Source organism: Lytechinus variegatus, chromosome 1 (genome assembly GCF_018143015.1).
Source record: "Lytechinus variegatus isolate NC3 chromosome 1, Lvar_3.0, whole genome shotgun sequence".
In the NCBI taxonomy this organism is placed as follows: Eukaryota; Metazoa; Echinodermata; class Echinoidea; order Temnopleuroida; family Toxopneustidae; genus Lytechinus; species Lytechinus variegatus.
The window spans coordinates 49036925-49109013 of NC_054740.1; the positions used below are offsets into that span (position 1 = coordinate 49036925).

The 72089-nt window shown below is 36.1% G+C and overlaps 1 protein-coding gene across 5 annotated transcripts; it reads right to left on the minus strand.

Annotated features, from left to right (window-relative positions):
• Positions 1–30572: 30572 nt before the first annotated feature.
• Positions 30573–52169, minus strand: LOC121415508. 5 transcript variants are annotated; one of them, XM_041608725.1, is made up of 4 exons: positions 52075–52169; positions 36782–36979; positions 34380–34483; positions 30573–31390 (listed from the first exon to the last, which is right to left on the minus strand). In XM_041608725.1, exons 2-4 carry the CDS (start codon positions 36888–36890, stop codon positions 30917–30919), a joined length of 687 nt encoding a protein of 228 aa, XP_041464659.1. In that variant the 5' UTR covers positions 36891–36979; positions 52075–52169; the 3' UTR covers positions 30573–30916. The 5 variants fall into 5 exon arrangements, with proteins under 5 accessions (XP_041464659.1, XP_041464668.1, XP_041464677.1 ...); XM_041608734.1 differs by having other exon boundaries at positions 36782–36976; positions 52075–52152; XM_041608743.1 differs by lacking the exon at positions 52075–52169 and adding an exon at positions 49985–50413.
• Positions 52170–72089: the final 19920 nt, after the last annotated feature.

The window sequence follows — 72089 nt, forward strand, 5'->3', positions numbered from 1 at the left end:
TAACAAAAGAAGATAAACAAATATATTTAATGGGTGATTTTAACATTGACCTGTTATCTCAAAATAATGAAAACGATTTATTCCTACACACTATGCATTCATTTGGTTATTATCCCCACATAGATCAACCGACCAGAATTGATAGCCATTCATCAACACTTATCGACAACATATTTTCAAACATACTAAACAGAGATACTTCCAGCGGATTAATAATATCTGATATAGCTGATCATTTACCGGTTTTTTTATTATGTGATAATGATATTTCAAAAGAAAATTCACCTAAATCTACAATGTATAGTAAAGAAACACCAATCAATATTGAATCGTTTAAAAGTGATCTTGCGATTGAGGAATGGTTAGATGTATTTAATGAGTCAAATTCAGATATTGCTTACACAAATTTTAACAAAAAATTGCAGAAATATTACGATAAAAATTTTCCTCTATCACCTATCAAAAAAAGAAAAGCAAAAATGCCATGGATCACTAAAGCTATTCTACGATCCATACACACCCGAAATAAACTATACAAGACATTTTTAAAGAACCCTTCTATTCAAAACAAAAATAAATATAAAACTTATAGAAATAGACTAACCAATATAATTCGGGCTTCTCGCAAATTGTTTTATTCCCAGAAACTTAACAAAGTTAAATCAAACATGAAAGCCACATGGGAGATAATCAATGATTTGATTGGCAAGAAACCCAAAGTATTACCTAAAGACAATTTCACAGTTCATGCTGCTGCAATAAATTCAGATGATGTAGCTGATACCTTTAATTCCTTTTTCGTTAACATAGGACCCTCTTTGGCTAACAACCTTGCCAGACCAAACCAAAGTTTTGCAAAATTTCTTCCCACACCCATCAATTCTTCCCTATTCTTTAACCCCACAAATGTTCAGGAAATAATTGAAATAACAAAAAATCTCAAATCCAGCAAATCACAGGGATATGATAGAATTAGTACTTTCCTTCTTAAGCAGATCATACATTATATTGTCTCTCCATTGTGTCATATTTTTAATCTGTCGATCAGCACCGGTAAATGTCCAGATTCCCTAAAAATTGCAAAGGTAAATCCTGTTTTAAAAAAAGACAATCCACATGAAATAACAAATTATAGGCCTATTTCTATTCTCCCCAGCATATCCAAAATATTAGAGAAGATTATTTACAAAAGACTTTATAAGTTCCTAGATACTTTTCAGTTTCTAAATTCAAACCAATATGGATTCAGGAAAGGGCATTCAACTGATCAGGCTTTAATACAAATATACGATAAAATTACAAATGCAATGACAAATAAAGAACACATAATAGGAGTATTCATGGACCTAAGCAAAGCATTCGACACTCTTGACCACCAGATTTTACTTAAAAAACTTGAAAATTATGGAATTCGGGGAATCGCACTATCATGGTTTGAGAGTTATTTGTCTGATAGAAAACAATATGTCACTCACAACAATATTTCTTCTAACTTTCAGTCAATAAAATGCGGAGTTCCACAAGGATCGATCCTTGGCCCCTTACTTTTCCTTATATATATTAATGATTTGACTACTGTAACGCCTTTATTATCATTTGTATTATTTGCCGATGACACAAATATTTTTTGTTCAAACACTAGTTTAGAAACTTTAGTAGATACATTTAATCGTGAATTACCTAAACTATCTTTATGGTTTAAATGTAATAGGCTCTCACTTAATATAGACAAAACAAACTTTATGTATTTTACGCACACAAGTTCACATATTACTGAGTTTCCATACGACATAAGCATAGATAATATTCCACTCAAAAGGAAAAAAGAAACAAAGTTTTTAGGTGTCACAATAGATGAACATTTAAATTGGAATGAACATATACGTTGTATAACTACTAACATCTCCAGAAACGTAGGTGTACTTTACAAAATGAAAAACATAATTCCTCATACTACACTCGTTCTACTATACAATTCATTAATATTGCCGTATATATCGTACTGCAATATAGTTTGGGCAACGTGTGCAAAAACTAAAATTAATATAATATACTTATTACAGAAAAAAGCAATTCGAATTTGTACTAATTCGCAATATTTATCACACACAAATCCATTATTCCATAAACTAAAGACTCTAACTATTTTTGACATAAACTCATTTCAAAGCTTACTGCTTATGTTCAAATACGTAAATAACATGCTCCCACCTTCATTTCACAATTTTTATACTATGAACACATCTATCCATTCATACCCTACGCGGAACTCTTCTAATTTCCATTTAATCAACCCCAAATTGCTTATTGCGCAGAGATCCATAAGACACCATGGTCCTGATTTGTGGAACTCTCTACCTGAATCTATAAAAAGATCCACGTCTCTTTACTCATTTAAGGCAAACGTTAAATCTATGTTGATATCAGAATATTTGAAGTAAAATTTCTGTGTCGATGTGTCATCATTAAAGCATCATCACCATTATCCTCTCCATCGCCTTCATCTTCACCATTTCACCATCATCTTCATCCTTATCATCTCCATCTTCATTGCTCAAATTACATTACTGCTGTTTTTCATGAAATGAACTGTTTATCGATTCTGCTGTATTAATGTATTATATTAATCAATGAGTTCTAACCTGGGGTTGTCATTTTTTCAAGCAATCTGCTTATGATGACAATCCTTCTCCTGCAAATTGTAAATGTTAACTAATTTGGTATGAGATCAGTTTTGTTTGTAATGATAATTTTAGTACATTTAGTTATGATTCATGCCAAAAAAAGTTCTCAATATACTATGTTTGTTATGTTATGGAAAATGTATTATATACGAATGATGTAATTGCAGAAGTAAACAATAAAATCAAATCAAATCAAATATACCCTTCCTTGCGTATTCGTGCAAGTTCACCATTCACTTCACTTTTTCAATCTTGAATGTTATTGTTAGCAAAACTTAGCAATATCCAAGCAGGTAGAAATACTTATTATGTAACACTCGCATAATAATACGCTCATACATAAGCATTCATGTACCATAACCTATATTGCACCCATTCCATCTATCCACCCGCTAGATGAGAGCAGTTTTTCCCTCATGTTTCCTAAACCGTAAATGACCAGTCCTAAATTTCACCTTCATATATTATTAGGTGGTCTGTCTATATGACAGATCACCTATTTATTAACCGGTCTTTTGTCCAGTATAGGCTATACCTATGTGTAGTATGCAGGCGCGCCGGATCACTTTCAGTTTTTTTTTTTTTTTGGGGGGGGGCAAAATCACGAAGGGGGCACAATATTTTTGACAGCGTGAGATACCGAAGCGATCGAGCGGGAGAGGGCGTGGGAACCCCCCCCCCCCCACGGTAAGGACTTTGTGTAAAAATGTAGTTTAAAAGTTACGTTTCTAAGAGAATTCAAAAATAAATTTCTTAAAAATTAAACATAGAATTCACTACGAAAGACTATACTCAGAGTTTATGAGAACCTATGAAATCTACGCGCAAAACGTGGTTTTCGTGTCTGATCAATTAAATTACGTACTACGCTTATATTGACTCAAAATACCAGCAATTACATTTTTCATGCAATATCCTTTCAGAAATATTTCTTTATGTGCATTTACATACACAGACGACGCGAGAGAGCACAGTTATCATAAGTTTCAAGGAGTGTATTAAGCAGAAGAAGCGTAACATTAACAGAAACAAAATACATTCTAATGAATGTCTTTTTAAATTTAAAATGTCATACTCTTCTGACGTGGCAGACGACGTTAAGCGCTTTTAATAAATCCCCATTCTATTTAAATCATTTCTGACCTCAGCATTGGAGATCGAGAGTCCCTGATTATCCATGCATAGGCAAAACGTTTCATATTTTGTAACTGGAGGAAAAAGAAATATGACCTGCTAAATTATTGTCTAACATTTTTGAAAACTTTTCTGAAAGTTTAAAACATTACTCGATTCATGTGTTTCCTTTGGCATGTTTTGTATGGCTGGGAAGCACTTTTGGATGACCCCTTCAAAATCTTCTTTTTTCTTTACATATTTTCTGGGGAAATTGTGACCATAACTAGGAAATAATGAATATCAAATTCCAGGAAATATTCATTTGTAAATAATCATGAATTAACAAACTACGGCAGTTCATAATGTACATTATTTAGAAGAAAACAATTACATTCCAACAGCGGATGTGGTTGACGGTACACCATGTGGAGTTTTCGAAAAAGTGGATAGAGGAAGAAGTGAAATTGACAGGAGGAAGTAGACAGTTGATAGTCGAGTAATTTTTTGTTCAAATGAGCGTAGTCCTGATAAAGACAGTAAACCAGAAAAGGTTATGAAGACTTGAAGAGGCTTGATTAGTTGATAAATGAGTACTCCTGCTCTGCACTCCATTCGCCGACTCAAGCTAGCATCTTCTCATTTCTTTCCAATAAGAAACTACTCAATCCTTTATAACTCTTTAAACTTTTCGGTTTAACAGCTATTTTCAGATTCCATATGTTGCTCGAGTAACTAGCGTTCACGCGCGTTGGTGACATCGGGTCCGGGGAGTGTTTCATGAAAGGACTTGTAGGACGTTTTATCCGACAAGTCCTGTTTTATCCGACATTTACTATGGTAACAATGCTTCTCAACCAATCAGAATACAGGAAAGTTGTCAGATCTTACAACTTGTCGGACGAAAATATTGATGAAACACCACCCCGGTCTGAGCGTTTCTGGGCGACCGCGCGTTTGTTAGCCGACATGCACAGCCAGCATGCATTGGTGAACCACTTTCAATTTGCCATTCGGTTTTAGTCTGAAATGTATTCATTAAAAGGTTAAACGTTATCACACTGTAATAAGATGGAAAAGGGGCTTATCAAAGGTATGTTTCACAGAGGGACATGTTCGTCAAAAGACACAAGGCTTACTTTGATGTGTAATTGCCCCGTCAGGGGCGAAATTATTTAATTTTTGACAAAAGAAATGACAATTCTTATGCAGAAAAGTGCCGTCATCGTTTACTTTTGTCCTTAAATAATATCATTTTTCTACTTTTAGGGGGGCACATGGGGGGGGCAAAATCTCGTTTTGCCCCCCCCAAAAAAAAAATTTTCTTTGGGGGGGCAAGTGCCCCCCTTGCCCCCCCCCCCCCCCGCTTCCGGCGCCCTTGGTAGTACGTAGTGGTGTTATGACACACGCGAATGCTCAGTTTGTCCTGATCTGACTGAGTTTTATTTTGTTCTTAAACACACAGCGGGGATGCTTTATTCACACGCCAATATCGACAGACCATGTTTTCCTGCATTGATATTTCTTTTTCTGATTTTACCTCGTAAATCTATTTTCTTGATAATCTCTTTATCTCTTCTTTTTCCCTTTCATGATAAGCTCGAAAGGTCATGCAATAAATGCCGCTAGTTATGAAATATATGCGGGAATTTCACTCTTTATTTTTTTTTCACGCTTCCCTTTTTTACTCCTGAAATCTGGTATAGGAATGTACAGCCGTTCCCATTTTATGTTATTTCTATGTTGATAAAGGTTGGGCTCCGCTCAGTCAAGCTCGTCCTATGTGGGTCATGACAGGTGTTATCCATTCACAGATAACTCTGTATCTTGCTTTTCATATTCGCCAATGCACCTGCACGCAACTGCACAAGGACCTACACATGTTTTCTTATCTGTATTTCCCTTCTGGGGTTTCAATAATTTATCATGGCGATGAATAACAATCTTTTTATTTTTTACAACGCTATAAATGAATATCCTTTTGAGAGCAAATATTATACTCCTACTGAATTCAGTGAAACATTTCAAGATGATATAGAAGATGTTAAATTATTGCATATCAATGCTAGAAGCTTAAACAGGAATTTTGATGATCTTCAAAATCTTCTCGATTCATTAAAACATTTTAGATTCACTGCAATTGGAATAAGTGAAACTTGATGGTTACACCAATCTTCCCCACCATTGTTTAATTTACCTAACTATAATTTAGTCAGAGCTGATCGTATAGGTAAGAGAGGCGGTGGCGTCGCATTTCATGTAGCCAATCGTTTAAATTTCAAAATTCGAAATGATATTAAATTTGATCAAACAGAAGTTCTCTTTATTGAAATTGACAATCTTCAATGCAAAAACTTAATTTTAGGTGCAATATATAGAGCTTCTGATACTCACTTTGATCTATTTTATGATAATAAATTTCGAGCAATGCGTTAGCAAATTAGCAGACGAAAATAAGCGGATATATTTTCTCGGTGATTTTAATGTCAACTTTCTTCCATTGCATCAGAACAATTTCTCTAATAGGTTTCTGCAACTGATGAATTCATATGAATTTTATTCTTTCATTAACAGACCAACTAGAATTAACATACACTCCTCAACCTTAATTGATAACATATTTTCTAATATACACGACAAAAAGATAACTGGAGGATTGCTGTATTCCGAAGTATCTGATCACTTGCCTATATTTACTGTGTGTGGAAAATCATTGACTCGTTTTAAACCACCACAGCATTTGATGTATATCGGAAAGAAACCCCTCGTAATATTGAAATGTTAAAACAAGATTTATTATTCGAAGAATGGAATGATATCCTAAATACAAATGATGTGAATACTGCATATGAAAATTTTAATTCAAAGCTACAATTCTATTACAATAAAAACATTCCACTTGTAAGAAATAAACGTAAACGTAATACACCCATAAACCCATGGATAACGAAAGGTATACTTAAATCTATAAAAACAAGAAACCGACTTTATAAACAACATTTGAGGAACCCTACGGATACAACTCTAGTTGTGTACAAAACGTATCGTAACAAATTAACAAAGTTAATTCGTTTGTCTCGCAACTTACATTTCTCAAACAATTTACAAATGGTAAAATCCAACTCAGGAGCTACATGGAAAGTTATAAAAGAAATTATGGGAACAAAAAACGAGACTATACCTAAAGACAATCTTACTTGCAATGGTAACAAAATCACAGATTCTAACGACTATGCCGATAGCTTTAATTCTTTCTTTACTAATATTGGTCCTCAACTTGCTACCCAAATTGCTACTCCGAATAATGCTCATTTTACTGAATTCTTTTCAGAACCGATTCAAGACTCTTTATTTTTAAGACCGACAAACCCGAATGAAATCATTAATATTGCTAAATGATTAAATTCTTCGAAATCCAAAGGTCATGATAAAATTAATACTTCACTTTTAAAGGAAATAATCCATTTCATTGCTGATCCACTAACACACATATTTAACCAGTCTTTACAATCCGGTATTTTCCCAGACTTGTTAAAAATAGCCAATGTAACTCCAATTTTCAAAAAAGATGACCAACATGAAATCACTAATTACCGTCCTATTTCCATTCTCCCTAGTATATCAAAAATTTTAGAAAAAATTGTTTATAATAGATTATATAATTTTCTAAACTTCCATAAAATATTAAATCCAAACCAGTATGGTTTTCGAAAAAAAAATCATTCCACGGATCTAGCCCTGGTTCAGATATATGATAAAATTACAGAAGCCATGGCCAAAAAGAACACATTATTGGTATTTTCTTAGACCTTAGTAAAGCGTTCGACACTCTTAATCATGATATATTGTTTTCGAAATTGTATTCCTTTGGTGTTCTTTTTGGTGTCCTTTGGTGTTTTTATTATACGTCAATGACATAATCAATACATCATCACTGTTATCTTTTGTCCTATTTGCAGATGACACTAACATATCTTATTCTCATAAGAGCCTTAAGTCTCTAGAAAATATCTTGAATGCCGAATTAACAAAAATTTCGAAATGGTTCAAATGCAATAAACTTTCTCTCAATATTCAGAAAACCCATTTTATACATTTCAAGCATAACAATATCCATGTGAATAATAATCCAATTAATATTAACATTGACAACAATACAATCGAAGAAAAGAAGAGTTCCAAATTCCTGGGTGTCATTATTTGACGAGAATTTAACTTGGAATAATCACATAAATCATATAACAGTATGTATTTCTCGAGGCGTGGGAATTATTAATAAGTTAAAGTTTATGTTACCACGAGTAACTCTGTTTTTACTATACAATACACTAATACTTCCTTACATAACATATTGTAATATTGTTTGGGCCAATTGTGGAACTACCAAACTCGACCCTATTCTCACCTTACAAAAGCGGGCTCTTCGTATCTGTACAGGATCGTCTTATTTTCCTCATTCTGATCCACTATTCTGTAAGCTCAAAACATTGAAGGTTTCTGATTTGAATGTCATGCAAGTTGCAGTTTTTATGCTCAAATACAAAAACCACCAACTTCCCTCCTCATTTCAAAATTTATTTAATCTAAACAGTACAATTCACACATACCCTACCCGTATTTCTGGAAATTTTCACCTAACAAACCCAAAGTTATTAATAACTCATAAATCAATTAGACACCATGGCCCCGACTTATGGAACAATTTACCCGAAACTACAAAAATGTGTTCCTCACTTTATTCCTTTAAAGCCACTATGAAACGGTTACACTTTGTAATTCCGAAGGTTCTTTATTCCGCAGGTTCGTAATTCCGAAACACGTAAATTGCCTATACCTCGATGTTCGTTAATCCGAAAACGAAAAAGGGTTCGTTAATCCGAGCATTTGTGGCGTTATTCCGAAAACGAAATAAGGTTCGTTGTTCCGAAGGTTCGATAATCCGAAAACGAAATAAGGTTCGTTGTTCAGAAGGTTCGATAATCCGAAAACGAAATAGGATTCGTTATTCCGAAGGTTCGTTAGTCCGAAAACGAAATAAGGTTCGTTAATCCGAAGGTTCGTAAATCCGAAAACGAAATAAGGTTCGTTAATCCGAAAATTGAATAAGGTTCGTATTTCCGAAAATGAAATTAGTTCATTTTGGTAACAAGAACTGTGCTGTTCTTGCAAGATAATAGGATATTATGCAATGATAAACTAACGAACGATGATGTATGTGTGTGTTGTGGCCAAAGCATGTATTGATTTAAGTGCACTTATATGCCAAAAAGGGCATTTTGGTGCAAACGGATATTTTCACCAAAATCATCTGTGTAAAGAAGTTGTGTGTTTTGTAGTAATTAAGTTGAGCAAAGTTTTTTTGATTGATTTCTGATTTTTTTCTTATTTCTTCTTATTTTTCGCGAGAAAGCGTAGCAAGCAAGCTGTGTGGAAAAAAAAATCAAATCTGAAGATTTAAAACTCGCTTTTTGGTCAATTATGGACTTAATTATTGTGAGATGTTGCGAGCGAATCACGAACTCAAACTTTTGGAAATTTCATGTAGGCCTAATAAGACATAATAATAATAACATTGGTATTATTTACCAAGGCATTATGTTTATTTTTATTACTAGCAGAAGCTCTTATTGAAAATGACATCCCCTCCAATTTTCAACGAAGACTACAGCTCGCGCTTCGCGCTTGCATTATATAAAAAGGGCTTATGCTATTATTACATATTTACTTTATTTTATAATATGTATTGGCTATTTAGAATACCCTTTCAAAGAAACAAACAAAGAAAAAATCAACTTTAAAGCTGCCGATCCGGGAAATAATGGGTCAAAAAAAATTCGCCCCCCCCCCATTGGCGAAAGTTGGATCCGCCTGGGGTTGGGGTAGCAGGGGGCACTTGTACCCCTAAAGAAATAACAGGGAAATGCTATTTTTCCGAAATGGGAAATTCCTTTTTTTCTTTTAAATAAATACTTCATTTAAAGTATAAATTTTACATTAATTTTCAGGAGAATCTCTTATTAAAAATGACATCCCCTCCAATACAAATCATATTATCTGGAGGTTACTCGCAAACGACCAACACACTTAATCCCGTAATTGCATCTTTAAACCATTTGCTTGGGCTGCATTTGCTCAGATAAAATCGAAATTAAGCGAATGTTTGATCCGGGCGCCTATTCTTAAATCAATACATGCTTTGGCCACAACGCACACATATATCATCGTTCGTTAGTTTATCATTGCATAATATCCTATTATCTTGCAAGAACAGCACAGTTCTTGTTACCAAAATGAATTAATTTCATTTTCGGAAATACGAACCTTATTTAATTTTCGGATTAACGAACCTTATTTCGTTTTCGGATTTACGAACCTTCGGAATTACGAACCTCATTTCGTTTTCGGATTAACGAACCTTCGGAATTACGAACCTCATTTTGTTTTCGGACTAACGAACCTTCTGAACTACGAACCTTCGGAAAAACAGAACCTTCGGAATAACGAAGCTTCGGAATTACGAATGTATGCGCTATGAAACGCAACCTAATATCACTGTATTCAAATCCGCCACATTGACTATACTTGTACTTTTTTAATGATGAATTTTGACCCCTCCTCTTCTAATGTACTTGCACTACACTTGCGCTTGCACTACACTTGCACTACACCCTCATGACCTCTTGTTAAAAAATGTGTAAGTTTTACATGTCGCTTTTTTTACCTTGAGGCCGTCGTCAACTTCAAGCAGGTCGCTCATGACGACGGTCTCCTGTGTTCTGAAATTTAGTTAAATAATATTTTTCATATACTTTTTTGATATTCAGAAAGAGATTGTAAATGATACGTGTGTCTAAAATGTATATATATATGTAAAATCTATGTAATAATTGATTATGTTGTATTATGTTGAACATGTGGAACGCAGAAATAAATTTCAAGCAAACAAAAAAAAATGCAAACTGCGCGAATGGTCAGTTATGTCTAAAGTACCCAAAATGACCCTCATAGGTCAAAACTGACGGAATAAATAACATGAGGTTGATGGTTATGATCCAGCGCACATTTCGGTCGTAGCTCTGATTAATATTTGTAACACATTTCGGCCCAAAATATCATGAAAATTGTCATTTTTGGCCTAATTATAAATTAGGGTACTTTAGACATAACTGACCATTCGCGCAGTTTGCATTTTTTTTTTGTTTGCTTGAAATTTATTTCTGCGTTCCACATGTGGTCACATAACTGACCATTCGCGCAGTTTGCATTTTTTTTGTTTGCTTGAAATTTATTTCTGCGTTCCACATGTGGTCAAAATGGTCATTTTTGGTCAAAATTTTGCCAAAATGACCAAAATGGCGCGAGTACGGTCAATAAGAGTGACATTTTTGGAATCAGCGCACAATTTTACCCGGATAAGCTTGTAACCTTCCCCACCAAAAATTCTGAATAAAGCCCCCTGTCTCCTAGACTAATGGATTAGCAAGAAAATCACCGCGAAACTTGCAAAAGTCTACAATTTTATTGTTGTCTCAGCTCCGTCATCTGTTGGTTATTTGATAAAAGTTCGTCATTTTTAAATGTATTAAATACATTTTGATCAATATTCTGAAATACGGGACAAATAGGCGTCCCGGGAAGGGTTTGTCGGGACGCCGGGACAAAGTAGCAAAATACGGGACGATCCCGGGAAATACGGGACGAATGGTCACCCTGACCCTAGGGCGCTTTTGCGTCTACCCGAGGGTTTTCGATGGGATAGGACAAGGGTGTCTGCACGCACCCTCAATCCCCCGCGTCCCAATAATATTGGCTGTGCCCGCATTTACCCTAGGGCAAACTAGCATTAGGTTAACATGTTCTTCGTTTTCTTGTGATAGACCATTATGTTTACAAACTAGCGTGATTGGAAAAATGTTGTAGATTCCATTTTCCGTTTTATTTTTGTCCCTAATTCTTTCTTTCCCTTCCTTCCTTATCTTTTTCTTCTTTCTTTGTTTCTTTAAAAAAAATGAAGGAAACGTTTTTCTTAATGTATGAAATAATTGTGGTTTAATGTAATGGTGTCAACGATCCATTCTTTATTTTTTTAGATAAGTTATTTCTCCATACCTACACATCTCCTGCCCTTCTGTGTGAACTATTCACCTACAATCTCATCTCAATAAAGGAAACTCTAAATAATTATGACAAACTAAGGATAAAACTAAATTATGAACATTTTAGGCATTTGCGAATCCACATTATGTGAAAACGTGCAATGAATTGGGATCATCAATCTTTTTACATAAGGTTGTTTGACCATGCACTGTGGTCATTTACATGATTTCAGCCACCTTGACCACACAGTAAATGCACTAACCTCACATATGGGGCAGCAATTTCAGGAATGAGACATTTTAGCATCATTTACATGAAATGTTTGGATATTTTTCTAGATTAATGTAGATAAATGATATCAGTCTTAATGACCATTTATGAGATAGTGGTCATTTTGGTCGCTTTTGGTCCCGGCAGAAACAATCACATTTACATGTATAAAAAAGATTCAAATGTTGTTGTCACTCCGTAATGTTAATAAGATGTCAGTATTATATCAATTATTTGTTTCAATACTAATACATGTAGTACATAATAAAAATGTTGTAACAATTTTTGCCATTTTTAGCATTTATCCCATGTATGACTTTTTTTTAAATAAATATGACTGGGGAGCAATTGTGGTAATGCGTTCAATCCCTTTCGATTGGAAATATTACAAGCTCACCTTGGGTAAAAAAAATTGTGCCAATATCTCACCGCTGTCCAATGTGGCTCAATTGGTCATTGTATGGTCCGTAAATAGCCATAGCAGCATTCCTTCCTTTTAAATTTAAATTATACAGAGAACTATGTTCTAGAGGAATTGCACTGATCCTCAATTCAAAGGTGCGTCATTACAAAGCAATTGGTCAAAGTGAATTTCACGAATAGCTTTGACCATGATGTATTTTTATTACCTTTGCCATTTTGTATAATGTTTCATAAACCTCACATTGGCATGATTGGTAAAGTTGGAAGTGAAAAACTTGCCCTAAATTGTTAAAGAGAGACCGAACATCGACACAGAGAATAATTTCATAAAGAGAATGTGTTTTATTACCCAGTACTTCTTTAAAAGAATTAAGGGTGACTTTGTTGCTCACCAATCATGCCAGTGTGAGGTTTGTGAAGCATTGTACAAGAAACAAAAAACAAAGATGGTTAAATGAATGATAGTTCAAACTCTTAGTTAAATCCACTGTGACCTATTTTGTTTTCCAATTATTCTCAGTATTATTTGACTCTAAAGAAGGAATAAAATGCTGGCTATTTAGGACCATACAGTGACCGAATGGGACACGGTAGACAGTCACAAGATATTTGGCACAATTCTTACTCAAGGTGAGCCTTTAATATTTCCCATAAAAAGGGATTGAACGCATTTTATCTTGTTCAAAGACCTACAATTGCTGCTCAGTCATGTTTACTTCAAAATTCACACATTGGATGAACGGTCAAAGTAGCCAAATAGTCACATTTTTATTATGTACTATTAGTAATATCATATTGAATAAAATAATTTGTCACTGATTATGATTGATACAACAAATCTTACAAAAATACAGAGCAACAACATTGAAATATTTCTGAAACATGCAATTGTCATTGCTAATTGTAGGGACCAAAAGTGACCAAAATAATCACCAAATAGTCCTTCAGTCTGATATATTTGCAATCATTGCATTAAATGTGATTCAGAAAGTTTTTGTAATATGTCCTATCTAACATTGAATGATGCTAATGATATCTCATTCCTGAATTTGTTTCCATGAATATTTCTCTAATAGTGAATGTGCCTAAAATCATGAAAATGACCAAAGTGCATGGTTAAACAACCTTATGTATACTTGATGTGAAGGTTTTTATCACATTCATTACCACTCTTGATTACTGGTGTCGTAGCTCACGCTGATAATGGTATTAAGCAACATTTGAGCACTTTTTAAATCAAATAAACGTGTGGCCACTAATCATTATTGATAAAAAAGTGATCAAAATGACCACATGTTCCGATAGTTGGGCCAATAACACTGATTTAAAGTACATGATTCCATTGATTTTCACCTCAAATCTCTCAAACTTTCCGTATTTAAACAATAATTGATACTAACATTCACACAATCCTGAAATGTCTCCTCGCCATGTTCGCGATTGGGAATTATCGGATGGTCTAATACCACTTGGTCTATACTTATTTCGTCTACAACAGGTTCGCCTAGTATCCAATTCGTCTAAATTCCATTTGGTCTAATATCCAATTTGTCTAATTCACACTTGGTCTAATGTCCATTTCTTCTAATATAGCACCATTCATTATTATTTATTTGACTTAGAATTAACAAATATGGTAATGGATAAATACCACGCATCAGTTAATACATGTCGCCAGGATCCGGAGGGGAAGAGCCGTGGAAGGGCTGATGGGCGCAAAACCTCACCTTGAATATCAAATATCGTAGGTCCGCGAGCACATACGGTGCAGTTGATTTTTGATCTGACTAGGGACGGTTAGTTGTGAGAGTGCGGACCCTATATCTTGCCGGTATGAGTGTTGTTGAATTGGTGACTTATCAGAGTCTTGATTGATGAATTCGTATACCAGCATCTTTTCTTCAGGCAACACCAGGTCGCTGAGGTTTTCTCCATTTCCGTCAAGCCCTATTTTCCTCCCATAAACACGATTTTGCCTAAACAACCCTGACAGTCTTGGGAACAAATCCAGGGAACGCTATCCGACGGCCACCATAGTACTCGGTAGAACTTTTTTATTGCTTATTGTTTAGGGTAGCCCATTCAACATCATTTGATCTCCCATGGGGTACCTATACACAAGAACGCAATAACAGAAAATATTTACAGATGAAAACATTCGAAATAACATATATGCAAATAATGCAATAAAAGCTGAATTGCGAAGAATCAATAATAAACATTGCAAAATTAGAGAGATTATTTCAATGGTATTCAAACATTCAAGTACATAAGATTTTACAAAGTAGCAAGTGCCAGCGTAAACCCTAATTGTCAATCGACCTGAGATGTTTTTTTTTATAGATTTTATTTAAATGAAAGCAAAGATGGCGATTCCCGGATGTTGACCGGGAAGCTATTCCACATTTTAGGACAGGCGTAAAATAAGAAATATTTGCAATAATCAGAACGACACCTTGGAATAACAAGATCGTGTCTGACGGACTGCCTCCTATTTTTCAATTGGGTTTTGTTTAGATCCTGAAAATAATTTGAATAGAATTCTGGTTGGAGTCCATTAACACATTTATAAACAAATATTTATCTCAAATAAATGATTCTGTACTTGAAGGCCATCCAGTCTAGATTTGAAAACATTTCGTAAGATGGGATATATATGTGACATCTAAGGATCAAACGGGCTGCTCTTTTTTTGGAGTATGGTAATTCGATCCAAATGAATATGAAAACGAATCCCCCATATTTCACAACAATAATTCATTTGTGATTCAATAAGGCACATATATAATGATTTCAGAGTATCATTTTCTACAAAAGGACATAGCAAGTCCAGCAAATAATCTTTTACAAACAGAATCTACTTGATCATGCAACAATAGATGTCTCTATATTATAACACCTAGACATTTGATACTAGAGCATTGACTTATCTCGTCACCATTATAGTGACTACAATAATTTCTATACAGTGCGTACCAAAAAAAAAGTTTACACTTAGAAAAATTCCTGTAAAATTATATATTTGTAATATCCTGAAGATTTTTCCACATTTTACATTGGTACAGATCCATTTAAGCAAATGACGATATAACTGTCGATATAAAATATTTCCGCTTGAGAGAGCACCACTTACTTTTGAAAAGTTAGTGAAAACTGATTTGAACTTTGAAATAGTTATGCGAATAAAGGTAGACCTTAATCATGAAGAACACGTAGAGCTTAGATAGCAAAATTGTTTTGAGGATATCTTTTACCCTTTTTAACTTGTTTCCTTGCCCAAAACACTTCGGAGAGTGCATTGAGCCCCACCCCACTCCGCACACACCGGGGCCATCGTGATGATATTTGCTTTACACTGAGCTGTGATTCGGACCCGCGGTCTATCGGGCTGTAACCGCTTATATAGGCTTCATTTTCATTTTGTTAATCATTTTCAAGCTTGGGAAAAGTGTGGAGAAACAAGTATTAAATGAAAAATGAAATGTAAACCACAAATGATACAAACTTAGTGAAAAAAATGCTGGAGATGTCTGATATACACAGATTCAGTTATGTCCTCAGATCCAGCTGGCACAAAAAAGGGTAAAAGTTGTGCTTACTAAGTGTTGAAATTTCAATTTGGGTGGCAAAATTGTTATAAAATGCTTGAATGTATCTGTTTTATTTTGAATGACTAAAAGTGCAAGGGAAATGTATGAGAAATGTTTCGCAGGGTAAGTTTGATTCACATCGTGAAAACGAGCATTTCTGCGCAAACAGATTTCTGCGAGCTTTACAAAAATGGACAGTGCTCACTCAAGTGTAACATTCTGTCAAAACTTTTGCTTTTATTAGATAGATGAGACCCAAATCCAAGATTATATGTGAACAAATTACCCACATATTGTATATTTTTTAATTCCCAGGGCTTTTTCAAAGTGAAAACTTTTTTTGATACGCACTGTATATATGAAGTTTTTGTTTACTCCCTAAGACCATGACCTTTGTTTTCTCTGTGTTCAGATATAATTTGTTATCTGAAACCCATTTGCATATAGAATTAAATTCAAGTTGTAATTTATATTTTACTTCTTGAATAGAACTACCGGTGACATACAGGGTGGTATCATCTGCGTACATGATTACATTACCATCTTTTACATTACCATCTTTTAGGATACAGACCACGTGACCGTAGATCGTCAATGAATATAAAAGAAGACGTCCGAGGATCGAGTCTTGGGGAAGTCCAATGGAAAGGGAACGTTCATTTGATATAGTTTGTCTTATTGAAACTTGTTGTTTGCTATTCGTACGATATATATGATTTAAACCAAGATAATGAGCTATCAGACAAACCTATTTTCTTCAGCTTTGCTAACATGATTAATGAATCAACTGTATCATATGTTCGTTTTAGATCAATATAAATGGCACCAATGATTTTACCGTCGTCAGTAGTACGTATCCAGGTATCGGTTAATGCAGCAAGTGCTGTGGAAGTACTGTGAGCCGGTCTAAATCCAAATTGAGATTTCGATATCAAATTATTAGAAACGAGATAATCATATAAAGCTGCCGATGTACGATTTTCTTACTAAGAATTTGGAGTATGGAAATAGGGCGATAATTGGGTATTGTCGCCTTTTTTATACAAAGGAAGAACTTTGGCATGTTTTCAATCATCCAGGTAAGTGCCAGACGATAAAGACAAGTCTATTAACTGAGTGATGCTGGGGATTATGACATCACAGCAGATTTTATTAGTTTAACACTTATTTCATCAATACCGCTTGACTTAGCTAAATCCATATTGGTTATAATTTTCTAGACGGAATCAGATTCAACAACATCAAATTAAAAAAAGTATTATCAGAGGTAGAATTATTTTTGTCAAAATTAAAATTTGATGGATTAAAACTACCGTTAAAATTGTTGCAATATACAAGGTCGTTAAAGTTGATTTAAATTGAATATTTATTAAAAAATGCATCAGCAATAGTAGTATCACTATTGTACGATTTATCATTCAAATGAAAAATTTGTGGTAATTCCTTTTTTGTCTTGGGTATAAACGAGCGCAGACATTTCCACATACAGGTAAGTATTGGATCACCTTTGTATTTGCTTATTTCAGATTTTAAGTACTCGCTTTAACTTTGATTGAAAGCACTGATGACTTTATTCCTTAAAGTTTTGAATTCAGACCACAATTAGTTGCATTTACTGTTTCTAAATGATCCCGACATATATTATTTTTGGCAGACAAAAATGTTTTATGAATTTTGTCTCGCCTTGACATTAATACACGGATATCAGCATTAATCCAAGGATTAGATTTTTTACGAACTCTCAGCTGTTTTGGGGGGAACCCGACACATGCTCCCGCGACGATTGCTCCGGTGACAAATGCTCCCGAAAATTTGCTCCGCGACATTTGCTCCGCCGACATTTGCTCCGCCAACTATTGCTCCGCTGACATTTGCTCCACCGACTGTTGCTCCGCCGCCAGTTACTCCGCGAAAGTTGCTCCAGCGACAATTGCTCCACATTTAGCGACAAATACTCCTGCGACAAATGCTACCCGAACGACACATGCTCCGGCGACAATTGCTCCGCCAATATTTGCTCCGCATGTAGGGACAAATGCTCCTCTGATAATAAGTTCCGCCGAAAATGCCATCCACCGAATTGACTGAAAACTTATTGTTCTTTTTGTAAAAATAACAACGCTTCTTGAAAACCTGCATGTACATGCAGTTTTTTATTACACGACTTAAAGCGAGCTATGAACGACTTGTCAAGATTTTGTTGCGAGTAATAAGATTTTTATATGACCAAGGGTCGGGAAAAGCACATTTTTGGCACTCAAAGATGGATGCCGGCTGCGGCGGCATCAACACCAATTCTTAACCGAAGGTTAAGTTTTTGAAATGACATCATAACTTAAAAAGTATATAGACCTAGTTCATGAAACTTGACCATAAGATTATAATCAAGCATTACGTCCTGCATGCGTTTCAGCTAGGTCACAAGACCAAAGTCAGAGGTCATTAAGGGTCAATGAACTTAGACCATGTTGGGGGAATCAACATCAAAATCTTAACCTACGGTTAAGTTTAATAAAATTTTCATGGTGGAATCCTTGCATAAACATGAACATATTAGGGTAAGTGTAGGTAATTGGAGACCGTTTAGCTCATTTGCATAATTTACATGAACATGGAAAATGACACATTCTTAAAAGGTTTTTTTTTTCCTCTTCAACAACTTCTACTCTATATTTGGTAACAAAATGGTGAACACAAATTAATTGATTAATAAGATAACGAGGATTAATGACGTCATCATCAAAGGTCTCTCATTACCTACATGTATAGGTAATGAGGGACAGTTACAAATCATGTTATTTGCAAGAAAACTTTAGTAAAAATGGGATTGTCATGCTAAGTTCAAACACTTTACTTACAGAAATACATGTAGCCAATTATTTTAACATCATTTTAAAACAATATGAACTAGATGTGGTTGAAAACATGTCTTTTTGTTTGCAATGATAAATGATGTTTAAATCCTAAATGTTCTGAAGTGCTTTAAAAATATCTTTTCTGAAAAAAGGAAAGTAGGCCCATATTTATTTTCATTTCTGCAGTCATTTTGTAGATTCGTTACATAAAAGAAAAGATGCTTTGTCAAGGACTTTCCTGTGACACCTGCCATTCAGAACAAACAGTCGCCATGTTGGTGTCCCTCATTACCTACACACATTATTGGACTGACCAGTTCATTGTGGCCACAGTATCACCCATACACAACACACAGTGGCCGTTTTTAGTGTTTATGTGGCTAGCCCACTTGCAAAACTTCATATTGGAAGTACTTTTACCGATCACCTCTTCACTATGCGAACACGCCCCAACATTCCTTGAAAAATTAATTTTTACACTAGAGCAAAATTTTAAGATGAAAATATCATACCTTGACCTATTTCGAAGTTTTTTGCTGCACTAAATGACGACCTGTATCGTAAACAAGCAGAGTGATCTTGCAGAAGTATTGTAGAAACTGTAGATGGCGCTATAACAACATTATAGCCAGGCGCAGGCAGGGCGCGAGTTTCCGTTTTACACCCTGGCGAAGGCATTTTCAGGAAAAGTAGCCAAAAAGCGACTAGTGAAGAGTCTACATACGTCGCTGGTTGCATGCAGCGTGCGACACAGGCGAGTCCACCACCGCATGCAATTTGCACAATTACTGATCAGAGCACAGAGTTCCTCGGTACTTCATGTACAGAGAGAGCGGCAGTCAGGAGTGAAATCCGAATATGCTTTTGCAGTCGCGTTGTTTATGATAGTTTTTTTTTCTAAAAATAAATTATTAACTAAATGAATAGAATGACAGACAAAATCAAAATAAACATATACTTATAAATGGAAAGACAAATTGAAGTTTGATTGGATTGATTGAAGCTGCCGAAAGATAGATATAGAAGACTGATAAATAGATAGAGACAAGATAGATAGATAGATCGATAGATAGAAATAGAGAGAGAGAGGTGGATAGATAGATAGAAAGAGAGAGAAAGAGGGAGAGATGGATGGATAGATAGATAAATAGAGAGAGGGGGAGAGACAGAGAGGTCGATATATAGAGGGAGAGAGAGAAAGCCATAGAGAAGGATAGATAGATAGATAGAGGGAGAGAGAGAGAGAGAGATGTTGTAGATAGAAATATGGACGGACAAAGAGAAAGAGAGAAAAAAAGACAGACAGATGCTAGAGAGAGAGATAGAGAATATGAGAGACAGATAGATAGATGTTAGATAGATAGAAAGATAAAGAATGAGAGAGACAGAGAAGATAAACAAATCAACAGATAGATAGATAGATAGATATATAGATAGAGAGAAATAGAGAAAGACAGACAGATGGATAGATAGAGATAGATAGATAGATGAGAGATAGATAGATGTTAGATAGATAAATAGGGAGAGAGACAAAGAATATTAACAAATTAACATATAGATTAGTTTAAAAAATAGATAGATAAATAGATAGAGAGAATAAGAGAAAGACAGACAGATGGATAGATAGATAGAGAGAGATATTAAATAGATAATTAAAGAATGAGAGAGACAGAGAAGATTATCAACAAATTAACAAATAGATAGATACTCTAGTTAAAAAATAGATAAATAGATAGAGAGAAATAGAGAAAGACAGACAGTTGGATAGATAGATGGATAGAGAGATAGATAGAGAATTTGAGAGATAGATAGATGTCAGATAGATCAAGAATGAGAGAGAAGAGCGACAAATTAACAGATAGATACTGTTGTTACATAGGTAGGTAGAGAGAGAGAAATAGAGAAAGACAGACAGATGGATGGATAAATAGAGAGAGATAGAGAATTTGAGATAGATAGATGTTAGATAAAGAATGAGAGAGACAGAGAAGATTATTAGATAGATAGATACTGCAGTTACATAGATAGATAGAGATAGAATTTGAGAGATAGATATATAGACAGATAGAGAGAAAGACAGACATAAGCAAATCGGCAAGGCAAATGATCAAGGCAAACATTCGTATTGAACCTGGAAAGTACAAGCTCAGCTGCATAAGTACTGTACGTTCTGCGGATAACTTCGGTGCGGACTTTGAAATCGCGCGCCCAGCTGATAATGTAAACAGACGTAGACGTAGACTCTTCACTAGTCGCTTTTTGGCTACTTTTCCGGAAAATGCCTTCGCCAGGGTGTAAAACGGAAACGCGCAGGCAGGGCAGGATAGTTTCAGCTTCAGTGGTCTCCAATTACCTACACTTACCCTAATTGTTGTAGCTGCATTAGCTAAAATTTTGGTCATTTACTGTTGTATTAAGTTGAATATTCATGAGTGCAGTCATAGGCGATGGGGGACGTTCCCCCCCTAAAATTTTTTTGGATAACCTTTTTTTTTTTTTTTGCTTGTCAATTTTTTTCCAGCGTCCCCCCCTTAAGTCACGTGGACCCCCCCCCCCCTGAAACGTGTGCTTTCCCCCCCTAAAATTTAGGTTGATGACCTTTTTTTTTTTTTTTTTTTGCTTGTCAAAAAATTTTGGTGGCGCTTGTCCAATTTTTAACCTGTGTCCATCCCAAAATTTCAGGTGGGCACCCTTTAAATTTTTTGGCTTCCGCCGCCAATGAGTGCAGTCCAGAACGATCGATGCTAATGATTCCACACGGCCCATATATATCCCATTTTGGGCCCAGATATTTTTAGCCATGTGGGTTTCACGTGGGCCAGCCCATATGGGGATTATATGGGCCCCATATGGTCCACATGGAACCCATATGGGGCCCACATATTGGCCCAGATACTTTGCTGGCTGGGTCATTTAGGGTCAATGGACTTTGGCCAATTGGGGGTATTTGATGTAGGTGAGACTGCCAGAGGCGCTCCACTTGGACCTGGTCTAGTTTGGTGTCTTGTTCTTTTACCTGGCTCTGCTCGTCATTGATCTCCTCTTCCGTTTCAATTGCATGTCTCTTCCTGCACTTCTACTACTTCTACCCTTGTTTGAATGACATCTTCTTTCGTTGTTTCCCTACCTGAGTGGCCACAACTCTTGGGTCGAGGCATATTTCTCTCCTCATCTGTTAGTAGATGTAATAATGCAGTGACAAACAGCATTTTTTAAAGTACGTGTACGTGTCAGTTAAAATGTGCTCTCGCTTTAAAATAAACTCCGCAAAAAGATTTGGAAATCTGAATTTGAATGATATGAATCTGAATGATCGATAATACCTCCTCGGTTTTAGTAAATATCAATGTGTAATTAATATCAATGAATAGATCGTTTAATTTTCTTTAAACTGATGCCCTACATTATATGATTATGGTTCACATGGAGGTGCAGTTATTTGGAATGTGGGGCAATGAATGTCAAAATTCAAAAGCGGCAAAATGACACAACCTTTTTCCAAGGTGATGAGTGCAGTTTCTTAGCGGTTTCTTTTGACTTTAATTGATAATCCCGCCTCGCTTTAAGTGTAACTGAGGCAATGTGAACGCAACGTAGGCGCGAGCAAAAATTTTATATAGTGACATGAAAGATTTTCTTAATTATTTTACAAGTCTTCCCCTCATCTTATTTCATTCACTCGTCTTCTTCCTCTTATGTTTCCCCTTCTTTTTTCTCCTCTCGATCCCGTCCCTAACTACTGTTTCTTTCCTTTTTTTCTCCGCCGATTGGGGGGGGGGCGGACCCCCTGGCTATGGACACTCAAACTGGCCCCTGAACGAATAATCGCCCTTCGTTGTTATGTTGGGTTCCCGGGGGAGGGGGCACTTACATTGACGAGTGGATACCATGCGCGACCCAAAAAACACGTAAAAGGATGTCATTTTCACGATAGGGCATGTTACGTACGTAACGTGATAAGGGTGTCAAAAACACAAAAATAATGAAAAAAGGGTATCTATTTCGCTAGGAAAATTACGTGTTTAGGGTCGAATTTGCGGGGATGATAAAACAAAATTAAAATGTTTTATAAAGGATTTCCTTTTTGCCCCAACACTTCGTGTTTAGAGTCCGATTTGCGCGAGGTGTAGAAGGTGGGTTCGTACTAAACCAAATAAGTTAAAGCCGCAGCGACCGAAGGACCCATAACAATAAAATATTCCTGTACTTGTTTAGGGATTAATTTTAGGGAATATATTTGCCAAGAGTATCGTTTTGTTTCCAATACTTGTTAAGGGTAGGGTTTCACACGCCAATACTTGTTAAGGGGTGCATTTTCAGAATATGGAAATTACGTGTTTAGGGTGCTTTTGGAGACCCCATGGTCGCTCATGGTATCCACTCGTGAATGGAAGTGCCCCCCCCCCCCGGGGTTGAGTTCAATATTAGTTCAGAGTATAACCCACAATAAACAAGTATTCCTCGTGTTTCCCCCACCCTATCATACTGCCCTCGAATATTTTGCCTTCATGATCGGATGAATGCGCATCCAGGATTGTCGGACGATGTATCGTAATTCTCCTTTGTTTCTTGATTTTAATTAAATAGGCAGCTTAGATACCCTTTCCCTTCACGCTACATTACCCGGCAGTGAAACAACTTCACGTGTTTTCGTCTACAAGCATGATGTCCTTACACCCCCTCCCCTTCCTGGTCATTTTATACCCCTCCCACTTCCTGCTCCCTCTCCCCCTCTCTATGCCTCATAGCTCATACACATGTGTATTGTCATGTTCTGCTCTCCCCCCGGGGGGGCCACTTCCATTCACGAGTGGATACCATGCGCGACCATGGGGTCGCGAAAAGCACCCTAAACACGTAATTTCCATATTCTGAAAGTGCACCCCTTAACAAGTATTGGCGTGTGAAACCCTACCCTTAACGATCAACGATATACTCTTGGCAAATCTTCCCTGAAATGAACCCCTAAACAAGTACAGGAATGTTTTATTGTTAAAGGTCCTTCGGTCGTCGGCTTTATCTTATTTGGTTTATTAGTACGACCCCACCTTCTACACCTCGCGCAAATCGGACTCTAAACACGAAGTGTTGAGGCAAAAAGGACATCCTTTATAAAACATTTTAATTTTGTTTTATCATCCCCGCAAATTCGACCCTAAAACACGTAATTTTCCTAGCGAAATAGATACCCTTTTTTCAGTATTTTTGTGTTTTTGACACCCTTATCACGTTACGTACGTAACGTGCCCTATCTTGAAAAAGACATCCTTTTTACGTGCTTTTTTGGTCGCGCATGGTATCCTCTCCTCAATGTAAGTGGCCCCCCCGGGGCTCTCTCCCGCCCCCCCCCCCCCCATTCCTATGATCATCCATTCCGACCCTTTATCCCACCCCTCTCCCACATTGTATATCATAATTTCTTTCTCTTAACCTCTCAACAGGCCATCCTACTCCCAGTTCTTGCACCCTCTTTCTCTAGCTGCCTTACCCGTATGTCATTCTTTCTCTCTCGAGAATCTCTCTGACCATCCATTCTGACCATTGTCGCAACCTCTCCCTCTCTCTTTTCCTCTTTTTTTTCAATAATTTTGTCCATCAGCCCCCCCCCCCCCTCCATATCTATTCATTTCTCTTTACCTCTCTCCAGCTGCTAGCATATCACCCATATAGCATCATACCAAACAAAACAATGATGCAAAGGTATGATTAGAGCTCTGGGAGTTAACATCGATTGATCGAATGGCGTGCCGCCAATCGCCAAACGAATAGCAAAATTAACACTAATCGAATGTTCGGCAGATCCCGATTATGACGTTGGGTTAACTCGAATACCCAAGTAACCCGGGGGGGCCACTTACATTGACGAGTGGATACCATGCGCGACCAAAAAAACACGTAAAAAGGATGTCCTTTTCACGATAGGGCACGTTACGTACGTAACGTGATAAGGGTGTCAAAAACGCAAAAATAATGAAAAAAGGGTATCTATTTCGCTAGGAAAATTACGTGTTTAGGGTCCAATTTGCGGGGATGAGAAAACAAAATTAAAATGTTTTATAAAGGATGTCCTTTTTGTCCCAACACTTCGTGTTTAGAGTCCGATTTGCGCGAGGTGTAGAAGGTGGGTCGTACTAAACCAAATAAGGTACAAAAGCCGACGACCGAAGGACCCGTAACAATAAAACATTCCTGTACTTGTTTAGGGGTTCATTTCAGGGATTATTTGCCAATAGTATCGTTTTGTTTCCAATACTTGTTAAGGGTAGGGTTTCACACGCCAATACTTGTTAAGGGGTGCATTTTCAGAATATGGAAATTACGTGTTTAGGGTGCTTTTCGAGACCCCATGGTCGCGCATGGTATCCACTCGTGAATGGAAGTGGCCCCCCCCCCCCCCCCGGGCCAAGTAATAATAACAAAATGACGAGAAAACAATGATGGCAACGGTTTTTGAATGCTTGATACAGGTTTAAAAATAATGTTACTGAGGTAATTTTTTTTCAAAAATTATCAATGATTGTATCACATTCTCAGTTACACACCAATACGAAAGAGCTCCGAAAATGTTAATCACATCCGACCTTGCCCTCATACACAAAATAAGTCATTGTCTGCGTGCTCAAAACAGAAAGTAAACACACAACCAGCACTCCTAAGCTGATTGGACCTTCGATAGCCAATGAAACTTTTGGGAAAAAAGAAGCCACATGCTTCCCTTATCAGAAAAGGGCATGACTTAAGAAATAAATTGACCTAGCTCCCCATCTGTGTGTGTAAGGGAGAGAGAGAAGGATAGGGGGCGGGAGCCGGAGAATTCCTTTCATGTTTCAAAACAATGCAACCTTTTTTACATCCCCTCACACAATCAAAACTACATTCAAACACGCGCCCGCCACCATCACTGTACTTTCTCGACAAGTCTCCAAAAATAGACCCAGTTATACATGTAGGTTCAAACGATAAAAATGTGTAATTTAGAAAGGTATTTCAAATGAAATATTTTGCAAAATATATTTTGAAATACATGTGTAGCATCGTGGGCAGTGCTACAAGTGGGGTCGGGGATATGGTGTGGGCAAGGGATGAAATTTTTCAGGTGAAATGCTCCACCTGCGTGTCGGTCTCAAAGAATTGTTTACTAAGACGTCTTTTGGCTTTGGATTCGGCTGATTTGGGCCGATTCATTCATATGCAGGGGTGTGGCACTTGGAGGGATGCATGCATAATACCAGGGTCGCAGCATTGATTTAGGAAAGATTTTCATTGGAATAATAAACTGAAAGATTTAATCTCATTTCATATAGTTTCTTTTGAAATAAAAATCATGGAGAAGGGGGTAAAGGGTCTATTTTCATTTATCATAAACATGTGACTTTGACGGAGATTTATTCATTCGGGGGTCACCATAAAGTAGGTCAACTATAGTGACTTAAAATACGTGATTCCCGACGGACAATCGAATCATTCGATTGTTTTTTCAGGAAATTATCGAATGCTAAAAATGACAATCGTCCAAAGCCTACTTTTATGATTAAAGCCAATATACATTTTAATAAAATACATGTTATATGGTCTTTACAAATAAAATAATTCTAAACCCCAGTGCACACTGCACGACCCCATTTTCAAAGAATTTTCAAGAGCATGTGAGATGAACATTCCAGTTTATAAAATCTGAAAATCAACATTCCTTGTAGCAGACAATACTGAAATCTAAATTTCAGTCTATTTTGAGAGTCCCTATAAGAATAAATGTAAATTCAATTCATAATGATGTAATTGGCTGCAACTTAAAGTTGATTTAGACTTATACTTTGGCCACAAGGTTTTAATAATTCTTAGTTTAGTATTCCAAGTCCTAATTCCAAGCATTATGCCGAACTAAAAATAAAACCCTTTTACTTTTTGGAACATTTCAAACTTAATGCAAAATGTGATTCGTTAATAAATTGTGACACATAAGATCAAACGGCTTTATATTCCTCTGTGGCTGTGATTAAAGTACTAAGAATTGTGTTGACAGAATCATTCTTGTAAGTTATTTGGTAAGTATTTGAGATGCAAGAAATAGTGAAGTGATTTTCCAGATATTTCCTCATGGAGTGTAGCATTATAGGGTAGTGTACCTCAGAAACATTTCATATTCAGTTGTACATGCATTGGTTGCTTGATATCAATTGTTATTTCACAACACCTGGTGTCATACCACTTGGCGTACATATATAGTTAAATAAACCAGAATACATGGTTATTGTTTACTTGCTACATGATCAACATTGAAACAAGATACAAGATTAAAATATTTTACAGACTAGATTATGAGAATACTAGTAGAATATATGTATTTCGTTGAAATCCAATGTAAATGCATTGAGAATATGATTATGACAGTTGGAGAGGACTTTTATCGATCAAGAATTTATCAACGATCTAATTGTTTCCACTGCTGCAGGATCTGAAGATAGAAAGAAAAATTTCACCATGTACATGTATGATTGAACAATAAAGCTCATATTGCCAACTTGGGTTTAATTTTGGTTAAAGATTTGTCTGAATTGGTTTTTATTATGAATAGCGAATTGTGACAGGTATCTCTGAACACTACAAGTTCAAATCATCAGCTCATTTGACACTCGAATCATTCATAACTGAGAATTACTGATATTGTTCTCTCGATCATTAAAACATTAAAAAAGAGTCAAGTAAAGATAAATGAAAAAAAAAAGAATTTATGCAAATTCAAAATTTTGAGCTCGCCATAATTTCAAAACCAAGTTATACGTGTATGCCCAGAGTTAAACTGGACTTAAGATGGGCCATTGAATATCAAAGATCAAATAGTTTTCCTCTGCTGTCCACTGTTTTGCATATCTATAAAGTACCAATTGCACGAAATAGTATTTGCAAGGACAATCTTTCATGTTGCAGATATTATGTTGCATCATATCAGACACCTTTTTAATAACAAGGCATAAGCGATTTTTTTCGTCTCGCCCACTTATGAAAATAACAAGAAATATTGTGATTTGCGAGGGCTCACAACAGAATTGTATCGAAATTTCATTGTGAAATGACTGGGATGGACATAGGAGTCTTGAAGGTAAACTTTAATGTTGACCTCAAAAATGAACTTTGACCATACCATGTGACCTCCCAACACAATAACATGCAGGTCCCCTACATACATCTAGCATCCACGTTTGGTGAAAAGTGACTTGCAATTGAGGAGTAAGGCATAAGAGTCTTGCATGTAAACTTTAATGTTGAGCTGAAAATGACCTTTGACCTTACCATGTGACCTCCGACTGCAGGTAAAATGCAGGTCCCCTAAGTCCATCTAATATCCAAGTTTGGTTGAAAAGTAACTTACGGTTGCGGAGTTAGATGTCATAAGGTTTGTGACGGACTCCACTTCTGGTAGGGGAGAAAAAAAAATTCTGCAAGCACATTTTATTAAATTGTAGAAGTGGACAAAAATGTTATTTATTAACAATGAATTGGTCTAAGTTTACAGTATATTTTGTAAATGCATCATAATAAATGGCTGACATGAAAGATGGTCCTTGCAACGACCCTCCCATGCATTCAGTATGTTGTCATTTCTAGAAAATTTTGTCATTTGTTTCTTTTCTTGGAATGTCACTAGGGTCACAAGATGTTTTCTAATAATCTAAACACATGACTCTATATCATAGGGCTATGATTTATTTGGTGAGATAAATACAGCAATCTCCAGCTACAGGGCATACTCCCAACACTTACAGTGTTTCTGAGGGCCACTTTAGCCCTCTTAAAGGACAAGTCCACCCAACAAAAAGTGGATATGAATAAAAAGAGAAAAATCCAACAAGCAAAACACTGAAATTGTTTTAAAAAATTTGATGTAAAATGAGAAAGTTATGAAATTTTTACATGTAAGTTTCACTTTATTTTGCAAAACAGCTATATGCACATCCTGGTCAGTATGCAAATGAGGAAACTGGTGACACCATCCACTCACTATTTATTTTGTATTTTATTATATGAAATATGAAATATTCTCATTTTCTCTTCATTGTCAAGTGAAAAAAACTATAAATTGCTCCCTGAACATGTGGAATTAGCATTGTTTAAAATTATACAGTTCAGTCAAGTTGGTCCTTATAATCAAATCTGTAAAAAATGAAATATTGTATAACTCAAAAAATAAACAAGTGGAATGCCTCTGGCCGTCTCACCTGCGTCACGCAATTCAACATAGTGCTCAGCATTGCTGACTTTAAAAACTACTATAACTCGAACAAGATGTTCAGTGATACTTGGTTACTCTTAATATTTCCACGTTTTACACTTACAGAGATAGGATGGTAATTCAACAAATACCCCCTATGTGGCCAAAATTCATTGACCTCACATGACCTTTGACCTTGATCATGTGACCTGAAACTTGCACAGGATATTCAGTGATACTTGATTACTCTTATGTCCAAGTTTCAAAAGTCAGATCAATAAACTTGCAAAGTTAATATGATGGTAATTCAACAGATACCCCCATTATGGCCAAAGTTTATTGACCTTTGACCTTGGTCATGTGACCTAAAATGCGCACAGGATGTTCAGTGATACTTGATTACTATTATGTCTAAGTTTCATGAATCAGATCCAAAAACTTTTTAAGTTTTGATTGTAATTCAACAGATACCCCCAAATCGCCCAAAGTTCATTGACCCTAAATGACCTTTGACCTTGGTCATGTGACATGAAACTCATGCAGGATGTTTGGTGATACTTGATTAACCTTATGTCCAAGTTTAATGAACTAGGTCCATATATTTTCTAAGTTATGACATTTCAAAAACTTAACCTCAGGTTAAGATTTTGATGTTGATTCCCCCAACATGGCCTAAGTTCATTGACCCCAAATGACCTTTGACCTTGGTCATGTGACATGAAACTCTAATAGGATGTTCAGTAAACCTTATGGCCAAGTTTCATGAACTAGGTCCATATACTTTCTAAGTTATGATGTCATTTCAAAAACTTAACTTCAGGTTAAGATTTGATGTTGACGCCGCCGCCGTCGGAAAAACGGCGCCTATAGTCTCACTCTGCTATGCAGGTGAGACAAAAAACAAAAGAAATAGTGAGTGAGGGACATCATCGACCGTCTCATTTGGATGTCACTGAGTTGTGCATATCACTGTTTTGTGAAAAATGAGCGAAACTTCAAAATGTTATAACTTTCTTATTTTACATCCGATTTGAATGAAATTTATGGCGTTAAGCTAGTTTGATTTTTTTTCTCCATTTGTTCAAATCAATATTTTTTCTGGGGTGGACTTGACCTCTAATGATAAAACTTTCAATCTGAATAGAGGGACAATTCTAACCTGTGCTGTTAGAGCAATATTTGGTAATATAATGTAGAACAGTTGTACAAAGTTATTGACTAAGGATCCCCCCATTCTGTGAATAAACTATAAACCCAGGCAGTTCTTGTATGACTGTTCAAGAGAGGGATTAGTAAGACTTTGTGAAATCTATATCCACCAAAACAATGAGGTGGGAGTCACATTTAAGGTACTGAGAAACATTTTCAACATAGATATACATGTACCTACACAATATTTACCATTATTCCCTCTTTATTGGGACAGCTTATAGCAGTGCCAGCTGATCTTTGAGTGACATGACAAGGTTGGTGACATACTGCATATCAGTCATAAAACTTGTGGCCTAAGAAATTGTTTTGAGGCCTATAAATTTACTACAAGATGCAAGCAGTTCTTTTAAGACCTTTCAAGAGAAGGATAATGACCACTTCTTGAAAGGTATAGCCAACAAGACACTGGGTAGACGGTTTGGATACAAACACACAATATATCTGTACAATGTAACATCAAAATCATCTCTTTGTACTGGTCCCCTTCAACTGAGTTGCAGTCCTTAGCTGTTGTTTCTCATGCTTGCACTGTATTCTAGCAACTAATTGTTCTTTCCAGTCACTCTCATCCACTGCCCTGGCCCACGACGGGATGGCTGCCACCGGTAAAGAAATTTTCGCCATTGCAGCTCGGATCTGGTCATCGCCGGCCATCTTTTCTTTCCTCTGTTCAAGCGTAACTCGTGTGTCGGTGTGCATGACCTGACTGGCAGCATCTGGGGAGGGATTGACTGATGGAAGGAGTTTGGCAAGATGGGTGGGAAGGTTTGGTTTGGATGGGTCTGTGGCTGTGTTGGTATCACTGTATTGGGAATGTGTGTGAGGCAGGTCTTGTTCGATCTCATCATCAAGGTTTCCTGTGGCACCTGACTGAGGTTGAGCAGAGGCCATCTCTTCACTATCTTCATCTCCATCTTCACTGTCATCATTCACATGCTACAGGATAATGAATACAAAAAAAATATACAATTTTGAAAATGAATTTCAGACAGAAATACAAAGCTCTGGATTTTCTGGAAATAAACATTCATAATACTAACAATACAAAACAACTTATCACTTCATATAATTTTCTATTAATGTAGTGTGTTTTTCTCAAAGGCAATAATAAACATAAATTTCAGTTGTGCAACTATTTCAAAATGGCGTAACACAACATCCAATAAAATGACCAAGTGTCTGTGTATATGAATTAAAATATATAGCATTGTGCTCCAAAGTTAGTGAACCCCTTCACAAAATGCACTCCTTCATGCTGATTGTTGAACGTAGACAACATTACATTTTTGGCAAGCCTAGAGAAATAAGCTTTATTGAATATAATATTTTGTCACCCGACATCACAATTAAATATCTAAAACATGGCAGAACTTGAACAATTAAAATATTTTTATTTTCCGGTGGGGTTCACTAACTTTTCAGCACCACTATATATGCCAAGGCATTTTGGAAGAATTTGCGTCATTGCTGAGTTAGCAAAATGAGCATGACATCCCAGCCTGATGTTGAGTATTTTGCCAAGAATAATACACCAGTTGTCCCATGTGTGCTTATATACACAACAAAAAAAGTAAGTCCCCCCTAAATCAATTTGCTGTAACTTTTGACCGGAATTATTTTGAGATATGATATTTCGTAGGTGGTTTTCTACAATCATTAAACAACTCCTGGGGAAAAATGAGATTGATCGGATGAGTCATGCATGAGTAATTAAAGATTGAATTAAAAATGACCATTTTTTTAAAGTCACAAGAGTCGTTTTTCAGATTGTGCAAATACAAAGTTGGGAAAAAGTTGTTGTTAGGTGAATTTTATGGTGTTAATTCTGTTTTACCATCCATCATTTAGCCACTCCACACACAATTTTGATATCGTATGTTCATGGTTGAGTGAGCACAATATTACAGGGGCCGCAGAAGCGGGGTGGAGCGGGGGGGGCTGGGGGCTCCCCACTTTTTTTCCAAAAGCATGTACAAAAATGTAAAAATGTTTGCATGGTCAGCCCCCCCCCCACTTTTGGCTAAGTCCCTCCCCCACACTTTGAAAACCGTTCCGCGGCCCCTGTATTTTGGTATTATCCTCTACAACTTGTTAGGTCATATTAAAATTTGAAAATGTTGGTGGCTCCCCCGATTATAGGCCCCTCCCTCCTTTTTAAATTCTGGATCCACCCCTGATTTGTCCATAAATTAAACTGATCATGAGAAGTTGTTAGGAAAAGAATACATTTATGCAGTATAAAGAGTATTCATTCCTAAGTTTTTGAATGTGCTCGCTCAACCATGAAAATGTTAAAAGTTCGAAAGGTGTGTGGTGATAGAAATGATTGATGATAAAAACAACAGAAATTAAAGTCACATTTGAAACCAAATTTGCCCCCAATATTCACCTTATTACCCCTTAAAATGAGTCTGTGACATTGAAAATACCCATTTTCCCATTTTGATGCGTGCTCACTCATCCATACATAAATTTCATTTTTGCACAGAATTTGCACAAAAATCCAATTATAGCAAATTTGGACTTGTGTATATTCAACCGTGAAATTTAGCCAAAAAAGTTGTATCGTCTTTTAGAAAGTACCTTTTACAAGCCTTCTGACTATTTTTCCTGAGAATGTGGAATCAGTTCCAATGAAATGGAATCAAAGTCATGATATTTGGCTTGTGACTTTTGAAAAGTGACATTTTTGCCTTCTGATGGTGCTCACTGAAGCATGACGTAAAATACGTCCATAACATTTACTCAGATGGTAGGTTATAAAATTACCTACACGCTCATGTAAAAATATATCAAAAACTCGCATTGGTTCGGAAATTATTGATGTTTGTTCAAGGGGGGACTTACTTTTTTTGTTGTGTACAGTGCGTCCCAGAATAAACGAAACCGAGATTTAGCGATCATTTATCATTACTTAATCATAAATAAAATAGACAAATGACCTACCAATTTAAAGCTTAGAATCTCCTCTTTCATCTGATTTTACTTAGCTTATTTCTTATTCACGCATGAGTGAGCAAAAACAATGTGAAGAAAGGATACCAAAATCTCATTTGGCGGGGGGTATCTGGGTTTCAAAAAGAAAACCACATTTCTGAAAAGTTAAATATCTGCTCTTTAATTTGGTACCTCAATTACAGAAAATGGTCAAGAAATAAAAAAGTTCTGGTCATTTGAAATAAGGCTTGCATTTCCATAATTTCATGAGATAAACGTGTTTTCACCGGTTTCCCACAGAAGCTTTCACATGGTGAACAAAAGATTCAATGCATGGCTGATCGTCAACAAAACGGAGTGTCGAGTGAGTTTGAAAGCCAGCCTGGAGAACCTCTTCATTTTATGAAATTATTGAAATTCAAGCCTTATTTCAAATGACCAGAACTTTCTTATTTCTTGACCATTTTCTGTAATTTAGGTATCAAATTAAAGAGGAGATATTGAACTTTTCACAAATGTGGTTTTCTTTTTGAAACCCAGATACCCCCCTCCAAATGAGTTTTTGATATCCTTTCTTCAAATTGTATTTGCTCACTCATGCGTGAATGAGAAATAATGTAAGTAATATCAGATGAAAGAGGAGATTCTAAGCTTTAAATTGATAGGTCATTTGTCTATTTTATTTATGATTAAGTAATGATAAATGATCACTAAATCTCGGTTTCGTTTTTTCTGGACGCACTGTATATATGTTAGCAGTTGTCAGAGTGATATTTTTTTCAGTTTTGATTTCATGATTTCTGTACCAGATCTAGATTCTATGATATAGTGACTTTATCTTGACTTAACATACTTTCTCATGAAATCGTTGTAACTACACTCATTTATCATATGAGATTGATAAATTATTAACCTTGAATCAAACCATGTGCAACCGAATTACATTGGGTTAGATAAGGTTAACAAGCTGAAAAGACCACACGCATACCTCTGGGTCCTGCATCAAGAGTTGATAGCCCCCATATTGCAAATCTCCTCCCATGTCAGCTCCTCCACCATCATCACTATCTTCCTCCTCACTGCTCATATCACCTGCAAATTATAACAATCATACCATCAATTTGTATGAAAGAATGGCATAACATAATTCAAAGAATACAGTGAACCAATACAAAGACTACTCAAGGTAGACAAGAAAATGGTCTAGTGAAGGGGTTCTCAAACTTTCTCTTTGAAGGGCCAGATGAGAATAAAAATAAACCTGAAAGGGCCAGGGTGAAGTGCATACTTAGAAAAATAGAAAAAAAAAATGTGCGCCAAGTGCAAAGACCCTTGCGGCCGGGGTCCTAGATGCTCTCTGGTGCAATCTGGCCCTTATTTTGGGAGAATTTAATCCAACAAATTTATAACAGTTTCATATGAAACACAGGCAAAATTAGAAAAAGTTTCAAAATACAGCGAGAGTCAATGGTAATGACAACAAAATTGTAGTACATGAACTTTGTTAAAAGGAATGTAGATTGTACCAACAATGGCCTAAGTCAATTTTATCATATTGAGCTATGTTTCATATTTTGACTTAAAAGTGAAAAAAAAGCAGAGTCTCGCGGGCCGTAGTTTGAGAACCCCTGGTCTAGTGCATATGCTGAAATGTTCTCACAAAACATAGCTGAACTTTAAAATTCAATACTTCCTTGTTTTCATCATTGAGTTTGATATTTACTCTAGGCCTATACAATTATATATCATTTTCAAGATGGATTATCTCTCCAAACACAAACAAGAAAATCAAGAGCAAGTCCCCCAAAGTATCTGAAAACAATTTGCAATTGATTTTTTCAAGTTGAGCTTAACAGCAACTCTTTGCAAAGGGCCTCTACTTTCATCACGTGTACATGTAATAGCTGAGGGTTCGATTTTGTTTTAAAAATTGTTATTAGTAAATGAAATAACAAAACTTATACTTTTAACGCAAGGTTGAACCAAACAAGGCAAAAGCAATTTTGTGTTTTGCCCACTTATGAAAAATAACCAGAAATATCGTGATTTGCGAGGGCATGCAAGAGAACTATATTTAAACTTCATTATGAAATGCCTGGGATGGAATAACACTTGTCATAAGAGCCTTGCACATAAACTTTAATGTTGACCTGAAAATGACCTTTGACCTTACCATGTGACCTCCGACTGCAGCATAACATTCAGGTCGCCAAAGTACATCTACCATCCAAGTTTGGTTGAAAAGCGACTTACGGTTGCGAAGTTAGGAGTCATAAAAAAGTTTTGCATGTAAACTTTAACGTTGACCTGAAAATGACCTTTGACCTTATCATGTGACCTCTGACTGTAGCATAACATGCGGGTCCCCCAAGTCCATCTACCATCCAAGTTTGGTTGAAATGCGACTTACGGTTGCGGAGTTATAAGGGTCTTGCATGTAAACTTTAACGTTGACCTGAAAATGACCTTTGACCTAACCATATGACCTCAGACTGCAGCATACGGTAACATGCGGGTCTCCTAAATCCATCTACTATCCAAGTTTGGTTGAAATGCGACTTACCGTTGCGGAGTTAAGAGTATTGCATGTCAACTTTAAAGTTGACCTGAAAATGACCTTTGACCTTACCATGTGACCTCCGACTGCAGCATAACATGCAGGTCCCCCAAGTTCATCTACCATCCAAATTTGGTTGAAAAGCGACTTATGGTTGCGAAGTTAGGAGTCATAAAAAAGTCTTGCATGTAAACTTTAACGTTGACCTGAAAATGACCTTTGACCTCATCATGTGACCTCCCACTGCAGCATAACATGCAGGTCCCCCAAGTCCATCTACCGTCCAAGTTTGGTTGAAAAGAGACTTACAGTTGCAGTGTTAGGTGTCCTGCATGTAAACTTTAACGTTGACCTGAAAATGACCTTTGACCTTACCATGTGACCTCAGACTGCAGCATAACATTCAGGTCCCCCAAGTCCATCTACCATCCAAGTTTGGTTGAAAAGCAACTTACGGTTGTGGAGTTAGGTATCATAAGAGTCTTGCATGTAAACTTTAATGTTGACCTGAAAATGACCTTTGACCTTACCATGTGACCTCCGACTGCAGCATAACATGCAGGTCCCCTAAGTCCATCTACCATCCAAGTTTGGTTGAAAAGCGACTTACGGTTTTTGAGTTATGTGTCATTACAGGTTTGTGACGAACGGACGACGGATGGACGCCGGACGACATTTGGATCCCTAAGTCTCGCCTTCACCTCTGGTGGGCGAGACAAAAGGAAGCAGAAAAATCAAATGGTTACTTAACCATCAATGTCTGAGTGGATTGTATTCGACTTGCCAGACAGCCCCTTTAATAACTTCATGAATCATTTCAGAGGTTGTCAAACCTGCATTCAACACAGAGTTGTAATCCTGGGGCGGTGGCTCTAGCTCATCTCCCTCTTTTGAGGACTGAGGATTGTTTCCTGGCTCGTTAGCTTTGGGGATTGGGCTCATGCTTGTTGCCTTTCAAATACGACTGTCCGTTGCCAGATTGATGAAACTGCAATTCGATGAGGTTGATATCAAGAGATAAAGGTGCTCTACTGCAGAAAAAGGTACAAAGAGAGGACTGAAGGTTTTTCAGATGAACAGTACATAGATCAAGATCTAACATTTTTAAACGAGCGTGGGACAAATTTGGTAAGAGCCTAGAGTTTTCCTCATATTATATTAATCAAAATAATTGTTTACAGAAGGTCTAAGAAGAAATACAAGAAACTCAACAAAGACCTAACATAAGGGCCTACATATATTAGTATTACTTCCTTGTAGTACGGTACATATACTACTGCACTAGGAATTTGACATGTTATGTGCCTCCATATGACCATGGGCAGAAATCCCAGGGGGACGTGCCCCCCCCCCCCCCTACTCAAAATAGTAGGAGGGACACAATATCAAATGTCCCCTCTACATGTATTTGTGGTCTTGATAATGCCATGGTCACATTTGCTCTACGGCGGCCGAACGGCGAGTCGAAAAAAGCCGTTTTATTCATTTTTAATAAAACCCCCTATATTTAGCTGGTACAAACAAAATATTAAAACGGCTGTTTTCGACTCGCCGTACGGCCGCCGTAGAACAAATGTGACCAAGGTATAAGAAATACATCATTTAACATCCTTTTGGGATGATAACCGTTTTTTTTTTGCTTGTCAAATTTCCTAGCCCCTTGTCCCCCCCCCCCTACCTTTTCGGGGAGATTTCTGAATTAATAGTATTATATCAATTATTTCTAATTACGTAAAAAATTTTAATATTTGTGAAATGATATTTTTATCTATAAATTGTTCTTCAAAAGGCATTGCGTATCGGAAGTACGTAATACATAAGCGTTTCAAGGGTAGACGCCATTGTATTTGCGTTGTTTACATTGGTATTACATGTGGATCGAGGGGTCTACGCGACATCAGTCTGGTAAGAATCCTTTATATTTTTCCCCCTTTTTCCCCGTTTTTTTTAAACCTTCCTACACATTAGGTGTAGGAAGGTGTAGAGTTGAATAAAATCAAGACCAATTACGTGATTTTTAAAGGTCAAGTCCACCTCAGAAAAATGTTGATTTTAATCAATAGAGAAAAATCAGACAAGCACAATTCTGAAAATTTCATCAAAATCGGATGTAAAATAAGAAAGTTATGACATTTCAAAGTTTCGCTTATTTTCAACATAATAGTTATATGAACGAGCCAGTTACATACAAATGAGAGAGTCGATGATGTCACTCACTCCTTATTTCTTTTGTTTTTTATTGTTCGAATTATACAATATTTCAGTTTTTACGAATTTGACAATTAGGACCTCCTTGCCTGAAGCACAAAATGTTAAAATAATGGAATTCCACGTGTTTAGGGAGGAATGAACCTTCATTTTACATGACAATGACGAGAAAATAAAAAAGAAATCATATTTCATATAATAAAATACAAAAGAAATAGTGAGTGATGTCATCAACTTTCTCATTTGGATGTAACTGGCTCGTTCATGTAACTATTTTGTTGAAAATAAGCGAAACTTTAAATGCCATAACTTTCTTATTTTACATCCAATTTTGATGAAATTTTCAGTGTTGTGCTTGTTGAATTTTTCTCTTTTTATTCAAATCAAGTTTTTGTTGGGGTGGACTTGTCCTTTAATAAAAAAAAGATTGATTTCCAAGGGGAATCCATCTTTATTATGGTGCTTCGCTTAAGACACTATTACAACAGTGTCAAGACGTCAATGATGAAGAAGTATATCAGTTTGTCAAAAATAATCATCATTGCGTCCTCAAGACTAACTAGTGCCATTCAGTGCAAAAGGCCATCGCCGCGTAAATTCGATCCTCCGCGCATAGTCGACAGATTGATAAAGAAAATACCGACAACAGATCACCCTGGAAATAACAAAGGTATGAAATTAAGATAGATTCCATTAAGCTTGTAACCGATTTTGCAATCGGCAACCAATTCCATTCGATTTCACCACAATCGGCGATCACTTGCCGATCTTCGATCATGCCCCTTAAAGGAAAACATCGGATAAAAAATCGGCGTAGATGTAACGTTAGTTACAGTGCGTGATCGTTTAGAACATATTTCAAGATTGTTTTTTGAGGTGCTAGCTATTTCGCGGTCACATTAATCAGTAAGAAAGACGCGGTATTATCTCTGACGATGTGGTGATAGCGGACGCCGCCGTTAAATTTTTAAAAGTCGTATTACTGACGGAGATCACAGCGCTACTCTCTTACATCGTTTATGATAACAGACATCTTCTCTTCAACCTCGTGGTGATAGTGGACGCCGCCGTGAACTTTTAAAGGTTGTATTATTGACGGAGATCACTGCGCTACTCTCTTACATGATTTATGATGATATGCATCTTCTCTTCAACCTCGTGGTGATAGCGGACGCTGCCGTGAACTTAATGAGGTCGTATTATTGATGTACATCTCTGCGATACTCTCTTACATCGTTTATGATAGACATCTTCTCTTCAACCTCGTGGTTAACAATAATACGACTTAATAAAGTCGTATTATTGACGGAGCTCGTTGCGTTACTATCTTACATCGTTTATGATGATATACATCTTCTCTTCAACCTCGTGGTGATAGCGGACCCCTCCGTGAACTTAATAAAGTCGTATTATTGATGGACAGCTCGGCGCTAATCTCTTACATCGTTTATGATGATGAGCGTGATTGGTTCATCACGGACGGACATTTGATAGATTTTGAAAGTTTTGAAGGCTTGTAACAAATTAGGAATAAGATGAACAAGGTTCCTTTGTGCTTTATGGTGAAGGGTAGGACAAAGTATGCTGAATGATGAAAAAAGTTTGTTGCCATGGTTACCTACAAACATAGGTATCCACTAAATGTGCCATATCACGGACGGACATGATAGAAAAGTGGTTTTTAGAATTTTTGTACATTTTTATTGTTTCTATCTAAACAGCTTAATATTGACCAATAATTGTCAATGCAACTAAAACTCAGGTATGTTAGCTTCTATGTTCAGCATATTGAAATCTTAACCAATGTCAAACTTTTGAGAGAATTGCAATTATTTTCCATCACGGACGGACATCTCGGACGGACATCACGGACGGACACAATCAAAATACATTGGAAGTACCCTGTAAGAAGTTCTTAATACTTTTTTGGGGGAACAAATGCTATTGTATTTATGATTTGTACATATTTTCATATTATTAAACAGTATTAGTTGCACAATCAAGTCGCTACAACTTCAATCATGTTGCTGCAACTTGCTTTCTATGCTACTGTAAACGCACAGTATAATCTAGACATATGATTGCTCTAAACACAGTTTGTGTCAAAATCGAATGTAAAGAATATTGTTTTTTTTTAAATAGTAGAATACTAGTAGGTTCCAAATCAACAGCTAGTTGATCAATGATAATGTTGATACAAGTATTTTTATGATCATGATGATTTTTAGGCATTAATTACCCAAGAGCAAAGATGTTTTTTTAAGGTCCAAAAACTTAATCGAAAAGATCAACAGGTCGCTGATCCTTAAATGCTTGTTTGTTGGATCAACACTTGTCAGGGGCTCTCTTTAAATCCATCTTTTGCACATATCAAAGTGGAGACACCCCATAATATCAACAGCCCTCATGTACATGTATTTAGGCTCTGACCTAATTCAAAATTGAAATTTATATACATGTTCCAATCCAAAGCTTATTAAAACTTCTAGACACTGCAGTGCAAACTTTATGCATTTTCACAGTCTACCAGATAAGCGATTTGCTTAAAATAAGCTCCAAAATGGACTTCGAAAAATGGTACACATGTAATTTTCACAAGCCTCAAGACTGTGATGTCATGTTCTGTTAGAAGCATTGTGAATCCATAGGTTTGTACATGGAAAATTGATTTTTCTGCTTATCAGATTATGCATTGCATTCTACTTTCTTCTTCTCCATCACTTTCTGCAAGCTTGAATTGATGAAATCTACAGCTTTGGACTTGTTCTTGCCATATTTTATTTCCTGCTTTTTTGGCATATACATGTACATGTAACTTTCCAACTCTATCTGCATTCCAATAATGTTTAACAATTTTTCCTGACAACAATGTAGTCCCAATAACTGCCAAACAAAGATATCACAAAACATTGTGAAGAGTTGTAGGTTTATTCCATTTGAGTTCTGAATAATTCTCAGAGCCACTTTTCACTGCAATTAGAAGCTAAAATTAAATTCATAATCTGCTCAGCAAAGTTTCTCATTTGCATATATGAATCTTCACTTGTCCGTCCGTGATGAAATTAATGTCCGTCCGTGATCATTTTTGATTGATTTATTATATGCATAAAATGTATGGATTTTAGCTATGTTCAAATACAATAATGTACAGTGTCCAGTGAAATACTTCAACACACTTTTATTTCTGTTCCTATTCTGATAAAGAGTAAAAAGCCGAATCCATAGATATCCTCATAAAAATGATCACGGACGGACATTAATTTCATCACGGACGGACAGAAATGTTAACATCTAGAAAGAAGGTTTACTTTCCATATTTTTTTCCTACTAATTTATGTTTGATAATAGATTAATGTTCAGAGTGCACGACCATTACAAAAAATTGGAGTAATTTTGAAAACAATAAAACTAGCGTGATTTGTATTTGAGTGTATTAACTTTGTCCGTCCGTGATGAAATTAACGTCCGTGCGTGATCAATTTTTATTGAGTTTATGATATGGATAAATTGTATGGATTTAAGCTATGTTCAAATAAAATGATGTACAGTGTTTAGAGAGATACCTCTACACCTTTTTATTTTTTAAATCTATTCTGATAAAGAATAAAAAAACTTTTCATCTTTTTTTCCATCACGGACGGAATTTTCAAAATGGAAATGTTAACATCTACCAAAAAAAATTACTTCCCAATATTTTTTTTTCTACCATATTATGTCTGATAACAGAGTTATGTTCAGAGTTCAAGAACATCCAAACCAAATTAGAGTAACTTTAAAAACAACACAAGTGGAATGCCTCTGGCCGTCTCACCTGCATCACGCGATTCAACATAGCAGCAGTGCTGACTTTGAATACTACTCTAACTCGCACAAAATGTTCAGTGATACATGGTTACTCTTATGTCCACTTTTTATGAACTAGACCAATAAACTTACAGAGATATGATGGTTATTCAACAAAAAACCCAAACATGGCCAAAGTTCATTGACCTTACATGACCTTTGACCTTGATCATGTGACCTGAAACTCGCACAGGATGTTCAGTGATACTTGATTACTCTTATGTAAAGGTTTCATGAATCAGATCCATAAACTTTCAAAGTTATGATGGTAATTCAACAGATACACCCGATTCGGCCAAAGTTCATTGACCTTTGACCTTGGTCATGTGACCTGAAACGCGCACAGGACGTTCAGAGATACTTGATTACTCTAATGTCCAAGTTTAATGTACTAGACCAATAAACTTTCAAAGTTATGATGGCAATTCAACAGATACCCCCGATTCGGCCAAAGTTCATTGACCCTAAATGACCTTTGACCTTAATCATGAGACCTGAAACTTGCACAAAATGTTCAGTGATGCTTGATTACTATTATGTCCAAGTTTCATGAATCAGATCCATAAACTTTCAAAGTTATGATGGGAATTCAACAGATATCCCCAATTCGGCCAAAGTTCATTGACCCTAAATGACCTTTGTCCTTGGTCATGTGACGTGAAACTCGTGCAGGATGTTCAGTGATACTTGATTGACCTTATGTCGAAGTTTCATGAACTAGGTCCATATATTTTCTAAGTTATGATGACATATCAAAAACTTAACCTCGGGTCAAGATTTCGATGTTGATCCCTCCAACATGGTCTAAGTTCATTGACCCTAAATGACCTTTGACCTTGGTCATGTGACATGAAACTCTAATAGGATGTTCAGTAATACTTGATTAACCTTATGGCGAAGTTTTATTAACTAGGTACATATACTTTCTAAGTTATGACGTCATTTCAAAAACTTAACCTCAGGTTAAGATTTGATGTTGACGCCGCCGCCAGCGTCGCCGTCGGAAAAGCGGCGCCTATCGTCTCAGTCTGCTTCGCAGGTGAGACAAAAATTGTTCATGAAGATTGCATACCAATATTCGATATGTTTTCCGTTGCAATTTCAAAGAATGAATGGTGTAAATGTGTCTCAAAATTATATAGTGGATCTGAAATCGTACCTCCCAACGCTCTCCTCATCTCGTTCTACGTTTCATTTTCTATATCTCCCTTTTCCCTCCAAAATAACCATGCTACCGACTACTGTTCGTCACAATGAGAATTATTGAGAAAAAGTTAATAATTTTCATCTAATGAAATTGTAACATCTAAATTAAAAGTGTTTCATTATGTTCTTCCATTTTATTTATTTTTTAACCGTTCCGTTTTTTTTCACAACCGAAAACAAATAAATCATGTAAGATTTGTATCCCGTTTTGTCTCTATCTTTTTAATCGTTCAATTAAATAGTACAGAGGTGTTAGAGTCGGTAAGAGGCGTCAATCCCCCCCCCCCCCCAAAGTCCATAAATTAGTGATTTTGGGGGGCGGATCACTCCCTCCCACATTCAGCTCAACCCCTCCATTATCAAAAACGCTCAGCGGCCACTGTTATTTATAAATCTTTTTCAGATATTTTGGTGTTGATGCTCACCAGAATAAGAGCCCCAAAGGTATGTTTGCCGTTAAGAAAAATATAAGTTTAACCTGTCTTTCATTCTTTATATGGATCTTTTTCTACCACGCTATTTGCCAGAAAAAAGAAAAGACAAAAAAGAAGAAAGAAACTGACGAAAAAGTAGGACAATTGAGAACATCTTTTAGGGGGGATGGTAGGTGTAAGCTTGAGAGGGTTTGTCGGGACATGCCAAACAAACGTGTTTTTACATGTAGGTGGATATCTCACAGTAAATTCTCATTCTATTTCCTCAATTTCCGGCGAGGAAACTTCTAGTTCATTATTAGTTTTAGCATTTTAACTGATTATGCTTTTGTCAAATTTTTAGTGCAAATACATTTCACCTGGCAGAGAATGAGGATGAAGAGCTTCCAAAACCTAACATGACAAATTCATTCTATAAAATGACGTGAATTACAAATTCAGGTGGGGACCAGTAATTTATAATTCTTTATAAGTAAATATTCATGCAATAGCAAAACGCACATTTATTGTTTACAACTTTACATTATATTTTTTTGGTCTATTTCCTCTTTTCCCCTCTCATCCTTTCTGTCGTTTTACATGTACCTCGATTTGCATTTTCAATAACAGGGTCAATCCACGTCAAATCAACCAATTTTCAGACAATTTGTCACCCGACCCCCTTCGATTTTCTTTAAACTCGCACCAAATGTTCCCCCAAGTGTATGACGGAAAGTAGTAGTACATTTGGGCAGGTCCAAGCTATTTGACTTGTGACGTACGGGACATTTAGAGACTTTAAAGTTGTGTAACATAAAAAATAAATGCACAACAGAGAATCTTTTATGGATTTTGGAAGGCCAGTCGTGACCTCTAAATTGTTCGTTAAGACGGCATTGCTTTCCGGAAGTACGTCATACATAAGCGGTTCAAGGGTCGACGCTATTGTATTCCCGTTGTTTACATGTGGAACGAGGGGTCTACGCGGCATCAGTTAGGTAAGAAATCTTCATTTTTTTATATTTTTATGTAATAATATTTAAAACCTTCCTACGCATTAGGCGTAGGAAGGTGTGAGAATGAATAAAATTAATAGAATTCTCGTGATTTTGGTTTAAAGAGATGGATTTCTTAGGGAAATCCATTTTTGTTTTGGTCCTTCGCTTAAGACATTATGGGGAGTGTCAAGACGTCAAGGATGAAGAAGTATATGACATCTTTAAAAAATCATCATCTTTTCATCCTCAAGACTACGTGCAGCCACTGACAGTAGAGGCGCTGGTCAGAAAATTGGGATCGTCCCAGTTTACAGGGACTGTCTCAGTTTATAAGGATTTCTTCACACAAGAAATCTAGGAAAGTTCATTCACCTGTCAAGTGCCGACACCAATCAAATGTGCTAGTCAATGTAAACATATCAAGTTTCATAACAAGATTATTGGAAGACGGTAAGTCATGAAAAATAGACGGTGAACTGGGGGGGAATTGAGGTCACTGAATCTATTTTTAGCACTCTCAATTTCCGTAATTGATTCAGATTTCAGATTAATTTATTTACACCTCTTTAAAATACACAAAAATACATAAATATATAAATACAAACAAAATTCTTATACTGCAGAACAAATATTGACAAGTATAAACAGATAGTAAAGCACAGTAAATAAAAATGATTTCCACTGTACTGCGGATGTGGGGGAAGGACAGAAAGCCATTGGCCTATCGAGGTCTATCCCCCTGATTACCGTACAACAGGAAAAGGCTTACACAGTTTACAGGGAAAGAGGAAAAAAAAACAAAAACAAACAAACATAATGCAAGAAAGGGGGAAAAACAAGGGAATTAAAATCCTAATTAGCGGGGGGGGGGGGGAGGTGGCAGGCAAAGGAGGGGACACACAAGTGTTAATTATTTGATATTGTATTGTAATAGGTCATTATTGCGTATATATACATAAAAATACTGATACAGATGTATAAATATATATAACCAAGCAGCGTTCTCGCTACCACGCGTCACGGTTGTCGGGCGCCGACAACCCTGAAAATTTTCAGGGGAAATCCGACAACCGTGAACTTCCCCGACAACCGTGGCCGACAACTGTAAAACAGGCCTAGATCTACAAAAAAAATGAATATATTATTAATCTGCTTTTCAGATCCTAAAATAAACTTGACGATTATTTCGTCCAAGATTTCTTCCCGGGATTTCTTTGACTCACTCACTACGCTACGCTATACGATACAACCTCGACTCGAGACCCAATCTCTTTTGTGGGAAGCGCGAAGATGCTTACCTCGCTTGCGTATCGCATTGCTCACATTATTTACGTCTTTAAAATGGTAGTAAATACGCTAAAAAAATAAAGTGAGTTGAGAGGGGTACCGTAGGTTACTGGGTTAGGCAATGTAATTATTAGGTTATTACGAATTTCAGTTTTCAGTTGATATTATCACTTCTCTTTTTCAAAAGTAAAGTGTCAAAAATAATATCAGAATTCGATCGGATTTTAATTTTATCTCGTCCCAGCCTTTGCTACATCGGGGCTACATCGACTACATGAATTCATTGAATGCTTTTCTGATGACACTCCCGTAGATCGAGCGAATTGAGAAAATTATTCAAAGATCACGTTGATAATGACAAAGCCAAAGGAATGGATTGACATAATGTCCAACTCATTTACTTACAGCATAATGATTTATTCATTCACATTTATATTCCGATTTTACTCCATAATTTCCAAAGTCTTGATCTCTACATCGATCTTTTGAAAGTGTTGATTAATTTCGCGACGGTGTGTCTACCAAGTTCTGTATCACCGCACGAGCGCTCGCAACGACCACATTCAGGAAACAAATCGCACATGGCATCAAAATCCTTGATCTGGGGATCCGAGTCTTCCAGAATTAGATGGGATCCAAAACTAATTCAGTTTGAATGTTTTGTTTTTTTCAGATATTCAATGAATCTGTTACAATTTTCATAAGTAATTATCTTTATTAATATCATTCACATTTGTTATCATTACAACTCATCTTTTTAATGTGAATTATACGTATATACAGTGTATTTTCATTTGTATTGTTCTTTATTGCTAATTGCCTGCCAATTGAATAATGAGCGCACCTGTCACGGTCCTGAGAAATGTTTTTAATCATCACGGTGAATGCTTAATGAATTTGTTGCACAATTGCTTAACTACGATCTAAAATAAAATATTATTTGAAAAAATTGATTTGTTTGAAGGAGAAAGAAAGAATAAAGGGGGGAGGGGTGGTCGTGGGCAATGTACATTGTAGATGAAAATTATGGGATGTTTGTGACTTTATGATGGGGGTCGGAGGGGATTGGCGAAAAGAAGTCAATGTTCGGAGCGAACGAAATTAATATTCATTTACGGATGTGTCTACTGTCATTGATCATTGTGGCTCCATAGTCTTTATGGCGATTGAAAAATCCACCTTGGGTCGGGAGGGTTACGTGATTCAATAGATTTCGATAGAAGTACACACATTAAAAAAAAGAGGATTGACAATTCATTCACAGATATTCATTTTAAGTACGGATTGTGTGAACGTTTTAGAGGATATGTATTTCGTTGTTTACGCCCACAATGATTTGCTAGTATAATTTGAATATCGTTGGATGAATTTTTCAATTTCACTGATGTTATGTTTTCTATCGGCATTGTGCTTTTATACAGTTAGCTTTACAACGTCGTTAGCCTAATTACTGCGAGTGGATGATATTCATGAAATGAGTTGGAATGTGAACGAGACGCCCCAAAACCGATGGCACGTGATCTAATTAGTATTCATTATCTTGGGCTTGAGCCAATCATTGTGCTTGAACGGGTTTCCCCGATCCCCCCTGGAATGTGTGCCACCGTGTGTGACCTTTTAACCGGTTGTTTGAGTGCGAACCAGCTGATTTCGTGACCTCAAATATTCTTCATGAATATTCCTCTACTATTTTTCTTTATTTCTGTTCTAACAAGTTGTACTTCTTTTATTAATAGAGTTTGGAACAGGATACTATATAATTGAATAATACATTTAGCATGACATATTTTGCCACTTTTGATCTTATTTTTTTTAATCTGTTTTCACTTCACATGCTATATATTTTTTAATTTCATATCCTTGTATACACTTTATTTCAGAGTTACCCCCCCCCCCCCCCCGAGTTGTTTATCTCTTCCATATTGAGAAAATAACGTTCCAGCTTTCCTCATTCTTTTGGAAGAGTACTTACAAAGAAGAAGTTTGTTTGCTAGTCTTAAATTGGAGGCTTGCCTTATTGGCAAGAAATCAATGATAGCACGATATGATTAATAAAAGTACCAGTCGTGGTTAAAATTCAGTTATGGACATTTTCCAGTCATAATTAATGCAAACGTTTTTAGTTTCATCCAACTATTCCTTATTTGAAATACATGTATAGTTTACTGAAGAATATGCATTTTGGTAGTTTGACATTTTAGAACCGACTGAAAACGTAGACTAGCCCCTTTCACGAACCCTCCTCCCATCCATTTTGTTTACGGAAAAGTACAAATTGCGCAATCTTGATCGAGAACCATGCACATGGTCATCAGAAATCTGATACTTGTGTTGTTTGGGTTTTCATTCTAGATCTATGGGAGGTGTGGGGGGGGGGGGGAGTGGAAAATACCGTCAGATCAAATACGCACAGGCGAGAAAAAGCTTATTTGACTTTGAAGGAATATTGCTTAGATATCGAGGTTTCTTGAGCATTCATGATGATGTATTTTGGGATTAATTCAATGTTGGCCCGTTTTATACGCTGCTGAGTGCTATACAATTAAGAAAATCTTTTTATTTTAATACTGTTAAAACGTGAATTTCTGTAAATTTAAAACTACACCTAAAGTGATATTGTGATGCAATTTATTGAATCACGTACCTCGATCTTCCCACTCATGATGCAAGAAAATATTTTTAGAATTTAAAATCACCAAAATATACATGTAAAGAAAGATTATTCAGCCATCATCAGTAGAATTCTAAAAAAATATATTCGCTTTGAATATTGACTTCTTCACCAATCCCACACACACGATCTCAACATCGCCTTGTCATTGTCCAGGCCACGGCCCCTCCCCCATCGCTCTCTCCCGTCGAACATCTACAACCCCCCCCCCCTTCCCCTCTCTTTCACATACGCTGTATTTGTAGGCCTACATATTGTATTACCTAAAAATATTTTTCCTATCAATTAACCTATACTTTCAAAACATTATAAATTGCAATTGATAACAAAATCGTAATATTAAAGTTTTATGAATGACTAAAAATATTCCTCACGCTCTTGATGAGCACATTCATTATTTTATAGGTGAGTAACGAACAAACACAGCAATAATTGACAGTGATAAAAGAATCTTGATAAAAGATAATAAGAGTAAACATCATTAACAGAAATCTTATGAGAGTTAGTTTCAGTGAGTATCTGAATAAAAAAAAAAAAACATTCATGCAAATTATATTAGTTAATTGGGGACCCCGTCTCATGAATACCGATGTCCATTATTTGGAAGCCTCGGAAGAAATCTTCCGAGGCATCCAAATAAAGTTGGAACAATCTTTGGATTTCGTAAGGGCGTGACGCGGTGCAAGCTCAAAGGGCTACGCATGCATGCGGTCCGTAGATTTAGTCGGTCATTGATATAATAAGCAACACGCATTCACAAAATTAATCGCACTTATACAATGATGAAGCGATCTAAACATTGAAATAATGGACTTAATTTATCGATGCCATCAATGTGAATAAATCAATTAACTGTAAGTATAAAATGAGATTGACATTTCCTTTCACCTTTTTAAGATATCAGTACCGGTAATTGCCTTTCTGCTTCAATCGCAATTCGCGCAACTGTTACGGCTGTGTGGCCGGAGAAGCTTTAAACAGACATAAAATGTGGTGCATTTAGCAGCAATCTAAGCTCGTCGACAACCGTCAGAGTGAACCTGGCGAGAACGTTGTAACCAAGTAATATAGCATTTAGAATTTCACCTGAATATTCTGTATTTTATGATTTATATGAACTCTTAAAAGAACCTCTTTAGAACCTCTTCCGTATTTTCGCCTTCTTTTTCCTCAATTCCATGAAATACTAAACAGTTCCTCCTCGAATATTGTTCAGCATCGTCTTGTTGATTTTCGAGGTCAATAATTTTATCTTTAATCTTTAGATCTTTTAATAATTTTATCTTTAATCTTTAGATCTTTAATCTTTTTTTCTTTCTCTTTTAGATCAAATCCATAAGATTCTTTTAGTGCTTCGGCAACCTTTGTAGTAACAGTATCAATTAATTTGTCGATAATAATTTGCTTTACCTTTACAGTCAGATTGTCAAGCAAATTGTTGTTTCCTTCCAGTGCCTTGCGGACTTCTCAAACATTTACAGACATTTCTTCGGCCTTCGTCGTAGATCTCGTAGGCATACTTTGATAGTTCAAAATATGGCAGAAAAGTTAATGATGATATGGCACACATCCAAATATTCCCATAATTAGAAACAAATTCAAGGAGACTCCTCTCGGTAGTTAGTTGATTCAGCAATAGAAATCAAATTCCAGAGTATGTTCGTGGAATATGCATGGAATATGTATCAATGTATTCCCATGTAGAGTTATATGCTGCTTCGCTTCAGTGTCGGAGCTAACGAAAAACACGTCCGCACCTCATGACGACCTCACGATTGGTGCGGTCTTTGTCCCGTAGGGGGAAGTGAAAAAAAAACGTCCCCATAAACAAGGACTGTCTCAATTTATCAAGACACGATTTGTCTTGGTTTATGAGGATATCCTTGTTTTCTGGGACAATCCCACCCATGGGTTCATATCGTCTCGCGAGCGAAGGATTATCAGTCATACGCACGCGACACACCACTACACTTCGAAAATACAGTGGGCTTTTGCCCACATAAAATATGTATAAATAAATATTCCACATCCTGCTATGACACTTACCGAATCATTTAGATCATTCCGTGACTTCTCCTTGAAGTTTCTTTCTAAAAATATGTATATTTTCTTGATCTTTAGTGAAGATTTTACGGAGATAGAAATCAGTCAGCGTTGATATCAATTTTCTCCTGAAGAGGGCGCGCGATTTATATTCATATCAAAGACACGACAAGGGAAAGAATAGGCACCTACACTATTTTACACGCATATCGACGCAAGGCATTACGCAAAGTCCGTGAAGTGTCCAATCTTTTCATTGTATAGACTTTGGTATACCGTATACGTATTATTGATGTTCGTCAAAGCTTGTACTGCAGGTTTCTTTCCAGGCACGTATATTATTTTCATTTTTTTTTTATCAGTCATCTTTTTAAATTAATGCAAATGAGTGTTATCATCACCAATAATAATCATTAATTATGTTTTTTGAAGGCATTTCATTAATTGGTGCCCATAATTAGTAAATTAATCATGAGGATTGCGCATTCAAAGAATTTAGATACAGTTATAAAATTACCGAGGAGCTGAATCAAGGTTGTGAAATTATTAGCGCCACCAACGGGCTTCCTTGTATTTCCGTGGAAGAGACAAGCGAAGTCACTTTCGAGGCCGAGGTAAGCAAAATGTGCTTTTTTTATCGGATTATTATTTTATTATTATTTTTATATTCAACAAACTCTTGCTACTTACCGGCAAGAGCCCCGGTGCGTAGCGAGAAGGAGCTTCGGCACATATTACTTCAGCAATGAAGCGATGTTTGCCGACTAGGCCTACTTCGAAATCCAGGGTCAAACACGGTCTATTGTACGAGGTTAGTACAACTAGGCCTAACCTCGTACAATGTGTGAGTGGGACAATCCCAATTTTTGGACCAGCATGACCAGCGCCTCTACTGACTGAACTTTGTGCAATCAGTGCATTGCATGCGGTTGTGTGTGGGGAAACTCGCCAGTGTCGGACTCTCAATAACCAGCGACGTGTGTAGACTCTTGTCTTCACTAGTCGCTTTTTAGCTATTTTTGCGGAGAATGCCTTCAGGGTGTAAAACTAAAACGGAAACGCGCTACCAGCCATGCCGGCCATTGCCGGCAATTTCAGTTTTCACCATGTTCACCACCACCAATAATTTGCAAATGTTATTTTAAAAATCTCTCAATTCCATTCCAAGGTCAAATTGAACCCAGCATCGTATTTCGGGCCAAATCGTGGTTTTGGGAACCACTCGTAGATTTGTGTTCGCGCACTTGTGTACAGAGTCAAGAGAGTGAATGGAGGTGGAAATATCAAATAGGGAACCGTGCGTGTGATGACTGAATAAAACGCTGCTGTATGAAGTGAACGGTGGTTCCCAATATCACGATAATGCCGTATATCGCCGCTTTCTGAAAAATTTCAATCTAGGCCTACGCTGGATTCTATTTTTGTTAAAAATAACGAAATTTGAAAGTAATCATTACCTACAATTGTTCCCTCGCGAAGTTTGACTTGTGAGCTGAAATTATCAAGCAAATTTTTCTCTATTTTGTATGGTAGCCGCGATGGAAACTTGGAAATTTTCCTAGTCGCTGGGCGTTGTGGCGTGCGCCTGTAATCCAAGCTGTGGGGAAGTTACAAATTGATGCAGAGGTTCGAGCCCTGGCAGTGGCGTAGACAGGTCCTTAGACCTGGGGGGGGGGCATGATCCCTAGCTGGGTCATACTTATATATATATATATATATATATATATATATAATTAATATAAAGAATGAAGGAGATAACGTACTCGATAAAAACAAAATATCATGGGCCAAAGCAGACGAGTTAAAGATAACAAAATAACACGATCTGCCTCATGGATTATCTCGTGTGTCTTTTAATCACTTTGCTTTCAGCAATAAACAGGGCATCCAGTAATAAACAAACTTCCTTGCACATTTTTCATGGCAGTAATCTTTTATTTGATTAATGACAATGAGTAAAGATGATCATACGAGAAATGTCATTTGTCGGATGTCTAGTTATCATCTTGGTCATGACAGTCCTGCTAAACATGATCTAGAATAACTAGTATTCCTTATTTTACTAGTATAGTAGTATACTCTTTTAAAAGTAGCGATATTGTTAATGATCAAACGAATGAATCAACAACTAAAGGAATAAACAGCCAAATAATTAAAAAAATATCAATTACAATTATAGTAATAGGGGTAAAATAAAAAAGCTCAACATTATATTTCTTATCCACGTGCAGATATGCGGACACTAAAATGATAAGCACACTCTGTTTAAAATTACCATGATTACAAAGGCTTGATTGAATTAAGTATGGAAATGAAATAAACCTCACCGGGTTGTCGGAAGTAAATACTGTATAGATAGTAACTTGTTATAATTTCGATTCATTTCTTATTATGTACCTTGTTATGATGATTATGATAAAAACATAGGTAAGGAAATGTAACAGTTTATAATCTTCAAACCTAGAAGACTGCGCACGTACAGAAATCACTGGTATAAGTATAATTCCAAAATACATTGCGCCACGACTTACTTCTTCTTGAAACTGGAAGACGTTTATTTTCACCCAATATAGTTATGCAAAACAGTCCTTAACAGTAAAGGATTATAATGCCCAACATGAAGGAAAAACAGGCATACTAATGCTTCATATGGCAGTATCAGGTAACACGCTCGAAAGGAACATACTTGCTAAGTTCCTATTCTCTTGAACGTACAAAAGTATGAGCGCTAACTTAGACCATAAATTAATCTTATCCATGGATTGATTCAATCTGCCTTCGTGAATTATGGCATGTCTATATATTGGATGATATTCTACCTTCTTTGAAAAGCGCAAAGTACTCTGAAAAAATTAGTGAAATAGTTCACTCTTTAAGGAGTGAATATATATGAAAGAGTGAATATTGAGTGAAAAAAACCTCGGATATCACTGAGGCCATCCAAAATTTGCACTTTCATTCCAAAATCATTCATTTACTAATTCGCTCCTTAGAGACTGAAAATTTTCACCTTTCCTTTGCAAAGTAGGGGTTGAGGACATTTCCCCAGCAGGGAAAAGGGTCAATGTATGTGTATCGGTAATTTCTTATTAATTCGTTTGAACAGTGTTAATGTGTTATGAAAGCAATTGCTCTGAAAGGGAGTGATTAAGCGACACTTTCTTAAATCTGTAATGAAATATTTTGAACTTATCTCCTTTGCAAATACATAATTATTATAAGGAAATGTACTTGGTGAAACTCTGAATATCGATCCTTAAATGTATATGACGACGCAAGACAGTTGTTATTACTTAAAACTTGCAAGTTGTAAATGCATATAAGATGATTGACTCTGAATAAAAGTCCAATTTTGATCATGTTTGTCATTGAAAAATGATGACTTTGTTTCTAATATTAAAAAAGGAATAAAAGATACGATTGTGTTTTATGCGAAAGACGAAGTAAATTTTGATGCAAATAATCGAATAGTAGGTGAGTGTGAATTCACTATAAACGATCAGTTATTTTTCGAAACTTTAATGATGATAATACGGGGAGAAGCAATATCACATGCTTCCTTTGTAAAAAAACAAAATATAAACAGAGAAAAAGACTTAGAAAAGAAAACTGAAGAGCTGGAAAGAAAACTAGTGATTCACGATGATAAGATATCTATTTTGGATCAAATTGAAAAAGCTAAATCAGAACTAGAAACATTCCGATTAAAAACTAATGAAGGGGTTGCGATTCGATCTCGGATTAAGTGGATGGAGTATGGTGAAAAGCCTTCTAAATTCTTTTTAAATTTAGAAAAACAAAATTACATTAATAAAGAAATACGTCAGTTATCCACTGAAAATGGTGATAATTTAGAAATGCAAAGTGACATAATCAATGAAATATTTAACTTTTACTCTAATCTTTATGCGGAAAAAGAAACCAACGCTAGCAACTTGGAATTAATGTTAAATTTTCCTGGCATTCCAAAGTTGTCCCCTCAAATGTCGTCCTTATTGGAGGGTCCTTTAAATGTTGATGAGGTCTTTTCTGTTTTAAAGCTCATGAAAAATAGTAAATCGCCCGGTCAGGATGGTTTTACAGTAGAATTTTATCGTTATTTTTGGGAAGACATTAAACTTTTTTTAGTAAGATCATTGAATTATGCGTATTTTTCAGGACATATGTCTAATTCACAAAAAATGGGAATAATTACTTTAATCCCGAAAGGAAATAAACCCAGACACTTGTTACGAAATTGGCGACCTATCTCCCTATTAAATGTTGTCTATAAAATAGCATCCAGTTGTATAGCAAACAGACTCAAAGGTGTTCTGTCTTTTTTAATACATCAAAACCAAACTGGGTTTTTGAATGGTCGCTTCATAGGAGAAAACATCCGTTTATTGTATGACACATTACTTTACAGTGAATTACATGATATAGCTGGCATGCTTCTCGTTGTTGATTTTGAAAAAGCTTTCGATTCTGTATCACATAATTTTCTTTTCAATGTTCTGGATTTTTTTCGCTTTGGTCCTTCGATTAAAAGGTGGATAAAACTATTCTATACAGACGCAACCTCTTGTGTGTCAGTTAACGGACATTGTACAAATAGATTTAATATAGGAAGAGGGTGTCGTCAAGGGGATCCTTTATCTCCCTATCTTTTTTGTTAGTTAGTGAGGTTCTTGGTATTTTAATTCGACACTCAGACAAACTGGAGGGAATGCATATTAATGGAAAACACTTAGAGTGTTACAATATGCAGATGATACCCTTTTGACACTCAATGGTTCAGAACAGGATTTAAAATGTGCCCTTGATACACTTGATGAATTTGAAAAAATATCCAACCTTAAAATTAACATAACTAAAACCCAGGTGATATGGATAGGGAAGAATAGAACTTTTAAAAAAGAGATTTTACACGAGTACAAACTCAACTGGATTTCGGAAGGGTATTTTAGGTACCTAGGCATAGACTTTTCTGTTGAACTATCAAAAATGGTTGATTACAATTATCAGGAAAAGTTTAAAGAAATAAAACGTCAGATGGCGGTATGGCGAAAAAGATCTTTGACTCCCTTGGGGCGGGTAACCATTGTTAAATCTATATTAATACCGAAATTAAATTACTTGTTTTTATCTTTTCCAGAACCAAAAATAGAAATTATGAATGATATTCACCGATGTTTTTACGAATTTATATGGGAAGGCAAACCTGATAAAATAAGTAGAAAACAAATGTGTCAATCGTATAGTGAGGGTGGTGTTAGGATGACTGATATTTTTATCCATTCCAAGTCATTAAAAATTTCATGGATAAGAAGGTTTATTTCTTGTTCTGAAAATTTTAATTTTCATATGTTTCAGTCATTTTTGCCTACAGCACATACATCTTTTCAATTATTCATGGGGGCTGAGCATTATAAATCACTTGCCATATCAATAAATAACCCATTTTGGGCACAGGTATTGTTTGCCTTTTCAGATCTTACCCGCCTTCTTGTTGATGACGTTGCATGTCAAGCCCTTTGGAATAATCCAAAAATTAAAATGAATGATAATGTAATATTTTTCAGGTCTTGGTGTGTTAATGGGGTGCGTTTTGTTAATGATATTTTAGGAACAGATGGAAAATTTCTCTCATATTTTGATTTTCAACGCAAATACAATATACAAGTAAATTTTCTTCAATATTATGGCCTATGCAACGCCATTAGATACAGTTTCAATAAACAAGTAATACCAAAATTTATGGAACCTATCATTCCAGAAGCACTGCTTTTGATAATAAAATTGAAAAAAGGTTGTGCTCACATTTACAATATTTTTTTGAAGTATAAGTTGAAAGATTGCAAAAGTCTCATAAAATGGAAACAGATGTTTGACTTTGACAACACCATATGGAGGTTTTACTATCAGTTACCCTTTTATTCTACTGCAGATGTCAACATGAGGTGGTTTCAGTTCAAAATAATGAATAGAATTATTTATATGAAAGATGCTTTGTTGCGATTTAAATTAGTTACAGATAACTTATGCACTTTTTGTAATAATAATGAAGAAACTATTATGCATATTTTTTGTTTTTGTGCCCACACAAACGAAATATGGTCTCAACTCGAAATCTGGTTTTCTCGTAACAATTTGCACATCAAAATTTTAAATCAGAATAAATTATTCGGTTTTTACGGAAACAATAATGGAGCTATTAATTGTATTTTGATAATAGTTAGAAAACAAATTTTTGCAGCAAAATGCAAACACTGTCTTCCAGTTTTCGACCATATTTTGTCTGAAATAAAATCTTATTATAGTATGGAAAAGTATATATATAAAACAAATCTGAAAGAGAAGAAATTCATAAAAAGGTGGTCATCTTTCATTTTATTACATTGAATCTCTCAGATAACATTCTAAAACACACGCACGCACGCAGGCACATATATGTATATATATGTGTGTGTGTGTGTCTGTGTGTGTGGGTATATATCTTGTATGAATTTTTTTTTCTATCATTTGCATTTTGATTTTTCGTTTTTTATACAAATAATATGACAATTTCATGGAATATTGTAATGTACATATTTAACCTGTGTGTCATATACTGTGTTAATCATTCAATTATGTATTGTTTGAAAATATGTATTATAATGATTTCAATAAAGGAACCCTGTGGAAGGGTTAAAAAGAAAAAAAAAAAAAAAAAAAAATGTTTGTCATTGCTGTACGTTATGATTATTACTGCTATTATTATTGATTGATTTTAACTAGCATTCATTGCTTTATTACTGTATAGTTTTGCTTCTTCCCCCACAAAAACCTGGGGGGATGATTGTACACACCATCCCCCCACCTAAAATTCTCGGGGGATGCATCCCCCATCCCCCCCCCCCGCTATCTACGCCCCTGAGCCCTGGTCATGTCTTTCGGATGATTTTTGACTGTGTGAATGGGTCCCAGATCTCAGATGCATACTCCATTATTGGCCTCAGGAGCATCTTGTAACAAATGACCTTTGTGTTTCTTGGACAGCTTGTGATATTTCTTTGCAGAAAACATCTGGTATTGTTTGCTTTCTTGGTAATTGAGTCTACATGGGCGTTCCAACTGAGATTATTACTAAAGGTTATGCTGAGGTATTTGGCATTACCTTTTTCTTCCAGAGCTTGGCCGTTCAGGCGCGTAGCCAGGGGGGGCGGTGGGGGCGGTCGCCCCCCCCCCAAAAAAAAAAAACGTCCCCAAAAAGAAAAAAAAGAAGGGAAAAAAGAGAGGAGAAAAGGAAAAGGGAGGAAAGGGAAGAAAGGTAGCTTTGTGTTTTTTATTTTTATTCTTAATTTTTTTTCTCAAAAGAGAAACTCCTTCACTCTCCTTGCTCTAAATTCATATATGAATTTTGCTTCCGCGCTGCGCGCGGTTAAATGACAATATTGAAGTTCTCCACTGTTCCCCCACCTTTTCCCTAACCCTGTTTTTCCACCTCAGCTATGTGCTTCTTGCCAGTTAAAGTTAAAATTTTATATATTAGGGCATGAATTTGAGTAAGGTTAGGCCGAAGTAAATATATGTAGTTATCTTTTTTTTTACAATTGATCGCGCAACTTCTGGTCTGGTCGGCTCCGAGCGGGTAAAATCTTTATATCAGTTTCTGCCGTCACCTCCATAAAGTCAGCTTCTCCCGCTTTTCAGCTCATTACTATAAACAACCATAATTTGGGGGCAAACAGGTTCCTAATTTAAAAAGAGGAAGGTATGGAATTCGTGTCGTATTAAATAAAAAGTACAATATTTTCTTATCAAATTGTATTAAAGTTCATGTCATTTCCCTGTATATATTCATCTCCTGTCCTGTTTTGCGCCCTCAGTTTGAAATTTTGAATGACACTTAAGTTTCTTTATATTCAAAATGAAGCGCTTCAGGATAAGTCAAAAAAAATTAATCATCCTTTATTATATAGATAGATAATTTCAATAAATCACAGAAGTTTCAACTTTATGCGCACTATTTTCCTTGTAATGAAGTTCAATAATCTTAGAAAATCAATTGAATTAGAGACGATTGGGTATTAGAGATATCTACATTTGATGAAACGTCCGCCCTTTGAAATTTCAGAGTTTCATTGCTCTGCGCAGGGAGGAATATCTTCCTCTACCAATCTTTTCCTCTGTTTTGCGAGTTAAAAATATGCACTGATGCTAAATTGTTTGTAATCAAATCTGATCTTTCCAAAGAAAGTTTCAATATATCTTTGAGAAAACCCTTTTCTCGGGACCCTTTTTATGGCAAGAAAAATTTATAAAACACTTTAGCTTCCGCGCTTCGCGCGGAGTTATTATCATTTTAATTTCCTCCATTGTATACCTCTTTTGTGCGTTCACAATCACTTTTGAAAACAAGGTTCAAAATCGCAATATAGTCAACCGAATTGGAGGTACTAGAGACAAGAGAAACGGCTCCTTTTCATTTTAATTTATGAAACACTAAAAGCTTCGCGCTTCGCAAGGGAGGGGGATACTCCCCCTCGATCCTGCACCCACCCCCTAGGGAGCGCGCTTTGCGCGCTCTGTAGGTGTTTGGCACGCTTCGCGTGCATTTACCGCCCCCTCCAAAATGAAATCCTGGCTACGCGGTTGCGTGGATGAAGTACATGCTGTGTTGAAAGATTTTCTTCCTTGTAATGTGTAAAACCTGGCACTTTCCGGGATGGAATGTCATACCCCAGTCCCTCTTCCATTGCTGCAGGGCATAGATCACGCTGCAGATCTTCGGCGTCTTCTCGTGAACTGATGGGATGGTATAGGGCACAGTCGTCAGCAAAAAGACGAACTGAAGAGCCATTGGTCACATACTCTGTCATTTATGTACAGAAGAAAGAGCAAAGGACCGACAACACTCCCCTGCGGTACTCCTGAGAGGACAGGTGCTGGTTCTGATGTTGCTCCATCAATAACAACTCGATTGAGAAAGGTACTCGATACACAATATGGTTGATAAAAAGAGAGAGAGAAGGGGGGGGGGGCGGGTTGAGAAAAAACCATTTAACTTGAACTTTTCAGGGAGAAAGCGAGAGACAAGAGGGGAATAGTGACAATGGGAGGTAATAAATTGAAAAGCCAATTTGAAGTTGACCGGGGGGGGGGCAAATTGATCTGGGGCTGGGGGGAGTCTGTGAGTATGGGGAAAACAACATTTTTAAAGTTTACCGTAAAAAAAACCTTTTCTGGTTACTTTTTAGTTCATGCTCGCCCTTGGGGCACCATTTTGATGTTTGCCCGGGGGCGGCCGCAAAAGCCTAATTGTTTCATATGGGGGGGGGGCACCTCATGTTTCAAAGGGGGGGATAGTGGGCATGTCTTACATAATATGGGGCATCAAATTCATGTTTAACCGCATGCAAGGGTGCAAAAGTGACCTTAAACTCGTGGGGAGGGGGTGCCAAATTGATGCTCGCCCTTGGGACGCCATTTTTTACCCGGGGGCGGCAAAGCATTCATTCATATGGGGGACCCAGATAGCAAGGCGACGTTGGGCCAACGTCGGCAGTGGTCGGGTTGGTCGCGGTCGTGAAGCCAACGTTGGCATTTTGAGTTTGCGCGACGTTGGATTATGGTCAGCTATGTAACGTTGGCCCAACGTCGGCAGTGGTCGGGCTGGTCGCGGTCGTGAAGCAAACGTTGAGCCAACGTTGGCATTTTGAGTTTGCGCGACGTTGGATTATGGTCAGCTATGTAACGTTGGCCTAACGTCGGCAGTGGTCGGGTTGGTCGCGGTCGTAAAGCCAACGTCGAGCCAACATTGGGCCAAGGTTGGCATTTTGAGTGCGTGCGACGTTGGGTAATGGTCATCTGTCTAACGGTTACCCAACGTCGACATTTGGTCTTGTTGGTCGGGGTCGTAAAGCCACCGTCGCGAGCTAATATTGGGTAAACGTTTCCATTTTGAGTGCGCGCTACATTGTGTAATTTCGTTTCTGTAGCGCCTAGTAACGTTGACCCATAAATGCTCATACTTAAAAACATTTAAGAGGTAAGTTTTTCTTGCATGACATGCTATTTCTGGTTATTTGTAAATGATTTTTCAATATATGATTGAACAATACAATTCAATCAAAATCAACCTCAAGACACTTGGGATAATATGGGTGTAAAACCTTTTTATGCAGCCCCCTTCATTTACCAATACCAATCAAATAATGATTTATCGGAATTTTTCCGCAATCGCTATTGCCGACGTTTGCCCAACGAAGTTGCTATAATTTTTTTTTTTTTAAAGGATGTTTTATTATATTCTCTTAAATCAACATACATACTTTGTACAAACTATTTGAAACATAATTATAAATTATACAATAAATCCATTACAATATAATTATACAACTTATACATCAAACTTCAAAAATACTAGAAATTAATATACTAATGCGTTTCAGCAATTACAAAATGAAATATTAACAAAATATATGACATGATCAGAGAGAAAAAAGGATAAAAGGAAGAAAAAGGATTATGATTTTTTTTTCTCAGCCCTTGTCATTCCCCCCCCCAACCCTCCCTTAAATTGGACACCCCCATCCCCTATCTGGTGGAGAACTGGCTCTGGGCTCTAGTATATGGTCTAATATTTAAGTTTTCCCATTTACAGAAATGGATTGTAAGAGTCCCCCTCTTTTTTGCTAATTTCTTTTCTTCTCTTTGATCCCCCCTAATACTATTTTTTTATTTCAATCAATGAAGGAGGTTTTTTTAATTCTCGGTTTTTGTAAATAAGATATTTAACTAAAATCAAGACATGATTAATTAATTGATATTTACCTTTACTTTTCTCCTGCTTCCCGAAAAGAATTTCCTGCCAACTAAATTTATCTATTTCAAAATTTAAACTTCTTGCACATAGATCCCAAAGTGATTTTGAAAATTCACAAGTATAAAATAGATGTTCATACGTTTCTTCTTCCCTTTCACAAAATGAGCATAAATTGGTCGAAATAAGACCAAAACGGAAAAGGTAGTGGTTAGTGTATAAAATATTATGCAAGAGTTTATACTGGAACTCCCTTAATCGACTATTCAGTGTGCAATATCTTAGTCTTAAAAATATACTTTCTATTTCCTTATTGGTAAGATCATAATTCGTTCTAATTCTGTCAAAAATGGAAAGTTTAATTTCATTTTTATATAACAGCTGTTCGTATATTTCTTTTGATTTTAAAAACATCAAATTAGTCATTTTCTTACCCAAATTGAAATCGATTCCAGAGTTATGCTTTGCATTCATTTCACTATTGTTCTTCCAACTAACAGGTAAACAGGCATAAATATGCTTAACCTTTTCAACATCATTTGCATCTAAATTCAAATTAAGAAAATGTGTATCACATTTTAGTTTACCGTTATTGTCCAAAATATGATGCAGTCTATAAACCCCTTTATCGTATAGAATCTTATCAAATATACAACTCCCTTTATATCGAACAAGCTTATTATTAAAAACCACCACTTTCCCAAACTCTGTACTTCTAGTATGTCTTATATTTACCCACTCTTCTAATAAGTCCATGTAAAATTTGGAAGCTGTTACTTTCAATAAACCTGGTATATAGTCACATGAAAATAACAAATCTCCACCCAAATGTTTTCATATCTTCATCTTTATTTAAAAGTCTTTTAATCCACATTATTCGCTGTGCCTTTACCTGTACAGGGAAGTTTAACATCTTTAATCCTCCTTGCTTATAGTCTAAAAACATTGTATTCCTATTAATTTCTTACCTTTCCATAAAAAATCAAAAGTTAATTTATCCAATGACTCATAAACCCACTTAGGAACAGGAGTAAGAGACGCTCGGAAGAGGACTTTAGAATAGATATGCACCTTCAATAGTTGAATTTTCCCCATGAGCGTTATATCTCTTAGCTTCCAAAACTTCAAGAGTGTTTTAATTTTGCTTAAGATTTCTTTGTAATTAAGATCTTCTTTCTTATGTTCATCTAAGGTGAAAAATACTCCTAAAAATCCACGGTCTCGCCGAAGGAGAAGTCATAATGCAAATGTTGGCATGAATCTAATTTTAATACTTTAGTTTTGTCATTATTGATTTTTAATCCAGAAAGTTTTTCAAAATCTGCAAATAGAACTTTTAGCCTATCCACTGATTGTACATTACGAGCAAAAATTGTCATGTCATCTGCATAAAGAGCTAATTTAATTTCTTCATCTCCAAATTTAATTCCTTCAATCAGATTATCTTTTCGTAATTTATGAGCCATTACTTCAATACACAAAATAAAGAGGTAAGGACTAAGCGGATCCCCCTGCCTTACCCCCTTTTTATTTCAAAATAGCCGGTGGAATTTCCTTCATTTAAAACGCAACTTAAAGTATCAGTATACAAAACTTTGACCCATCTCTGAAAGGATGGACCAAAACCAAAAGCCGTCAGAGCCTTTTGAAGAAAATGATGTGATAACGAGTCAAAGGCCTTCTCAAAATCTATAGCAAACAAAAAGCCAGGTAGATTAAAATGGGATGTATGAAAAATAACATCATCTATAGTACGAATGGCTTCACCAATATTTCTACCTTGTATGTAACCCACCTGATCCCACACAACGATTTCATAAAGTATTTTCTTGATTCGCTTAGCCAAAATTTTTGTTAAAATTTTATAATCTACGTTAAGAAGTGATATAGGTCTATAATTTTTCAATAAAAGATCTTTCCCATCTTTAGCGATTAACGTAATAACTGCTTGTTTTTGCGACGAAGCCAATTCCCCGGACCAATATGCCTCATTTAAAGCATCTTTTACTAAATCTCCAATATCCGGCCAAAAAGTATAGTAAAACTCCGAAGAAAGACCGTCATTTCCAGGTGATTTGTTATGTTTCAATTCTTTCAAAATTTCTAGACATTCTTTGTTAGTTATTACTCCTTCACAAAGTTCTCGAGATGACTCCGCCAATTTAGGTAATCCTTGAAAAAAATTCATCAAAGAGGTTATCTGAACACACGCACATTACTTTATCATACAACCTACTGTAAAATTCTCTGATTTCTTCATTTATTCTTTTTTCATCACAGCAGATGTTTCCATCTGTGGTTTTAATTTTTTTAATTGTGGTTTTTCTTTTATTACTTTGCATCAACTGGTTGAAATAACGCGAGTCTCTTTCACCACATTCATACCAGGAGGCACGAGATCGAACCTTAATACCTTCATTAACATAACTATAGATTACCCTTGATTTCTCTTTTGTATTTTCTAGTTTTTCTAAGGTATTTGCATCAGTACGATCTTTCAATTGTTCTTCTAAAAACTGTATTTCTCTTTCTAAATCCGCTTTTATTATCCTTCTTTTATCAGCCAATTTTTTCGAGAATTTTTGTGTGAACCTTCGAATTTTCATTTTTAGAAAATCCCATAACAACCTTTCATCTTTTATTTCAGATTGCAATTCATTTTTCAATTCATGAATTTCTTTCCTTAATTCTTTAACATAATCTTCATTTTCACATAAACTGTTATTAAACTTCCAATATGACCTCTTCCTACCAATAATGTTATTTTTTCTTTTGTCGAATAAGTGTACAAAAATTGAATGATGATCAGGGGCCACAGATGGAATTATATCGCACTTTATAACCATTTCCTCTAAACATTCTGAAATTATCCAGTAATCAAGTCTGCTTTGCATGAAGGTTCTTTTGCATATATGTAAATTGTCTTTTCAGGGGATGTCGAACCCTCCAAACATCAAAAAATTGAAAGTCTTCCATAAATTTTCCAAAGTCTCGATTAAATCTATTTAAAATCCTATTTAGAGATTGTCCATTATAATCTAAATTATTGTCCCTGATCATGTTAAAATCACCACCTATTATAACAGGGTATCTATCTTTATTCAACTTAGCAAGGGTATTTCGTATTTGTTTTAGAAATTGCAATTGTTCATTTTCAAAATTTCTTGTAGGAAAATACACATTTCCTAAAATCAACCTAACCCCTTGAAACTTACAATCTATGAATATATATCTACCCTCATTGTCTCTTAAGACTTGTAATATCTCTATATCTACCGTTGGCGCAATTAAAACTAATACACCCTTGCCATGAGCTGAACCATGACTAAAATAACTGGTGCCGTCCCACGATAAATCCCATCTATCCTCACATTCCCTAGTACTAAAGGTTTCTTGCAAAAAGACAATATCGGCCCCTTTATCTTTACACCAAAAAAGATACGGTCTCTTTTATCACTATCTCTAATTCCTTTCACATTGAGGGAGATCAATTTACAACTAATCTGGAGACTCATGAAAAAAACGATATAAAACAAATAGCCGAACACCGGAGCCAATCACCCACCAAAGGGGATCCCAAAACTTGAGGCCCCCGTCCCCTCCCACCCCAAACCCTCCCCAAAACCCAGGGCAACTCCGAAGAGTAAGCTTCATGCTGTGAGCAAGAGGCAAGGTGGGAACGACCATGACCAACATAGGCGAAACCCTCTCCTCCGACAATGAAAGAAGGAAAAAATAAGATAAAAATAAGAGTAATCTAACAAGCACTCTAAACATAAAAGACGACACCAAAACAACACCTGAACAAGACAAGAGACTCGCACTGCGTTTCCCTACATAATTACCACACATAACAAAGGAGAGTAGGGCTTTCCCATGGGGTCTCCTCCGAAATCCATTTCTTACATAAGTACGTAAAATATGTAAAGAGCTTGAACCTTGCCCTTATTTCATGAAAGAGCATTCTTTCCCGGCATTCGTTCCTAAAAAGGATATCTAGTGTGTGACCGGGAATTTACAACCGTTTAACATAACAAAGTTAAATGCACTGTAGGAATAAATTAAGATGAACACGGATCATTGAAATGAGAATAGGCGAACAGCGATTCCGGTGCTGTAGAGTGTGATTATAATTGTCCAAATGAAAATGGTAAAAGCTTCGAAACCCTAAAATATATATTTTTTATAGTAGATGCAATTGTAAATAATGAAAAAGTACGGGAATGTTAATAATATATATATATATTTGCTATTTACAGCAACTTTGGCCTATTGAGTTCTCAAAAAAAAAAAAAAAAATATGTCTGTGTTCAACCAAATTACCTAAAATGCCATAAACATAAATCAAATTTTCTTCAGTTTACTTCCTGATCATTCTTCCATCAGCTTTTAAACATTTCCGACAAAATTAGGCTGAAGAAAATTGCTAAAAGTGGTGCTACTTTCATCGATTGAGTTACAGATCTCTTCGTATTAGTTTTTTCAAAGAAACATAACCGAGGTAAAAATACATCTTGAAAATACTTATGTAAAATGCATGATAAACATGACTATTTCTTATGGTCTCGCTTAATACACACAATAATATTGATCTCTTGTCATTTGACAGTCATATGAATGCTCTTTTCATAATTAATATTCCGGAAAATGTTTACAGTATTTATCAAGTGAATATACAAGGAAAAAAAATCTTCCTTTTGAAAAATATAAAAAAATATCTTGACTCTCTGTAAAAACTATAATTGATTCACTCGATTTCTCGTCCAAGCATCATGATTATGCGGACATACTAGCTCAAGCACTTTAAACTATACTTAATGACTGCAAGAATTGTATGAAGTGAATGAATGGAATCATGTTTTTTTATTTCCATTTCGTTCTGAATATAATTCAAAAAATATTCTTTACGTTTAATTAGAACATTTTTAATGTCACAACTTTTTTTTTCTCTCGTATTAATATAATTAGATCATTCTATTTCAAAATTGTCAAACTTGAAAAAGACTACTTTCTCTTACAAGCTATGAAGTCATTATATTCCACTTTTTCTAGTTTCACAAGCCTATGTCTATTTCACTATCTACGCATTGGATGTTTTTAATGTTGAGTATTATTCATTGTACAATCTGTCAAATAAAATTTCATGTCTTAAGATAGTATCACCACGTGCCATGCGTATATCTGTGGCAAAAATCTGTGGTCTGTGCTGTTTGAGTGAATGATACAATAAATACATCAATGTACTGAAATAAAAGTCACTTTTCTTCTTCTTTTTTTACATGAGATTGTATGCATACATAGATGAATACTGGCTGTTCTACATTTCAACTTAATGTGTTTATAAAAAAAAAACCATAGCACATAACCAATATACATTTATAGCAATTACTATTCATCTTAGTCTATACCTTCCTTTGGCATTTTGTTATTTAGTGAATCTATCTATTTCAACCATAAAGTGGAAACTTATTTGTCATAGTTGTTTCCCATCTATGATAGCCATATTTTTTTTCTTTACTTTATACTGTTTTGAATTAATTCTGTATTTTCTTTAAGAAACTATCCTGGATTTGGACAATCATAGTATTATTATTCCATATATTCAGTATTTTGAGAATATCAGAACAATCCAATGGAATTTTCATCCATACTCACTGTGAAGAAAAAAAAATCTTTTACAGTGAAATTACATATTCATGATACAATATTTTCTTTCAAAGGAGCTCACACTTTACAATCTTTTGTTGAATGTTTTACCTTGAATCAATGAACATGATGAAAAAATGTTTTAATTATCTTTCTTTACTTTATAATGTTTTGAATTAATTCTGTATTTTCTTTGAGAAACTATCCTGGATTTGTACAATCATAGTATTGATTTCTATATATTCAATATTTTCAGAATATCAAAACAAACCAATGGAATTTTTTTTATCCATACTCAATGTGAAAAAAATCTTTTACAGTGAAATTAGATATTCATGATATATTTTCTTTCAAAGGTGCTCACATTTTTACAATATTTTATTGAATGTTTTACATTGAATCAATGAACATGATAAATATGTGGTTGTACAGAGGCTTGCTCACCTACTTCTTTTCAAGCGTTTACAAGTGCTGTCCAAGGTGATGTTGATCCCTTTACTCGACACTCTAGGGTTAGCTTGATTCCATTTAGACGGATTCTTGTTGATTTATTTTCATTTTTCCTCAATTGATAGGCGTGATTTTCCAACTCAAACTGTCGCTTTTTCAATTGTAATGGAAGATCTGTGACAACTCGAAGCCGTGGACTATCAGAACTTGGTTGAGCATGGTGATTTTTCTTCAGCTGACTTTGCTGATATTTTTTCAATACTTCATCGCGATCGAACATACTCATGAAACGAACGATGATTGGATCCGGACCTCTGCGTTGCTCCCCCTGAATCTGACGTCTTGGAAGCCTGTGGGCGTTTACGAACTTCATTTTACTCGTTTCCTCCTGGGTAAAACCTAACTTCTGTATGCTGCTTCTTACTTTCCTTTCAATATTTTCGTCTTTCTCCTTTTCTATTCCGTACAGCAGAAGGTTGAGTTTGCGATCGTGTAGCTCCAGAGCAAGGATTGAATCCTTAATTTGTGCTTCCATAGCATTTTTCTCCTTTCTTAGCTTCGGAATTTCCTGGTTTTCAATTGCGCTTATTCTTGAAGCCGAATCTGCTGTTGCAACCTGTAGATCAGCAAGTGTTGTATGCATTCCTGAAATATCCTTCTTGATAGCAGTCATCTGAGAGCCCAATGTATCCAAACGTTGTAGAATCTGGTTAAACAGTTTTTGAAAATCTGCACGTGTTACCATGTCTGATGTCTTGCCAGCTTCTAATGCATGGCTTACTTCGAACCATCGGGCCTTCGCGTCGGGCCGCGTTATCGCGTAACCCGACCTTTCGTGAAAACAGCCACATTATTTACGAAAGGTCGGGTTTACCATTTATGAAATATACCCGTTAAATCTACGAATAGTTGGGTGCATTAACCCGACTCTTCGTAAAATTTAGCCAGCAAATATACGAAGGGTCGCGTCCTTCACGCACATTTCTACAACAAATAAATATGATGAAAAACGGCTTGAATAAAAACTAGCATTCAATCCGCACAAAGTCAGCCTTTGCCTTGAGAAGTTTAGAGGTGAGTACAGTTTACCTTTTTTCATAAATGTTCACGTAAAGAATTAGTCTTATGCCAATGACCACCATTACAAAAAATAACACTTTTTCCACCTGATTTACCCGACCTTTCGTAGATCAAGGGGCTGTTTTCACGAAAGGTCGGGTTACGCGATAACGCGGCCCGACGCGAAGGCCCGATGGTTCGAAGTAAGCCCTAATGGCTGGTCCTCTTCCATGGTGACTTGATTATTAGACATGTTCAAATCTCTCGTAAACTTGTTAGATTGTAACAAATATGGCCCTCTTTTCTTCTTTTCCTTGTTTCCACTCATTTCATGTTAAAATCAGTTATTATTTGCAGTTCATTCCGTGGATTTCGTAGGATTTTAACGAATTATTCAGCACCTCCAAATTGCGTGATGCCGTCGTTCCTCATGGCACCCTCTCTCATTCATTTTTTTTTTTTAACAAGTGCACACCTAGCTACCAATAGTGCATAAAGCATTTCCATTTATTTGAAAGCAGGATAAAAGAGCATTGTAAATGAAATGCCTTGCTCATGGGTATAGATGCCGCGGCCGAGGATCGAACCCCGGACTTTCAATGTTTAGCCAGGCGCCTTAGACCACTCGGCCACGGCACCTCCACATGGAATTCATGATCGATTATAAATGATCGTGTTTGTAATGCAATTTTGTTAGGATATATATTTTAAAAATTTCTATGATATTCTTGTCATTGAATAAAATGTATTTAAGTATGAATAAAAAACTATATGTAATGTTATGAATATGATTTGAAGGCTAATGATTTCAGAATCTAATTAAAATCCATCTTTTACAAATACTAACTATGAAAAACATATATATATTTCACCGACTGTCGTTGTTAGAGTAGGATAGGATAGGATTGTAGGTGTAGGTATAGGAATAGGTATTATAAACTAAGAAAATTAATGTCTACAAACAGGATCAGATACAAGATGCATTAAGTATGAGTGATAAGGAGAATGTCTATTTTTTTATTGGCTTAAAATGGTTGGTTGGTGGTTGGCTATACGTTGGCTAAACGTTGGTTTAACGTTGGACCAACATCATACCTTTGATGTTGGGCCAACGTTGGCCCGACGGCAAGAATAACGTTGGCCCAACGTTACACATCCGACATTGGCCCGACCGTAACTGCAAAGGTTGGCCCAACGTTGGCCCAACGAAACATTGTTATCTGGGGAGGGGCAAGTCATGTTTCAAATGGGGAGGGGGCATGCATGTTTTACATATGGTGTGTGGGTGTGTGTATTTGAGTTTTGTCAGACGTGTATCAATCAGATATGATTATTTACGTCTGGGACCGACCTTTAACGTCACCATCGGATCCGAAAGACGTGACCAGGGCTCGAACCTCGACCCTCTGCATCAATTTGTAACTTCCCCACAGCTTGGATTACAGGCGCACGCCACAACGCCCAGTGTATGGGGCGCCAAATTGATGTTCGACCTACCCATCAGAAGGAAAAACCCGTAAGACCAGTATTTTTTTTTACTGGTTTCCAGTATAATTTTACTGGTTTCCAGTATATTTTTACTGGGCCAGTTAATTTTTAACTGGACCAGTAAAAATCAACTGGAGACCAGTTCCAACAATTGCATTCCAGTTGAAGCAATTAGTAATACCAGTTAAATTGTTTTTCATTAAACTGGTGTTACTGGTCCAATAAATGGTTTCCAGTAGATTTTTACTGGTTTCCAGTATGTTTACTGGTTTCCAGTATATGTTTATTGGACCAGTTGATTTTCAACTGGACCAGTAAAAATGAACTGGCCGGAGACCAGTTCAAACAATTGCATTCTGTTTACTGGTCAAATAAATAATGACTTATCAAGTCATATCATTTAATCAAATTATGAAAAATGAATCTTGCAATTCAGAGAAAGTAATTATCGTTATCATTTATCATTGTTATCATCATTGCTAATATAATTATCACAATTATTGTTATTATGATCATTGTTGTAATAATTCTTATTACTTTTATTATTGTTATTGATATTGTAATTATTATTATTATTATTATCATAATTACCAAGTATTAATATTATCATTAAAATAATTATTTCCTCTAATTATGATTAAGATAAAAGCAAGATGTATTCCTCTGATATAGTCAACTGGTCTAAAGTAATTCAATGTTTGAAATTAAACTGGTCAAGACCAGTAATACCAGTAATTCTGATGATGCTGATCACGTGGTTTACCTCATTGCATATTTCCTGTTTTTTAAAGAAAAATCAGGATTTATTATGGAATATCCTTGCAATAGCACTCATTGTTATTTAAAAACCTTCAAAATAAGTGTGTGAACTAATTAACAATGAAAATGTGTAATTTCATACATCACATTCAAAATAACAAGAGAAAGATGTATTTACTAACCATCTTTTCCATCACATTTCACTGGCCATGGTATATAACAAACCAAATGCATGTAATAAACTGATCCAGTAAGACCAGTACGAGGACCAGTTCGACCAGTACGACCAGTACGAGGACCAGTTCGACCAGTTAGAGGACCAGTGAGACCAGTGTGAAGACCAGTGAGACCAGTAACAACCACCAGAACATGCAGAATCAAGACCAGTATAAAATTCCAGTAGATCAAGACCAGTTTAATTTTTAACTGGACCAGTAAAATTTTAACTGGACCAGTAAAATTTTAACTGGACCAGTATGACCAGTTAGACCAGTAAACCGATGTTCCAATTTCCAGAGTTACCAGTTAAAATTATACTGGTCTAACTGGTCCAGTGAAACTGGTTTTTCCTTCTGGGTAGGGGGCGCCAAATTTCTTGTTTGACCTGGTGTGCATGGTGTGCCAAACTCGATCATGTTTCACAGCCGGGGTGGGCGGCAAGTGATCTTAATCTCGGGCAGGTGTTGCACCCACAAATGTAATAACGCCCATCTCAAATGTATGACGCCTACAAATTTAATAACACTTTACAAACAAATGTAATAACACTTTACCCACAAATGTAATACCCACAAAATGTAATAATGTACTTACCCACAAACAGGCGCGGATCCATGGGGGGGGCCGAGGGGGCCTCGGCCCCCCCCCCCTTCGGCTAAAAAAAGAGAGAAGGAAAGAAAGAGAAAAAGAGGGGAAGAGGGGAAAGAAAAGAAGAAAAAGAAGAAAGGAAGAAGGGAAGAAAAAAAGAGGAAAAGGGGGAAAGAAAAGAGGAAAGGAGAGAGAGGAGAGGGGAAAAGAAGAGGGGAAAAGAGAGAGGAAGAGGGGAAGGAGGAAGAGGGAAAAAAAGAGAGAGGAAAGGGGGAAGAAAAGAAGAAAAAGGAAAGAGGGGGAAGGAAGGGAAGGAGAGAAAAAGGGGAAAGAAAGAGAAGGAAAAAGAGAGGGAAAGGAAAAGGAGAAAAAAAAGAGAGAGGAAAAAGAGGAAAGAAAAGGAGGAAGAGAAGAAAAGAAAGGGAGAGGGAGGAAAGAAGAGAAGAAAAAAGAGAGGGAAAAGAAGAAGGGAAAGAA

What these genes read in the sequence shown, in the direction of transcription:
- LOC121415508 (XM_041608725.1), bottom strand. Translation starts at nt 36,890, where the DNA reads ATGAGCCCAATCCCCAAAGCTAACGAGCCAGGAAACAATCCTCAGTCC. An exon ending in CAACTCTGTGTTGAATGCAG is followed by an intron (nt 34,484 to 36,781) that starts GTTTGACAACCT and finishes TATAATTTGCAG; the next exon opens with GTGATATGAGCAGTGAGGAG. An exon ending in TCTTGATGCAGGACCCAGAG is followed by an intron (nt 31,391 to 34,379) that starts GTATGCGTGTGG and finishes ATTATCCTGTAG; the next exon opens with CATGTGAATGATGACAGTGA.